Source organism: Castor canadensis, chromosome 9 (assembly GCF_047511655.1).
Source record: "Castor canadensis chromosome 9, mCasCan1.hap1v2, whole genome shotgun sequence".
Taxonomy (NCBI): domain Eukaryota; kingdom Metazoa; phylum Chordata; class Mammalia; order Rodentia; family Castoridae; genus Castor; species Castor canadensis.
The window spans coordinates 143,979,956-144,052,044 of record NC_133394.1 but is presented as its reverse complement, the minus strand read 5'-3'; the positions used below and the strand labels follow the sequence as shown (position 1 = coordinate 144,052,044).

Here is a 72,089-nt window from a genome sequence, read left to right as displayed (position 1 = left end):
CTGACATTCCTAGAGATGGTTGTCACTAAAGACAATAATGGAACAAATTCAAATCCCTGTATGCAGACAGTTTGTAGAGGTTAGGTCTTAGCAGAACATAGATGGCACACTCAAATCGGGCTAATTTGGGAAGCATTTAATAAAGCCTGAAAGAGTGAGGGGAATGGCTGTGGGAATCTGGAAGAAGAAAGTCCTAGGGAAAGGCCACCTTGAGTGGGGCAGTGACTGCTAAGGAGCCCAGTGTCCTGATTTAGCCTTGTGAGGAGGAAAGCCATCTGGGCGAGTAACTGATCAGGCCCTTCTCTCCTTCCTTCCTCTAGGATTGAGTCCAGGCAAAGAGCCAAAGGGAGAAGGGTGGAGTACCTGGAGGGTCAAACAGGGGACATATAACCACAGGCTGCTCAGAAGATGTCATAGTGGGGATTGTGAAAGAAAGAAAAACCCAGGGAGAAGCCGTAGGCTGTGGGAAGCCTTTGTGAGCACAGATGAACTACTCCCCATGATTCCCCCAGAAATCTGGGGGTAGGAGGCTTGGAAAGGGGTCTATAGTCTGCAAAACAAATGGTGGCCTTAAGAGCCACTAAAACAGAGGTTTGAGGGGTTCGTGTGACCTCATTGTGAACTCTCACCAAAGGGACTCAGGGACTTAGGGATATTTCATTCAGAAATATTTCAGAATTTCCAGATGTTCTCTGAATGACGTACAAATTTCCATTGCCTTTTCTCTAAGGTCCGTATAAGAAATATCTGCACCTTCTGTCTGCTGTGTTCTCAGGGTCTCTGGGGGCGGCAGCTGAAGCATGAATGCTGAGAGGAAGGACACGGTCTTTAGCTTTGCATGTTTTCAATGGCAGGAATAAATAACAATGGCACAGAGGCACACAGTTATTGTGGATTTCTCAACTGGCGGATGATTTGATAAGCTTGCCGGATAACATAGGAAAAGCAAGCTGTTCCCCAATGGTCCATTTTTGTTCTATATTATAAATAAACAGATTCTTTTTAGATTCTATCTGGAGATTTTTTTTTATTTCTGAAAAACTACTATATACATATGATTTTAAAATTAAATCACTATAAAATTTATTTCCACCTGTCTTAGTATCTTTTCTGCTCCTATAACAGAACACTTGGGACTGAATAATTTATAAAGAATAGAAATTTATTTGGCTGATAGTTCTGGTGACTGAGAAGTCCAAGAGCATGACACTGGGATTTGGTGAGGGCCTTTGTGCTGTGTCATAACATGGTAGAAGGACATATGGGCACACAAGAAATGGATATAGCCAGGCGCCAGTGGCTCATGTTTGTAATCCTAGCTACTCCGAAGACAGAGATCAGGAGGATTGTGGTTCCAAGACAGTACTGCAAATAGTTGCATGACATCCTCTCTCGAAAAATCCTTCACAAAAACAGGCTTGTGGAGTGGCTCAAAGTGTAGGCCCTGAGTTCAAACCCCAGTACTGAAAAAAATATGGATACAGAGGAAAGTGGGCCAAACTCATTTTTTAAAACCATTTATTGCTTGAATTTTCACTGCACATGTTTTAATGTACATTTTTTGGTGAATAAAGTGTTCATAATTGTTTTACTATAAATTGTATCTTTTTTTTCTTTTCTCCTTTTATTTTATCATTTTTACATTTACTTACATATGTTTGGGCCACCTCCCCTCCCCCACCTCCCTGCTTCCGGACAGAACCTGTTCTGCCCTCTTCTCTGATTTTGTTGAAGAGAAAACATAACAGATAATAAGAAAGACAGAGTTTTTGCTAGCTTGAGATAAAGATAGCTATACAGAGAGATTCCTAGCACTGCTTCCATGTACATGTGTATGGGAACCCACATTGGTTCATCTCTGTCAGACCTCTTTGCTTCTTCCTGGTCCACTTCCCATAGTGGCTTCTGCCAGTTTAAGGAAGGTTATTATATTTGCTCCTCTACAGTGGGCACATCAACCACATTCAAGTTTTAGGTTTCCTTCCCTTTCCCTATTCCTCCCGTGTGTGTTCTCCCCTTAGTGTGTGACCCATGTCCAATAATATTACTGCATTTGTTTTAGGTCTATAATCTACATATGAAGGAGAACATGCAATTTTTGGCCTTCTGAGTCTAACTAACTTTGCTTAAGGTGATGTTCTCTAGTTCATCCATTTATTTGCAAATGACAAAATTTCATTCTTCTTTGTGGCTGAGTAAAATTCCATTGTGTATAAATACCACATGTTCTTGATCCATTCATTATTAGTGGGGCATCTTGGCTGTTCCTATAGCTTGGCTATTATAAATAATGCTGTAATAAACATGGATGTGCAGGTGCCTTTGTAATAACCTGAGTCACATTCCTTTGGGTATATCCCTAGGAGTGGGATTGCTGGATCATATGGCAGATCTATGTTTAGTTTTTTAAGGAGTCTCTATATTGTTTTCCAAACTGGTTGTACTAGCTTACCTTTTGACCAGCAGTGCATGAGGGTTGACTTTTCCCCACATTCTCATCAGCATTTGTTGTAAGTGGTATTTTTGATGATAGCCATTCTACAGGGGTGAGGTGGAACCTTAGTATGGTTTTGATTTGTATTTCCTTTATGGCCAGGGATGGTGAGCATTTGTTTATGTTTTTTTGCCCTTTGGATTTCGTGGACAAAGTTCTGTTTAGCTCAGTTGTCCACTTCTTTATTGGCTCATTGATTTGGGGGGAGTTTAGTTTTTTGAGCTCTCTGTATATTCTGGATATCAGTCCCTTTGTCTGATGTGTAGCCAGGAAATATTTTCTCCCACTCTATGGGTGATCTCTTCAATTTAGAGACCATTTCTTTTGTTATGCAGAGCTTTTTAATTTCATGTAGCCTCATTTGTCCATCCTTTCTCTTAGTTGCTGGGCTGCTGGAGTTTACTGAGGAAGTCCTTGCCTGTACCCAGTGTTTCCAGGGGATTCCCTGCTCTTTTGTGTACTAATGGCAAGGTTTCGGGTCTGACATTAAGGTCTTTAATCCACTTTGAGTTGATACTAGTACAGGGTGACAGACATGGAACTAGTATCAGTTTTCTGCAGACAGGTAACCACTTTTCCCAGCAACATTTATTCAAGAGGCTCTTTTCTCCATCATATGTTTTTGGCACCTTGTCAAAGCTGTGGGCATAGCTGTGTGAATTCATATCTGGGTCCCCTACTCTGTTCCACTGGTCTTCATGTCTGTTTTTGTGCCAGTACCATACTATTTTTATTGCTATGGCTCTCTAGTATAGTTTGAAGTTGGGTATTGTGATGCTTCCAGCATTGCTCTTTTTGCTAAGTATTGCCTTGGCTATTCACAGTCTTTTGTGCTTCCAAATGAATTTTAGGTTGTATTTTTCAATCTCTGTGATGAATGTTATTGGAATTTTGATGGGTATTGCATTGAACATGTAGATAGCCATTTTTACTATGCTGATTTTGCCAATCCATGAGCATGGGAAATCTTTCCACCTTCTTTAGTAATCCCCTATCACTTTCTTCAGTGGTTTGTAAGTCTCCTTGTAGAGATCATTTACAACCTTCATTAAGTTTACTCCTAGGTATTTGATTTCTTTTTTGAGACTATTGTAAATGGAATTGCTTTCCTATATTCTTTCTCAATTTGTTCATTGTTGGTGTATAGAAAGGCTACTGATTTTTGTCGGTTAATTTTGTATTCTGCTTCATTGCTGAAGCTGTTTATGGTGTCTAGACATTTTTGGGTCTTTGAGGTATAGGATCATTTTGTCTGCAAACAGGGATATTTTGACTGTTTATTTACCTATTTGTATTCCTTTTTTTCTTCTTCTCCTCCTTATTTCTCTGGCTAGGAATTCCAAGACTACGTTGAGTAGGAGTGAGGAGAGTGGGCACCTTTGTTTCATTCCTGAGTTTAGAGGGAATGGTTTCAGTTTTTCCCCATTAAGTATAATGCTGGCTATAGATTTGTCATATGTAGCCTTTACAATGTTGAGGTACATTCCTTCTATTCCTAGTTTTTTTCTAGAGCTTTTATCATGAAGTGGTGTTGAGTCTTATCAAAGGCTTTTTCTGCATCTATTGAGATGATCAAGTGGTTTTTGTCTTTGCTGCTATCAATGTGCTGTATTACATTGATAGATTTGTGTATGGTGAACCATCCCTGCATCCCTGGGATGAAGCCAACTTGGTCATGGTGAATGATCTTTCTGATATGTTGTTGGATTTGGTTTGCCATTATTTTATTGAGGATTTTTGCATCAATCACTAAGGAGATTGGCCTGTAGTTCTCCTTTTTGGATGTGTCCTTGTCCGTTTTGGGAGGAGTGTAATACTTGCTTCATAGAATGTGTTAGGCAGTATTCCTTCCCTTTCTACTTAGTGAATCTGTCAGGTCCTAGACTTTTCTTTTTTGGGAGACTCTATTGCTGCTTCAATTTCATTATGTGTTAAAGATCTGTTTAGGTGGTTAATATCTTCTTGGTCCTGTTTCGGATGGTCATAAATACCTAGAAATTTGTCCATTTCTTCAAGATTTTCCCATTTATTGGAATATAGGTTCTCAAATTAGTCTCTGATGATTCCCTGGATTTCTGTGGTGTTTGTTGTTATCTTCCCTTTTTCATTTTTGATTATGCTAATTTGGGTCTTTCCTCTCCTTATTTTAGTCAGATTTGCCAGGGACTTGTCAATCTTGTTTAGTTTTTCAAAAATCAGATTTTTGTTTCGTTGATTTTTTGTATAGTTTTTTTAGCCTGTCATTAATTTTGGCCCTTATTTTTATTATTTCTCTCCTTCTGCTTGTTTTGGGTTTGCTTGCTCTTGTTTTTCTAGGAGTTTGAGATGTAGCATTAGGTCATTTATTTGAGGTCTTTCTGTCTTTTTAATATATGCACCCATGGCTATAAACTTTCCTCTTAGGACTGCCTTTCCTGTGTCCCCTAGGTTCTGGTAGGTTGTGTTTTCATTTTCATTAGCTTCCAGGAAACTTTTGATTTCATCTCTTATTTCTATTATGACCCACTAATCATTGAGCAATGTATTATTCAGCCTCCAATTATTTGTGTGTTTCTGCTGTTGTTTTTGTTGTTGAATTCTAGTTTTAATGCACTGTGATCAGATAGAATGCAGAGGGTTATTTCTATTTTCTTATATTTGCTGAGGCTTGCTTTGTGTCCTAAGATATGATCTATTTTGGAGAAAGTTCCATAGGCTGCTAAGAAGAATGTATATTGTGTTGTTGGATGAAATATTCTGTAGACAACCGTTAGGTCCATTTGATCTATGGTGTCATTTAGTTCTAGGATTTCTTTGTTGATTTTTTGTTTGGATGACTTATCTATTGGTGATAGAGGGGTATTAAAGTCTCCCACTACCACTGTGTTGGAGTCTATATGTGCTTTCAAGTCCTTTAGTGTATGTTTGATGAAATTGGGTGCACTGACATTGGGTGCATATAGGTTGATAATTTTTATTTCCTTTTGATGTACTGCACCTTTTATTAGTATGAAGTGTCCTTCTTTGTCTCATTTGACCAATGTTAGTTTGAAGTCTACTTTGTCTAAGTATTGATACTCCTGCCTGTTTTGGGGGTTGGCTTGGTAAGTCTTCTTCCAGCCTTTTACCCTAAGCCAGTGTTTATTTCTGTCAATAAGATGGGTCTCTTGTAAACAACAGATTGTCAGATCTTCCTTTTTAATCCAGTTTGCCAAGTGGTATCTTTTGATGGGGGAGTTGGATCTGCTAATATTCAGTGTTAATATTGATAGATATGTGGTGATTCCTGCCATTTAGTTGTTTTTGTTATTTAAGGTTTTGATTGTGTACAGTTGAATCAATGCTACTCTCTGATTGCTTGTCTTTTCTTCTCCTGTGGTTTTGTTTGCTTTTGTCTTCTGTGTGCAGAATTCCTTGTAGACTCTTCTGTTGTGGTGGGTTGGTGGTCAAATACTGTTTTAGTTTCTGTGTATTGTGGAAGATTTTTATTGCTCCATCAATTTTGAATAGTTTTGCTGAGTAGAGTATCCTAGGGCTGAAGTTACTTTCATTCAGTACCATGAATATCTCACTCCAAGTCTTCTTGCTTTTAAGGTTTCCATTGATAAATCTGCTGTGATTTTGATGGGCTTACTTTTATATGTTATTTATTTTCTCTCTTACAGCATTCACTATTCTTTCTCTGTTCTCTATGCTTGTTTTAATAATAATATGCTATGGGGAGGTTCAATTTTGGTCAAGACTGTTTGGTGTCCTGGAGGCTTCCTGTACCTGAATGGGCAAAACTTTCTCAAGATTTGGGAAATTTTCTGTTATTATTTTATTGAATATGTGATGTATCCCTTTGGTTTGCACCTGTTCTCCTTCTTCAATGTCCATGATTCTCAGGTTTGGTCTTTTGATGGAGTTGCTAAGTTCTTGCATATTCCTTTCATAGCTCTTAAGTTGTAATCTGAGCTACTCAGGAGGCAGAGATCAGGAGGATCACGGTTTGAAGCCAGCCTAGGCAAAATAGTTCCATGAGACCCTATCTCAAAAAATCAAAAACAAAAAAACCCTTCACAAAAATGGGCCAGTGGAGCGGCTCAAGGTGTAGGCCCTGAGTTCAAGCTCCCATACCACACACAAAAAAAAAAAAAGAAAGAAAGAAAGAAAGAAAAGAAAAATGGATACAGAGGAAAGGAGGCCAAACTCATTAAAAAAATCAGGAACCCACTCTCACAAGAACCAACCCATTGCATAATAACAGCATACATGATGGCAGAGCCCACATGACCTCTTAACATCCTAAAGGTGTCACTTTATTCTGCTACAATGGCAATTAAATTTCAGTTTGTGCCTTAGAGGGGACATTAAAAATATGGAACCACCACTGTCACCCATTGGGACTCCTACCCCTTATTCTGCTAACTTTGTTTAAAGGTTCACATAGGTATGTCAAGGGTTACTTTGTAAAAACATAAGCACATATGAATGCATATTATTATTTCTTATCTTTGCTTTCATAAGAGGGAGCATTGCACACACTACTTAGTACCTTGCTTTTTCACTAATTAATGTATCCTAGAGATTACTCCATCACTGACACAGAGATTTCTTTCTCTTTTTTTAATAGCCTCATAACATTCATGAGCAATATGTCTTATAATTTACTCAATCCATCCATTTTTGATAATATCACTTGTTGTTTTGGCAGTCACTTTCTCTTGCAAAACCATGTCACATTATGTCATCTGGTATAGCCATCATTTCTTATGTGGTCAGAAATATTTGTAGAATAAATTTCTGGAAGCATGGTTTGTGGGTCACAGTGTAAATCCTTTTATAAAATTGCTGATTTGATTCTTTGCTGGACCTCTGTAGGCTAGCAATAAGTGGAACAAATTCATATTACTTATGAGTGAAAACTCCAAAGAGGAAAATAGGTGCTGAGTTCAGATGTAACCTTCAGTCAGTGTGCAGTGTGAGTCACCACTTGTGGTGAGTGCCACTGAAAGTCTAAGCATGCCTGTATCCTCTTGTGCGCACTCTGTAAACCCAACTTGGAAAAAACATCTAACTCTCTGGTTAGTTTTATAAATAAACACCCACCTCACTTCCAAAAAAAACTGGTTTCTTAATTATTCCAAACACTTCACCAGGGCAAATACCATGTAAACAGATGGATGACTTTATGGTTCCAAAGGCAACATCCAAAACATGTTCACATTCTTAACACATGCACAAACTTCAAAATTACATGGCAGTGTCAACCATTATTTTGAAAATAACCATGTAGTTAAAAAAATTAAACCAAAAACATGTGTCTAAAAACAATAATAAAATACAAAAGTGAAAGAAATTTCCAGTGTTTTTGCAAAAACACAGCAGGTAGATTGGGGGAAGATTTCCTTTTTTAAAAAAATACTTTTTATTTCATTAAGTTGGGATCAAATATACATGACATGAAGTTTAACATTTTTAGCTATAATTCAGTAGTGTTAGATACATTGACATAGTTGCACAATCATAACCACCATCTATTCTAGAACTTTGTTTATTTTGGAAAACTGAAACTTCATGCTCACTACACCCAGACAACCACCATTCTACCCTCAGTTTCTATTAATTTGATTACCCTAGACACCTAATATAAGTGGGTCAAATTATTTTCAGAGCAAATATGTTTGTGACTATCTTGCATTCCTTTGTACTGTCTAAAATATTTACACAACCAACATTTCTAGAAGCAAAATAAATATCCATGTAAAAATTCAAAATGTTCCCAGGATATTTGGGAATGAATGTCTTTTGCCTTTCTAATCCCCAGCAAAACACTCCAAAGGCAATCACCATTGGCAGATTCTTGTGTGTCTTTCCAGAAACATTAGTTGCATATATTTGTTACATATATGAGCATATATATAATCTCTCCTGCCATTTAAAGAAATTATAGCATATTTCCACAGTGTTCTGCATCTCTCATTTTTAATATCATTTTTTTGCCCTCAAGTCTTCATGGGGAGCTGCAACATTTTCCACCATGAGAACATAACATAATGCATTCCTCAGACCCTATCAATGAATGTTAGGCTCCTTCCAATCTTCTGTTCTTAGACTAAGCTTCTACTCCAAGAAACCTACACATGGGCCTGAGTACACTTGAAAATCAATTAGTAGGATATATTTCTAGAGGCAAAATTGTACAGGCAAGAGGTTCCTCAAATGTTAAATGTGGTCAGATATTACCAATGTGCCCTCCCAAGAGTTATTACCAGTTTACATTACTGTCAGTCATGGCTGTGAACGATGGCATGAAGATCTGTATAATCATTTCTAAAGTTGGGGGCTAGAAGGGTTGTCACTGGAAGGGTAAGCTCTCTATCCTAAAAGGTATGCAAGCAAAGGTTACTAACCAATTGGTGGGATGTTGTACTGGCCATGACTTCACAAGCTCAGAAGGGAGCGGGGGTGAAGTCACACAATGATGCTGAAGACATGCTTAAGAAACGAAGGATTCTGTAACCAGATGACTCCATCCTTACTCTTGGGAACACAGCTTGAAATCCAGTTCATGTTTTTGAGTTACTAGCCTCAAATTTGACCATGGAAGACAAGAGAGCAGACTCTGGCTCTGACTTAAGAGGGGGTCATGAAACACATAGTTAGCAGAGAGCCTTTCAATTTATAATTTAGTCTGTAGCTAAAGATTTGCATAGCAATGATAGACCTGGTGGTGGGATGCATTTGAATAAAGTTGTATGGAGTTTGTATTTTGCTGTACAATTCACAAGCAGGAAGGGTACTTAGCTGTAGTCCCTCCTTCTTTCCCTCCCTCTCTCTCTCTTTCTTGTACAGAAATTTGTTGTAAGAAAACTGTTAGAGTTGTTCCCATGGATTTATCTTTAGGATGAAACTACAGGGTAATTTAAGATCAGGAATATTGAAACATGAGACACAGATTAAATAAACGGTCATATGATGATACTACAGGGAATTATGCCCTAAGAAAAATTCTATTTTTGAAGAATACCTAAAGACAAAGTAAAACGTATGTCATATAATGTTAAGTTAGAATACTAGGGTATAAATTCCGAGAAAACCATACAAATTCCACCAAAATATCAACATTAATATTATTTATTTTTGAGTGATAAAGTTATGAGTAGATTTTTTGTACACTTTTTATTTTTCAGAATTGTACACAAGCCTTGAATTGTTATCACAACCTGAAATTATAACTGTAGAGCATGTTACTTTTCAATGAGGGAATTTTTCTTTTTTTTTAAATTTTTTATCCTATGATTGTTGTACTGGGGGTACATTGTGACATTTACAAAAGTGTTTATGATGTATCATAGTTGAATTCGCCCCCTCCATCATTCTCCTGTATCCTCCCTCCCCCCATTCATGCAATAATTTCAACAGGTCTTATTTTTTCCATTTCATACATGAGTACACAATATTGCCACCATATTCATCTTCCTTCACCCTTTCCTTATATTCTCCCCCCTCCCACTAGTATCAATCCCCAGACAGGACCTGTTTTACCTTCCTGTCCATTTTTGAAAAAAGGCATTTTTGTTTGTTTAAGATATCTATTAAGTTTCATTGTGACATTTTCATGTATATGTATATTATAACCCAAATTGGTTCATCCTCTCTATTTTCTCCTTTCTTCCTTAGTCCTTTTCTTATGAGGATTTCAACATATGTAAAAACTCTGTATTCATTCTGGGCAGATTCTTGTGTGTCTTTCCAGAAACATTAATTGCATACATAGAAAGTACATCACCCATATTCACCTTCTTTACTTCCGTCTTTTAACCCCCTTCCATTAGTGCTCTCCCCTTAGCATGACCTGTTTTCATTCTTGCCCCTCATTGTTTAGGTGTCTGTTGGTTAGTTAGTTGGATTTTTGTTTTGGCATTATACTGGTACATGCATTGTAACTCCCCTCCACTGCACTTCCTGCCCTTTCCCCCCATTCTGTGTTTAACAGTTTTAGCATGTTTCCTTGTATCTTGTTCCTACACAGATGTGATTTATTTCATTATTATTTGCCATCTTTCTTTTACAATAAGGAAATTTTTCTATTTATTTATTTTTATTGTGCTTGGTGGGGGGGTCCATTGTGGCATTTACAATAATGAATTTTTTCTAAAATATAAATCTGAACTTTATTTTGACTATAATTACTAAGTAAAATAAGAATTTTATTATTGATTAGATTGAGAAAGTTTTAGTTTCAGAAACTCAAACATAATGAAACAACCAAGCTGTTGTTCAGTTAAGTGAATGGAATAATAAACTCTGGTATATTAAAACAATAAGATACCATTTAGTGCAAAACAGAACTGTACCATCAGCCATAAAAAGACATGGAGGAACCTTAAGTGCACATAGCTACATGAAAAAAGCCAATCTGAAAAGACTATTGTATGATTCCAACTCTGAAATTCTGGAAAAGAGAAAACGATGCAGACAGTAAAAGAACCATGGTTGCATGAGGTTAGAGGCAGGGAAGGATGAATAGGTGGAGCACAGAGGATTTTTAGGGCAATGAAACTATTCTGTATCATACTATAAATGGTAGGTAATTGTCCAAACTTACAGAATGTAGGGTGCCAGGAGGGAATCCTAATGTAAACTATGGACTTTGGGTGATAATAACAAGTCAATGCAGGTTTACAGATTTTTAAAAAAATCAACAAATGGACAATTCTGGGGTGGATGTTGATGGTGGGGGAGGATGTGCCTGCATAGGAGGGGGAAAGGGAGCAAATTTTCTGCTTGGTTTTGTTATGAACCTAAGCCTGCTGTAACAAACTTGCTCTAAAAAATGAAGTTCATTTAAAAAAAGGAAAAATTTTAAAAGCAGAGGACAATATTTAATATTGTAGTATTGAGTGAATTCTATTTGGGGCTTTCTCTTCAGGTGTTTTTGTTTTGCTTTGCTTTGCTTTGCTTATAACTTGTTCGTAATGACGCTGGGCTGAGAAGCATTGCCATTTGCCTCTTAGATATTCAAGAATGTGCCCTTCTCGAGCTGAGATATTTGACCTTCAGCCTCTTGGTGTTCAAATATAAGAATGGAAAGCAAAAATGTCCCAGGGAATTCAGTAAACATCTTATAAGAAAATCTGTTGAGAAACAGTTGGCATGAGTTGGTATTCTGGGTGGGTTTGAAATGCAAATGCAGAATGACTAATGTATAAATTTTGCCTATGTGTTCTGAGTGGGCTAAATCTGACATCAGTGAGTGTGTTTTTCTGTTGTTTTTGGTACTTAGCATCTATTCACTCTTTTTCTAGCATTAGGAATCTGCATTTCTCTAGGGAATCTCCCCTCTGCTCCACCCATTTGGGGTTCCACCCCCAAGATCAGCCTGTGATACTTGGCTCAGACCTAATCTATACAGAGCACCTCAACTTTTGGTCAAGGAATTGGTTCAAAACTGGGTTCAGTCTGAGCTAAAGCAAGGATTTTCTTATTTGCTCCAATGATGTGATATGTATGTGTGTGATTGTGTGTGTGGAGAGCTTGCATTCTGGGGCCCATTGCAGGGTCTGAACCCCAGTTCTCCTGTTCTGCCTCAAGCTAACAGTGTCACTAGGCAAGTCAGTCTTTTGCTCAGGGTCTCAACCTCCTTCCTTTTGTAGGTGGGACCACAAGGATCATCTACTTCATGGAATTGTTATGGGATACAATAAATTAATATTTGTAAAGCCTGGCATAGTGTTTGTCTGCCCAACTTCACTTACACGGGTAATGGGCATCTCAAATTTTGTCCTCAAATGAATTTTCCTTTCATTGTCTTCCTCTGCTCAGTAAATGACAACTCTATCCTCTCAGCTGCTCAAGCGAAAAATCCTTGGAGTTGTCCTTGACCATGCTGTCTGTCTCTACTCCATCATCAAATCCTGTCAGTTCCACATTAAAGCCACCACACAATTCAATCGTCTCTGTCAATCCCATCCCAGTTCAAGCCACCACCATCTCTTGTCTGGATTATGGCATCACAGCTTCTTCCTTTGCTCTACTTCTGCTGATTCGCAACAAGAGCCAGAGTGAGCACAACAAACCATATCAGAAGGTGTCACTCTTCTGCCCAAGTGCCCACCTGTCACCCTGCCCCCAACACACAGGCAATTACATCTCCCACTTCCTGCCTTTTTGCTCTTCCTGTACCAGACATCTCTTAGTGACTTGTGCTGCTCTCTGAACACACCAGGCTTGCTTCTCCCTTAGGCCTTTCTGCTTGCTTTTTTTTTTTTCCTATGTCACATGGCTACCTTGCCTTGTTTGGATCATTATCCATCATCACCTTCACAGTGAGACATACAGTCTTCTAGCCTCAATTGCAACCCTCCAAGTCCTTATCCCAATCCCTGTTTAGTTTCTCTTAGCACTCACCACCACCTCACATGTGCTGTGGATTACTCATTTATCCTCTCTACTATACATCTTCCCCCACTAGAATATAGACCCCATAGGACTGATTTTTTTAACTGCTGCATACCTAATACCTAAAACAGTTCATAGAAAAGAGTAGATGCTCAGTAAATATTTAATGCACGAGTGGATAAATGAATAAATGAAAGCAAAGAAAGATTTACATCAAAGTGTGATATTCATCTTGAGTTTTGCAGTGCTTTCTAGGTACCAGGGACTTGCTAGTTACTGAGAACATACCTGAGCAGACTGTTTTGGAATCCAGCTGAAGTGCAGTGGAGACAGAGGTAGAGGTGGGGAAACTGTCACCAAAAAAATTAGGAAGTAGGGGATACATATGGGAACTCATGATAGAGCTTGTAACCCAGAAGTGAAGCTTATAAAAGGTACCCAAGAGGTAGGGTGTGTAAGCTGTCACTTGAGGGTTCAGGAAGCATAAGGAAGGAGGGAAAGTATGTGGAGAGACAGGGACACTGAGAAGGCCCTGAATCTCACAGGCGGAAGTTATCATTTACTGAGGAAGTGGCTGAGAAGCTGACTTCTTGTGAACTCAGACCTCCACCCAGACTGAATAAACAGGCCAACCAACGAGGAAGAGCAGGCAGCTCAAGTGAATTGAAAATATTTCGGGGCATTCTGCCAAGTCCTGTTTATTTGTGTTTCATTGAAAATAGAGAGGCAGTAGTGAATATAAGATTGGGCCTTACTCAGTTTCAGGATGTGGGAGGGAAACCCTGTAGCTCTTTTTATTAATCTGCTAGAAAAACAGGCCACAGGCTGTGACTTGATGACATCAGAGAGTGTACTTGTTTTATAACCTGAAGTGTGGTTTTCAACCCAGAAAAGTTGTTTCCTATTGTTTTTTTGACACTCAACATCTCTTCACTCTTTTGATTCAAGAAGGTACAAAAACCAAAACACACTGTGGAGACAAACCCCTGCCCGTGAGAGCAGGTCAAGCCTGAGGTTCCTGAGGATTAAAGTCTCCTGGTCCACACCCAAGAACATGTTTCCAGAAGTTCCTGCTCTGGATCATAAACTGAAACTGTCAAATCTAGGCCTCCAATTCCTCAGCTGTAATGTGAGACTCATAAAATATTTCCGCTATGGCAGTGCTGTGGGGGAGTTGTTCAAGTGGTACGTGACACTCAAAGATGTTGTTAAAGGTTATTGTCCAGGGAGCAAAAGAAGACAATTATGCAATTAACTGTGACATCTGACTCTTCTCCCTCCGACACTGAGCTTCCTTTTCAATAGATGAGCAACAGATGTTTGTCCAAAGATGGAATTTCACTGGAGTGTTTTAGGAAGACCTTGGGCTTCTGAGTGTATGCTCAGCCAGTTGTCACTGAGTTTGAGTTTTGCTTGTATGTCAGTCACATGGTGGGCATTGTCCTGGTGCTGGTGACACAGTGAACTTGGTATTGCTGGTGAACCAAGCAAGCAACAGCCGGGTCTGACAGAGATGACTTCCAGTGGGAGGACTTAGGAGAGGAGGCACCCCCATTTCTAGAGGCTTTACCTAGAGGCAGTGTCTGTTTTACACTACGTGTTCCTTCATCAAGCCTGACATGCAGGGAGATGATGCAAGTGCTACCAAAGAGTGAAGAGCTGGGACTTGAACCAGTATGCACAGTGTGTATGTGCGTAATTAAATATTACATTTAAACCACTTTAGAAGTTAGCAACGATTAGAAAGAAAGATAGCAAAATGTTAGTGGCACTAGGTCAGGTTTTGGAACAGGGAAACATTTTCCTTTGCTCCATTTTAATTTTCAGATTTTTATTTATTTATTTAATCGGTACTGGGGTTTGAACTGAGGGCCTCATGCTTGCTAGGCAGGTGCTTTTACCGCTTGAGCCATCCACCATTCCTAGTTTTAATTTTTAAAATGTCATTCGATTAATTGAGTGATTAAAAAAAATTAATGACATTGGCCGAAAGGAGCTTGAAGCATCATTGTAGGATCAGCATTTCCTCTCACTACTGTGTGGCCTTGGCTCTCCCAGACACCCCGCAGTCTTCCCTGTGGCTCTCCCTATGCTTCGAGCTGAGCCATTAGCTACCTTTTCTGCATACCTTGCTTGTCCTTTGGAGCCTGATGCAGCAGCAATGTCTTTTTCAAAGCCTTCTTAAAAATGGCTCTGATTCACTTTGATTCCTCCTGACTGCCACAAGGCCACTGCAGCAGCAGTGCTTATTCGTTGAATACCTGTTGGGGTCCAGATACCCAGCTAAAGAATACAGTGATGCCTACGGATATCTTTAAGCTCGTTCTACAGAAGAGGAACTTACGTCTCAGAGCAGTTTTATTATTTGCTTAAAAGGCAGAGCCCACCCAGTTCAACCTGACCACAGAATCTGTGCTCTGTAGCAGAGCCGTGTGGCACAGGGATTCAAAGCCAGTTTATTTCTATGCCTCCAGCACCCACCATAGTATCTGGCACGTGGTGAGTGGGCCTTTAATATTCGTTGAATTAATACTAGAATATTCTATCTTTTTGAGCATCAGTGCATTGTAACTGTGCAAATAAGTCCATAACAGCCGAGGATCCATATTTTAAGTGCCTAGCCTGTTCTAGGTGTATATTTTATCCCCATCATACTTTCCACTTCAACTTGATGAATAGGTGTCACATTGTACCCATTTTACAGAAGAAAAGTGGAAATTTAACATTATAGGTAACTCGCTCCCATCATACCACCGCAATATGGTGTGGTAGGAAGAGGTGGGTCATTTTTCTACAGTTGTGGCTTTCTTCTCCAAGGGCACATTTACCTACAAGAAAATGCCAATCCACTTAGCAGAAGTGAAGGGTTATGAGGTCTTTTTAGGATTCATTTTTTCTTGTGTTTATTGCATTTAGCAGAAAGAGGAACTAAAAGCTGAAGTTCCTGCAAGTCTCAGCTGAATAATAATCAGAAATGAAGATAAAGCAAATCTATTTTAATTGCATAGATGTTGGGAAACCTGCATTTTTGTGCACTATCAGTGTACATGCCAACTGGTATAACTCTTTGGCTGACAATTATCTTTCAAAATTATAAATGCTCATGCCTTTTGACCCAAGAAGTGTACTTTCAGGAAAGTGTGTGTATCTGGACATGTGGAAAAATATGGCAACATGAGAAAATTTATTGTTGCATTTAATGTAGTGACGAAGGTGTCTAAAATCCAAGTGCCCACTGATACGGAACTGGCTAAACAAAGTATGGTATTCTGTACAATGGATTCCAGAAGCCACTTAAAACAACATGGGCAATGTGGAGTATCTTCAGTATATATCACTATGTGGGGAAAAACAGGTGTGAAATAGGAAATGCCCTGTGCTATGATTTTATGAAACAACAAAGATTTATCTCTGTACATATGTGTGTATGCAAATTCTTATGTATGTACACATGTATGTGTTTATGCAGCTTCTTCATTAACATGGTAAGAGGGGGCTCCAGGGAAGGAGAAAGAATCATTTTCTGTATCTACCACTTTGGTCTGTTTGATTTTTACGCCATATGTATTTATCATATTTATTATCAAAAACAAATCCCCTTTTTAAAGGGATGTTTTGGGGGCGGGATGGCAGACGTTTTGTTTTACAAGCAAAGGAAAGACATGACAGGGTCTATTCCACAGCAGCTGGTTTGGAACGTTGCACTATAGGCAACATGACAGAAAGCACAACACAGCAGTGATAGAAAGTAGGGAACACAGCCAGGGTCAGGGTGGGGAAGCAAACGGGGGCAAACCCAGCATTTTCACTCCATTTCTGAATTTGTAATTTAGATCCGCTATTGTGAGAACAACTCTCTGAGTCTATCTCTCCACTTTTCACAGTAGTGGAATGGATACTGCAAATAAAACTGGTGGGTCATTCATTCATTTGTTCAATCAGCATATATGTACTTCAACTTGAGTTCTAGGATACTAAGGAAAAAAACATTTCAACTGTTGCTAACTCAGCCCTGAGCAAAATGAGGAAGGGACATCTAGAAATTCTCAGAGGGAACATCCTGGCTGGGTGGTCCAGGCTACAGCTTCTGAGATCTGACTGTCCTAGGAAATCTGTTGCCATAAATATTATTCAGCTAGAAGAGAGTCAGCTTGGGGACCTAACTGAGTTTGAGGAGTTGCATTGAAGCTGAGACCCAATGGATCAGCAGGGCATGACATCTGTGAATATTGAAAGCAGAGGGCAGCTCGGGCTGGATGGGACAGAGAGAGGACCAGGAGGATTGGAGAAAGATGGGCGTTGGGGACAGAGGTGCCTGTGGAGAAGGGAGATGCAGTTTGCTGTTTGCTGTGTCTACAGTAAGTGGGGAGGTGGGGAGTCAGAGTTATGTTGGAAAAGTTACATCTTTACAAAGAGAGCTAAGATGAAAACCATCTCATTGGCTGTGATGTAGAGAATGGATACAGGCTGAGGAAAGTGGATTTGGGAGAATGGCTGGGAAGCCACTCCTAGTGGAGAAAGAGGGTGGATTAAGTTGATGGAAGTGGAGATAAAGGGAACAGATATTTTATGAACAATTCCTAGGCACTAGGAACCAACCTCCTGTAGCAAGACTGGGAAGAGGGATGAGTCCAGAAAGACTCAGAAGTTTCTAGCTTGAGCAACTGGGGGATTTTGGATTTTTTTTTTTTTTTTTTACTGAATTGCAAAACTCAGAAAGGAGTCAGTTTAAGGGAGGAAGATGACTGTTCAGTTTGGGGCAGAATGAGTGTGCAGTGCCCATGAGACTGTGCAAGTGCAGTGTCCTCTTCTCAACCCTGTGGCCCAATCGGGACCTTCCATCCACCAGCCCTTTCATCTTTTCAATGTCTTTTGTTTGCCCTTGAGCTTCTGAAGGACTTTATTAGATGCCATGGACCACTATTAAAATCCCACCCTTGCATAAGCATTCCATCTTTTTTGGCTTTCTTTTGTTCACTGTGCTTACCCAGGATTAATGGCTAAATTGTGTCCTCCCCAAATTCTTATGCTGAAATCTTAACCCTAGTGTCTCAGAATGTGACTGTATTTAATTATCTTTAAAGAGGTAATTGAAGTGAAATCATTAATGTGGACCCAAATCCAATACAACTGATGTCTTTCTAAGAAGAGGAAATAGGTCAAAGAACTTGTGAGGACCCAGGGAAAGGGGGCACCTACAACCCACAAAATGGCCTCAGAAGGAACAAACCGTGCCAACCCTTTAACCTTGGACTTCCAGTTTCTAGACATATAAGACCCTCAATTTCTGTTCTTTAAGTCACTCATTGTGTAGTATTCTGTTATGGCTGAAAAGTACTGTAGTACTTTGAACTGCTGACCACTTGATGGCACCCTGAGAATTTTTTGCTTCCCCAGAACATTTGCTCCCCAAGTTTCTTTTCAGTTTTACCAATGTCCCACCCAGATGCAAAACATGACTTTCTTCTCATTTCACGGAGAGACAATCAGAAGAGAATGTTCTCTTGTCTCCAGCACCAAATCCACTAACTTCCCAACCCCTAAGGTTCTCCACCTCTTTTCTGTGAGGTGGCAGAAGTCCTATTCACACCCTCCCCTGGGTGTGATTCCTTTCCCCTGTATTCCAGGTTCTGATCTAGAAACTTCCTCCTCCCCCTACTGTCAATTTTTGTATAGTGAGTCATCATGTGATCCTACAAGCCTCACAGAACAAAGTGTGGTGTCCTCTCCTGACTCCCCAGTATTTTCCAGTGATGTCCTGCTCTATTCCTTCTGAACACACACGCATACACAAACACCCCTAACTTACAGATTCCATGTTCCCATATCTCTTGAATGTACTCTAGCAGTCTATATCCTTCTCATTCCTCTAAAATGATTCCTCTTGTCACTGTCACCAAGAACTTCAAAGTTGCTCTCCTCTCATCTCAGTGGTTGACCTTCCCAGGTCTGTTTTCCAGCTTGTCCTTCTGATCTCCGCTATAGGAAGAAGACTCTACACAGTCCTAGGACTGAGTCTCTGGAGCCGTCCCCTTCGGTCTGAGCACACTGTCTCTAGATGATTTTATTATACACCCTCTTGGCTTTAAAGGCCATATGCTGCCAGACGTAGTGGATCACACCTGTACTGGCAGCTACTCAAGAGGGTAAGATCAGATGGGTAGCTGTTTGAGGACAGCCCAGCACCCCTCCAAGCTGAGTTTGGTGATGTGTATCTGTCATCTCAACTACACAGACATAGGTAGGAAGATTGGAGTCCTAGATCAGCAAAAATTTGACCTTATTTGAAGAATCAATAAAGCGAAAAACAAGAAAGGGGGCATGGTTCTAGTGCTAGAGTGTGAGGCACTGAGTTCAAATCCAATACTGCCAAAAGAAAGAAAGAAGGAAAAACAAAAGAAAGTGTGTTAAAGTCTCCCTATTAATGTCTACAGCATGGTTCTAGTGCTAGAGTGTGAGGCACTGAGTTCAAATCCAATACTGCCAAAAGAAAGAAAGAAGGAAAAACAAAAGAAAGTGTGTTAAAGTCTCCCTATTAATGTCTACAGCATGGTTCTAGTGCTAGAGTGTGAGGCACTGAGTTCAAATCCAATACTGCCAAAAGAAAGAAAAAAGGAAAAACAAAAGAAAGTGTGTTAAAGTCTCCCTATTAATGTCTACAGCACCAATCCCTCGCCCAGAGTCTGGATGTTCTACTCAGTTGGCTACTTGATGTCTCCTCCTGGGGGTCTAATAGGCATGTCAAAGTTACTATGTATAAACAAAATTCTCCTTTCATGCCTTTTCCCCCAGACCAAACCTACTTCACCACAGTTTTCCTATCTCTAAACATAGCAGTACTGTCCTTCCTTTGGTCCATACTCAGACCAAAAATTCTGGAATCATCTTTGACTCCTCTTTTGCAAACCCCCACATCCAACTCATCACCAACTCCTGTTGCCTCTGCTTTCATGCTATATCCAGAATCTGATTTGCTTTTTCTTTTCCCCTTTGCTACCACTCTCTAGATCCAAATCATCATGACTGCTCTCCTTCTTCCCATCCTTGACCTCTCCAACCTATTCTCAATATCAAAGCCAGACTGAACCTTTACCTTGCTATGGCAGACCAAGTCACTCAGTGACCTTGAGTGGGTTAAAAGTAAAATGCAGTCTAAGTAGTCTTCATCTTGTGCCACAGAGCCACAAATGATCTGGCCTCTTGCTACCCTCTGAGCTTCTCTCCTACTCTCTCTCCTGTAATCCTCTGATTCTGGCTACAATGGTCTTCTTGGAATAGGCTAAGGGCTTTTCTTCCTCTTAGCATTTGCATCTTCTATTCCTTATGCCTGGGAAACGATTTCCCCACGGAAATCCTGTTGCATGACTTAAGTCTCTGCTTAGCGGTCACAGATGTCCTCTTGAGAAAGAAGAGGCAGGAAAAGCCCCTTGATAGTTTTGAACTCCCATTTGGGGTGCAGTGGTGCTGCATGCCAGGCACTGTTTCAAACACTTGCACATACTATAAAATTGCCTTTCCTCAACAGCCCTACGGAGCAGGAAGAAATGGCTTACATGTTTTGACCATTTACTATGGCATTGCGCTAAACACCTCCTTCTAACTGACTTGTTGAAGGAGGACTTTCTGCTATTTTCCGCTTCGCTTATGAAGCACAGAGGTTAAATAACTTGCGCCAGTCATCTAGCCAGGGTTGGGTTTGAACCCTGAGCTTAGTCATTGATGATGCTTGAGAGAAAGAATCAGACTTAACAATAAGACTTTAAAGGTGGTCGAGCGGACAGTTGTCTAAGCTAAGGTGTATACATTCATTCCCAGGCAGGTGGCATTGTGTAAGCACAAGTACAGTGTTGGTCAGCCTTGTCGCTTTCCAGGAAATGCACGTGGCTCAGGTGTTGAGTGCAAGGTGATGGAGACATTGGTGGGGAATAAAAGACCATGCTGTCTGTTACTTGTGCACCTGCAAAGGGTTAAGGTGACCGTTTCTCTCTGGAGATGGAGAATCGGGTCCACCTGCTCGGGAGCACGGAAGTGAGCAGCTAGAGGGATTGTTGTCTTTTCGGTCCTTTAAACCCTTATTTGTTCAGCCACCCATGGACTGTGCAGCAGGGAGTTGGGGGTGGGAAGGGAAACAGATAAAAGGCAAGTGAAAGAAAGGGGGAGGTGCAGCTTCTGAAGCAGTCAGCGCTCTCTTTTCTTCCTGCCTAGCCTCCAGCTGACCTCTCCAATTTAGCCCAACCGATCCGATCCTGCATTCAGCCCATGGCCAACTGTGAATTCAGTCCCGTGTCTGGGGACAAACGTTGCTGTCGGATCTCTAGGAGAAGCCAGATCGGTCTTGGAGTGGGTCTCCTGGTTCTGATCCTCTTGGTGGTGACGGTGGTCGGAGTCCTGAAGTGGCACCAACAGAGCCAACCACCAGAGCAATTGAAGTGGAATGGGACGGGCACTTCCAAACATTTCTCTGAGATCGCCCTGGGACGATGTTACATCTATACTCAATTCATCCGGCCCGAGCTGAGGTGAGTCGGCGTCTGGGCACCGCGGTGCAGCACAGCTGGCGACTGCGCGCGGGGGAGTGCGGGCCGGTCGCCCCAAACAAAGCTCTTCTGTTGCGGATCAGCTGAGAGCGCGCTCGGCAGTGCCGAGTTGATTTCGGCCGGGCGGACGGCTCCGCGCGCCACTGGCCAGAGCCGGTGACCTTGGCCTTGAGCGCGCTAGCCGCGGAGGGGACGCTGCGCCCGCCCGCCCAGCCCAGAGCGCTGGTGAGCGCGTGTGCGCGATGCCCGCCTCCCCTGCAAGGGGTCCTAAGCGCGGCACACCCCGGGTCCCAGCCCCGCTGGAGGGACAGAAAATTACTAGCAAGCGCAGGGAGTTGTTGACATTTTCATCTCGGCTTGGAGTTTCCGTCCGCCCTCGCTAAGTGGCCCGGGAACCGTTACAGATGACACCAGGTTGAGTGGTTTGCGGAGCCTGCGGTGGGGGCGGGGAGGAGGGCGTCAGAAAAAGCCAAACCACTGAAAGTAGTTTCATTCATTCACATAAAACAGTACCCCGATTCTTCTTGCGCGCCCCGAAATGCAAGTGACCCTTAGTGAAACAAAACCAACTTTTAAAATCCAGGTATTACTAACCAGGGAAGGCGCGTCCTCCGGGTGAATTCGTTCAGCTTGGAAACGCCACCCGTCAATCTCGCGCCTGCCCGCTCCTAACCTCCCCGAAGGGAAGCGCCCTTCCCGCTTGGCTTCCCAGGGCTCGCTCGTGCTGTAGAGCTCCCTGTTGGAATTGCGAGAGAGGCCGAACAGGCCGTGGAAAGCGTGCGGGGACGCTGCGAGCTCCCGCCCTGTGCTCGCGGAGCGCCCATGCCGCGTCCCAGACCCGCACCCAGCAGAAGAGCTCCAAGGCGCTTCCCGCGCTCCGCCGTCCCGAGGCCCCGCACGCCCGGTCGCACTTGCAAATTGTTCCCGCTGAAAGATTGCCCAGGGCCGCGGTAAGTGTTTTGTTTACAGGTAATTGAATGCTTAATCGAAAGAGAAACTAGAAGTGGAGGGATCCTTCAGACGGCTTCACAGTGTCAGTGAAAGCAAAGCAAGTCCAGTCTGAGATGACTCGTTTAAGTTTTATTGGTGGCTGTTCAATCCCTTGTGGTGAGCGCATCACATAGCAAGCTAGGTGCTCAGAAACTGCACAGCTGTTCATGTTTGTCAGGGGGACCGTTGGTATTAAACACGTGTGTGAACATACGTCTATGTGATTTCTTCTACATATCTTCAACATAATCATGTGTGTATATTCAGCAAATATTAATAAATTAATTTTTATTTAAATAATCACCGTTAAAATGAATGGGATACAGTCTGCTAATATTTTGGTGGACGTTTTTATAGATGTACACACACACACACACACACACACTTTATGTAAATGGGTTAGCAATAATATGATGCTTACTGTGTGCCAGGCACTTCAAAAATATGGAATCACTTAGTCCTTCAACTACCATATGGGAGGATTAGAGATGTGGCTCAAGTGCCTGCTTTGCAAGCTTGAAGCCCTGAGTTCCAACCCTAGTCCCATCCAAAAAAAAAAAAAAAAGACAAAAACAACTTTGTGGGAGAGTTACTATTGGTATCTCCATTTTACAGATAAGCAAACTGAGGTACAGATTTCAGATTTGCTAAAAATTTGGCTAGAGACTGAACTCTCAGCTGCTCAACTGCCTATGTCTGGTCTGTGAGTAGGATGACTAAAAATGTTTTGGTCATGTCTAGGGACTTAGGAAATAGAGAGGGGACATTACTAAGAAACATGAGTCAACAGGCTTAGGGAGTGAGTGGTTAAGAACCTGAACTAATATGGAGTCACATCCTTGGGTTTAAATCTTGGCTTTGTCACAGTGTGACCTTGAACTGATTCCTTAATTTATCTTTCCATGGTGTTCTCAAAGTAAAATGGGAACATTGATGATATAACGAAGCACATAGAGAAATTATGAGCAGGAAGAGGAATAGTTTTGCTGTATATTAGGTGGCCTTGACGAAAGTGGCAGATTCGTGCAGGGAGGGGAGTAGGCATTTCCCTGACAGCCACCTTCATCTCCGCTGCCGACAGCCAGGGCAGGGAGAGGAGGGAGTCTCAGTCTCATCTGCGTCCTCAGTTGTCCGGACTGCTGCTCACACTGGAGTCCTCTGCAAACACTTGCTAAATTCAACTCACCTGCACGTCATGACTCAACACGAAAATAGAGAGTTAGAGAAAGTTCTTCACATGTCTTTCCTTGGCTTTTAAATATCACATCTGTGTCCACGTTGTCTGTCTTTTCTGACTCCTTTATTTTATGTCACATTTTTAAAAACAATTCTCTTTTCTATTGGCTTCTCCTTCCTCTTCAAAATTTCCAGATTTTCTCAGGGGCCAATTCTCCATTTTACTTCCTATGCCTCCTACTGTAGCAACTTCAGCATCTTAAGAAAGTCTACTCAGTAAAATTCATTGGTACAAAATGGCTACAGATTTAGACAAATATGTAGTAAAGAGTTTCTGATTTTGGCTTGAAACTCCCAGAACTGTGAGCCAAAATAAACCTGTTCTCTTTATCTGAGGACATTTCAAGTATTTCATTTTAGTAACAGAAAGATGGTTAATGCCCCCTCAAATAAAAAAAGTGAAGCATAACAGCTAAAACATTTTTCAAAGTATAGGCTTCAAAAAGTTAAGATTGTGACTTTCATAGCATACAGAATCAAGATACATTAAGCTTACCTACTCATTTATGGCGGAATTAGTAAAATGTTAATTTTGGTTTAAAAAGTATTTGAAGCACTGAGTATAAGTATTTTAAAAAGAATATTAGATTGATAGTTTAGACCTGAGAGTGGTTAATGTTCTACAGGGTAATAAAAAAACAGAAACTTCGGGAATATCTTTTAACTACACAAAAATTATTTGCATCTCTAACAGAGAAGATTTCCAAGTTATTATCTGAGTTCAGAAGGTTTAAGCAATTAATTTAAAGTAAATAACAATAGTAAACAAATATGTATTCTAGTAGATAATTCATTCTTGGCTAAATCTGTCAATACCTGTCTTAGTCCATTTTCTGTAACTATAATGTAATATCTGATGTTAGGGAAACATACAAAGAAAAGAGTTTTTTTATTTAGCTATTTTGGAGGTACAAGACCATGGTACTTGTAGCTGCTGATATCTGGTGAGGACTTTCTGGCTATGTCACAACATATGGCAGGGAGCACCATAATGGTGGAGCCATGTGCAGGACAGATCACATGGTTAGATAGGAAGCCAGACTATCAGGGCTGCTCTTGTAACAACCTGCGCTCACAAGTGCTAATTCACTCCTGGCACCAGGATTACTCTGTGCTGACGCTGACGGTGATGGTCTCTTGACTTAATTACCTTCTGTTATACGCACATCTTCAAAGTCTCACCATCCCAACACTGCCACACTGAGGACCAGTCATCTAGCACCCAGACTTTTGGGATGCACACTCTTACCTTATCCAAACCATGGCAGTATCCCAGTATGGCACTGAAAAAGATGCTGTCCATTTTTTGGCCTTAATTCTTAGTTATAAATATTTTTGTAAATGCTTATTCAGGAGATGCAGTCATCCCTCTGTGTTGGGGCTGTGCTGGGGGATGTTCCAGCCTCTGGTACCAAAATCCAGATGCTGAAGTCTCTTATTTCAAGTGTGTAATATTTGCATATAACCTGCTCACACTGTCCCTTATACTTTAAATCATCTCCACACTGTGGATAAAACCTGATACGATGTAAATGATATGTAAATAGCTGTTGTACTGTAGAGTTTAGAGAACCATCATAACATGGAAAAGATCTGTTTATGTTCTGTACGATCTACTTTTTGGATATTTTTGATCTGCAGTTGGTTGAATCCACAGATGTGGAAACCACAGATACAGAGGGCCACCTGTATTCATTGAGCTACTATTATGTCCTGCAAACTCTTCTAGAGCCTGGGGATATAGCAGTGAACATAGCATACTAAAATTCTTTGAGTTTATGTCACTTGTATTCTCATGGGGAGATAGATATTGAAGAAAGCAAGAGAAAGTGCTGAAGAGGGTAGAAGGGTATTTAAGATTTTAAGTATGGTCGTAAAATAAGGAAGGCTTCCCTGGAAGATAATAATGCAGCAAAGGCATACAAAGGCAGAGTGGAACCTAGAAATACCTGGGAAGAGCATTCTATGTAAAGAGAGAAGCATGTGCAAAGGCCCCGAGAACAGCAAGGATGCCAGTATGGGGGAAGTTTCTCTTGTAGAAAATTTGAAGCATACACAGCCTAGAGAAAATAATATAACCCACCCCCCCTTACTATTTATGAATATTCTGCTGTTCTTATTTCACCCACTTCCTCACTGTTCGCCCCCTAAAGTACTTTAAAGCAAAATTCAGGCTTCATATCATCTTATCTGTAAATCTTTCTATCTGTATTTCAAACAAAAAAATATTAAAAACACAACTATAATACCATTCTTTGATATCACCCAAAGTTCACCCATACCTTATTCAACTTTCCATGATTTTCTTTAAAATACAGTTTTACGATTGATTTATTTGAAGTGAGTCACGTTACAGATATGCATCTCAAGTTTCCTCTAACTTATAACCATTTCTCTCCTCCTTTTAATAATGGTTATGAATTTGCTGAACAGGCTGGACAATTTGTCTTGCAGAATTTCCCTGCTTTTGGGTTTGGCTGATCACATCTTCGTGGTGTTATTTAACTTGCTCCTCTGTTCCTTCATGGCTGTAAACAGAGCCCTGGTGAGAGTCAGGCAGAACTGGGGTGAAGCAGGAACACTTCACAGAGGTCACTGTGTCATTCCTTCAGCATCACATTATGAGGGCCAAAATGTTACTGCATCCCACGTTTTGGGAGATTATCAGGTTGGGTGTTACGTGCCTGAGCCATCCATTGGAAAGTTTCAGGGCCACTTTTCATTCAAATAGATTGGCAACCTTTGATGATTATTGCCAAGCTTGATTGCTTTCATTGCATTTTCTAATTGGAAGATTCTTTGTGCATTTATTTATTCCAGTTTCCTACACCAGAGGCTTTCTTCACCATTTGGTTGCACTGAAAGAGAGTCCATAGAGAAAGGCAGGACAGATGGTTGGTTCTGTCACTTTATTATCACTAGAGAGATGTGTTAGCCAGCATTCTCAGTCAAGTCTGAAGACCTCAGAACCAGGGCAACCAATGGTGTAATTCTCAGTCTGAGCCTGAAGGCCTGAGGACCCAAGCAGGTGAGTCTAGACTTCTGATGCCCAAGGCAGAAATGAGCCCTGGTCTCAGGGTGAGATCAATTCATCTGTATTTAGAATATGAGAGGAAAAACTAAAGAATGGTGACTCCAAGAGTTTCGAGCTGAACTACTGGAAAAATGAGCTGCCTTTTTACAAAGGGAAACACAAGAATGAAACAAGGTGGAAAAGCAGTCAGGAGTTCTGTTTTGTACATGTTAGTTCTGTGATGTCCGTGGGTATTCAAGCAGAAATGTTGAATGAGGGTTAGATTGTCCGAGTCTGGGGGTACTTGAGAGAGGTCTTGGGTGGGACTATGAATTTGGAACTTAAGGGAAGAAAATGTTTCGGAAGGAGAGAGTGTAATCAGCTCATTCTAGTGACTCTTACTGGCCAAGTAAGATGAAGGCTAGAAATTGACCAATGGATTGATGACTTGTCAAGATCAGCTTAGGAGGAGTGGTGGTAACAAAAACCTGTCTGGAATGGATTCAAGAAGAAAAATGAGAAGCAAGAGGAACTGGAGACTGTGCACATAAACAATTCTGATGAGGGGTTTTTACTGGAAATAACAGGAATGGAGTAATGGCTGGATGAACAAGGGAAGGTTCCGGAAGGAAGAAATTGGGGCTTATTTGAAAGGCAGTTTCTTTTAAGTAGGCTGAGAAACCATCTACGTGAAGGATGCTTCCAGATTTCTAAAATTTTCTATGGGCTTTTATAATTGGTCTACCAACCTCAAATTCAGCAATGTTTTTTACTAGAATATTCACTTACTCTTCACAGGAAAAATGGTTTTTCTTTTTCTACTTACTTATTTAAGTAAAACTTAACGAAACTGTGTAATTACAGCAACAACAACAACAAAATAAGCATAAACATGTTTATGAAAAGGTGAATAATAAACCAAGTGGGTAGAAACAAAAGTTTTGGGGTGCACTACAGAGCAATCTAGAAGGTGTGTTAAAGAAAATCAACTTGTTTTACAGAAAGAATGAACAGTCTTTGGTTAATAATAAGAGTCAGTTAAATAGGGATCAGTTAAGAGACTTTTTTATAAATGAATTTAAGATTGTTCAGGCATTATTCTTGCTCTTAAGGAATCCCTTCGAATCTGATCTACTTCTAAGGGGCTCCTTAAGAACACCACAAAGACCAAAGGTGTTTTTTTTCCCCCAGTGGTACTCAAGGCCTCATGCTTGCTTGGCAGGTGCTCTACCATTTGAGCCACTCTGCCAAGCCAAAGTTTTCTTAAATGTGGAGTGTATATAAGATTCTGAGACTTGAAAGAAAAAAGAAAAAACAGGAAGCTTAATGACAGATGAAGTCAAGAATTAGTGTGTGTGTGTGTGTGTGTGTGTGTAAGACTAGGGGACAAAGTGGGGGCAGTCATTGGGTTGATAGATTTCTGTAGTTGATCTGCATGGGGATTAAGGTACTGTTCTTTTTTTGGCAAAATATCATCAGCAAATCGTCTACTTTGGAGGACGGAATGATGGGGAACAAGACAATGAAATTGAGGTTAGGAATTTGAAGAATAAATAGAACAAGAGACTAACAATTTTATTCTGTCAAGGACTGATTGTTTTCTAACAATGAAAATGAAATACATTGTAGAACATTTGTTAAAAAAGTGAAGTGAAACATACCCATTTTGGAACATCTGTTAAAATTGAAAAAAAAAATAGAGAAAAGAGAATATAAGATCAGTTAAACCCAAGGTAGAATTCTAATATCACAATTAAAAATAAATAAATAAAAATTAAGGAGATCCATAAAAGGGAGATATACTTGTGTGGGTGGATAGCTTTGACATAAGTAGTTTTGTCAACATAATTCAAATTTTTGTGATGTATTTTTAAAAAATTGCAAGACCTGTTTTTCTCTTTCTAGTAGAATCTGTCAAACATGGTGAGTCCATATTGTGGAAGGGTCGTCTAATATGTGGTTGTTTTGAAGCTGTTAATATAATTTGATTTGAAGAAACATTAGAAATTCCCCCACGGTATGCTTTTCTTGGCTATAATCCATACCCTGATACTGCTCAAATGTTTCTTTTCTCTTATTATGACCGTCAAGCAAATGTTACAAACTCATTTCTGTGTTTGACACTTCATAGATTAAACAGAGTGAAATTCATAGTAAGGTTGACTGACTTGTTTTTCAGGAGTAAGAGTTTTCTTATGAGTTAAATTGTCTGTAACGGTGTTTAAGTTGGCAGTAATCAAATCACCTTGGGAACTCTTCAAGGGCCAAGAAAGCCAGAAAACATGCAATTGCAGTGGATCAGACTTAAAAACACAAAGGAACATTTCAAACCTAAGAAAAATGTTCACATTTTGGGGTCCTGCTTTCATGTTTCAGTACTTCTGGATAAAAGTTTTTCAAAGGCAATCTGAATCTCAGGAAATGAAGACATCGATTTCCAGCTGGAACGGTAGTCACCATGTCTTGTTTTCCTCATTCTTCCCACATGAGGGACTTCTTTCCCTCCTTCACTCTCCTTTCATATTCTTAGGTTATGCGTCCTCTCAATTAAAAAAAATTAAAATGTTAAATTATGAGCATTTTAAACACACTGAAATGTTTATTGAGTACCACACTCATTTGCTTACCATGCAGAGTTAATAGATAAAAAAGATTTTGCTGCATTTGCTTCACATCTTTTTCCTACTTTGTAAAGAAATAACACATAACAGATGAAATAAAAATCTATCCCCTCTAATTTCTTTCCTTTTTTTGCAGAGGCAAATACTTCTACTTATTTCTACCACAGTTTTCTAGAAATATTCTCTGCACATATAATAGCTACTCAGGAAGCAGAGATCTGGAGGATCTTGGTTCAAAACCAGCCTGGACAAATAGACCCTATCTTGAAAATACCCAACACAAAGAAGGGCTAGTGGTGGAGTGACTCAAGTGGTAGAGCACCTGGCTAGCAAGTATGAGGCCCTGAGTTCAAACCTCAGTACCACCACCAAAATAAGAAGTGTTTCTTGATAATGAGCATTATTGTGTGGGTTCATCCTCACAGTTAATAGTTTTCTATTTTATATATTTACTGCACTCTAGATTTATTGTTTTAGTTGTTTAATTCTTTTGCAATGCATTATGAACAATGCTGTAATAAAATCCTTCTGAGTGTATGTATGTGACTGTGTGTAAGATAGAATCTCAGAACTGGTATTGTCAAGTTAAAGCATATATTATTTTTAATTTTGAAAAATAAACGCACCAATTTTTTTCTGCAGGAGGCAGTGAGATTTTCTATTTCCCTGTCCTCTCTCTACCCCAAACTTCTTGAGTGCCAGCATAAGAAAGGGTGTCACCTCAGTTCTGTTTTAACTTGCATTTGTTATATACTTTAGCGCTACAGAATTAACTTCTTCCAGTTAACAAAACTTTTAGAAACATTAGGGCTTTATTTTATTTTTTTAGCATTTTTATCATGTTTCAGTTGCACAGAGGGGATTCGTCGTGACATTTCTATCTATGCTCACACAGTACCTTGGTTAGGTTCTCCCCTGCCATCTCTCTCTATATGGAATATTAATGACATTATATTTGAACTTTATCCATCCTAGATCATCAATTTTCACTTGCATCCTTCTGAGTGTCCATGCCACACTTTCATTAATCTGGTCCCTAAGCTCAGTTTTTGCTGGCATAAGTAAAGCTACACCAGGAATGTCTACTTGGGCACATGATTTTTCTGGGGTGCTTATCTAGAGAGAAAGTTGCTAAGTCATAGACTAGTTGTCATCTTTACCTTTACTGGGTGCATTAGTTTGCACAGCTGCCATAACAAACTACCACAAACCATGTCTTCAACAATAAAGATCTCACAGGAAATCTGGCTGGATGTTCAAAGTCAAGGTATTGGTTGTGTTCTTTCTGCTGAGGGCTGTGAGGGAAACTCTTTTCTATGGCCCTCTCCAAGCTCCTGGTAGCTGCCGACCATCCCTGCCTTGTAGGTGGAGTTCTCTGTCTGTCATCCTATTGTCTTCCCTTGGTTCCTGTCTATCTGTGTCAAAGTTTCCTTTTTAAAAAATCCCCCCAATCATATTGGATTGCAATCCTCCTTAATGACTTCATTTTAACTTGATCATCTGCAAAGATCTTATTTCTAAATAAGGTCACATTATTATAAGGTTCTGTGACTACAGTATCCTTTGAGGGACACAATCCAACCCATAATTAAGGTGTTTATGCTGCAAGCAACAAAGCTCTCAACTGCCTTTAAACAAGCGATTTGGGGCACATATGACAGGGTGCTCAGAAATGGGGTGGCGCCAGGGTTGGTTCAGCAGCTCAGTGAGGGCCAGACTCTTTCCTTCTAGTCTCCCATCTTCCTGGGGTGTTTTTCATCCTCAAGCTTCCCTTCACAAGGGGTTGCTGCCGTTCCAGGCAGATCCTCATAAAACTACACTCAGGAATGGGTGGAAGTGCCCTCTTTTGGAGTCTCCCCGCATCGGGGAATAATGGCTCCCCAGAATCCCTCAATAGTTCTCTGGCTTCTTAGACTTCATTGGCCAGTGCCATGCTATATGACTACTTCAGATTGTAAAGAAGACTTGCTGTGTATTTGATATTTTGAATAATGTTAGGAGACACCCTTTGCCAATAGGGAGGAAGGGAGAAGGAAGTCTATTTGAGCAGGAAGCCAACTGTGTCACCATGTCACACAGAGCCAAAGTGGCCTCCAAATTTGTGGATCAAACTCTGTTTTAAAATGCAGTGTGAAGGGTATAGCTCATGTGGTTGAGAGTGAGGCCCTGGGTTCAATCCAGTGCTGGGTAAGAAAAGAGCAGTGTGAAAGTCCTTGTTACTAAACATCTTTACCTTTGTTTGAAATTGTTGAACTTAAAAAAGTTGCTCATCTTTTTGTGTTTTTAATTTTCATTTCTCTGATCACTAACACAGTTGAACATCTTTTTATGGGTCATTCTGGTTTCTTTTGTGAAATGCTGATTTTTCTTCCTTGCCTGTTTTTATACTGAGATGTCTCTTTTCTTTACACATTCTGGATTGTAATCTCTTGTCAGTTGTGTAGATTGCAAAATACTCTCCCAATTTATGGCTTGGCTGTTGATTTTTATTGCTGTTGATTTTATTCGCTCATTTTACTGAAGGTTAAATATAACCATGTCTATAAATGCTTTGGTGATTGTGCCTTTGTACCTTATTAAAGAACTGACATTTTTCTCCCAAAACTAATGAACCAATAAAGAAATGGGCAAGTGAACTAAACAGAACTTTCTCAAAAGAAGAAATTCAAATGGCCAGAAAACACATGAAAAAATGCTCACCATCTCTAGCAATAAAGGAAATGCAAATTAAAACCACGCTAAGATTCCACCTCACCCCTGTTAGAATAGCCATCATCAGCAACACCACCAACAACAGGTGTTGGCGAGGATGTGGGGAAAAAGGAACCCTCTTACACTGTTGGTGGGAATGTAAACAAGTACAACCACTCTGGAAAAAATTTGGAGGTTACTTAAAAAGCTAGACATCGATCTACCATTTGATCCAGCAATACCACTCTTGGGGATATACCCAAAAGACTGTTACTCCAGAGGCACCTGCACATCCATGTTTATTGCGGCACTATTCACAATAGCCAAGTTATGGAAACAGCCAAGATGCCCCAGCACTGACGAATGGATTAAGAAAATGTGGTACCTATACACAATGGAATTTTATGCAGCCATGAAGAAGAATGAAATGTTATCATTCGCTGGTAAATGGATGGAATTGGAGAACATCATTCTGAGTGAGGTTAGCCTGGCCCAAAAGACCAAAAATCGTATGTTCTCCCTCATATGTGGACATTAGATCAAGGGCAAACACAACAAGGGGATTGGTCTATGAGCACATGATAAAAGCGAGAGCACACAAGGGAGGGGTGAGGATAGGTAAGACACCTAAAAAACTAGCTAGCATTTGTTGCCCTTAACGCAGAGAAACTAAAGCAGATACCTTAAAGCAACTGAGGCCAATAGGAAAAAGGGACCAGGAATTAGAGAAAATGTTAGATCAAAAAGAATTAACCTAGAAGGTAACACCCACGCACAGGAAATTAATGTGAGTCAATGCCCTGTATAGCTATCCTTATCTCAACCAGCAAAACCCCTTGTTCCTTCCTGTTATTGCTTATACTCTCTCTACAACAAAATTAGAAATAAGGGCAAAATAGTTTCTGCTGGGTATTGAGGGGGCGAGGAGAGAGAGGGGGCGGAGTGGGTGGTAAGGGAGGGGGTGGAGTCAGGGGGGAGAAATGACCCAAGCCTTGTATACACATATGAATAATAAAAGAAAAGGGGAAAAAAAAAAACCAAACTGACATTTTTCCTGAGGTCATAGAAAGGTCATATATATTCTAAAATGTTAAACTGCTTTTCACAGTTAGGTCTTTTATCTATTTGGAATTTGTGTGTGATGAAATTAGGAAACTAATTCCTTTCCTCCTTCAGATGAATAGTCAGGTGTATGAGTCTTACTCGTCACATATTCTGTCATTTACCAAGGGCTTCATAATGTCACCCCTGTTGCCTGTCACGTTTCTCTCTGTTTCTATCCTCACTGATGTGTCTTTCCTTTTAATTTTTTTTCTGTAGTGTGTTTTATGACTTTCTCTTTTCTATCCCACTGCGACGTTGTTCTGATTACTAACGTTTTAATATCTAGTGGAGTATGTCTACTTCTTATTACTGGAGATAAGTTTATATTTTTTCAGAAGTTTATGTAAATAGAATCATATACTTTGTGTCTGACTTCTTTCATAGCTTCTTCATTATGTTTTTGAAATTCACCTAAGGTGTTGTATGTATTCATAGTTGGACCTTGTTTACTGCTAAGTCCAATGTGTGTATCACAATGTGTATATCTGTTTACCCACGGATGGACATTTAGTTTGGATTCACTTCTGAATATGGTGAATAAAAGTACTGTAGACATTAGTGTATCAATTATTGTATGGACATACGGTTTCATTTTGCTTGGGTAAATACTTAAAAATAGAATAGTTGAGCCAAATGGTAATTAGATGTTTAACTTTCTTAGAAACCACCAAAATGCTTTATGAAGTGCTATGGTTTGGATGTGATATCCCCAACCGTTTAAGTGATGAAAGCTTTGCCATTGCTGTGGTGATGTGAGAGATGGTGGAACCTTTAAGAGATGGGGTCTTCTGGAAGCTGATTAGGTCACCAAGGGTGCTGCTTTTGAATTCATACTTGTAACATTTGGCAATTTTAATAAGAAAAATAATAAATAGGTTTTAGTAAGTATAAGAACTTAAAGTAGGGGGTTATAAATGATTGCCAGAGATTGATTTAACATGAAATTTATTTTGGTAATTTGTTTTGCTTTACAGTTTTGAGAAAATTTCATCCAAAAAGATGACTAGTAAGGAACTGGCTGGCTTAATATCCTAAGAGAATATAGGCTAAGTCTTGAAATGGGGATGAAAAGTAAGGAAATGGAAAAATAAATTTGGGGTATAGCTTTCTTAATGACACATTTTTATATGTTTAAATACAAGCAGGATATCCCATGATCTTCCCCAAAATAAATTCAAATAAATACATTATTTGACACAAGTGGGAAAACACTAGGACCCATACACTCCATTGCATTTGGAAGTTAAAACAGCTCCTGTCATAACTTCCTTGCTAATTTGAATAGTCTAGTCTCAATCACCATCTTCTTTTACCAATCAGGAGCATCTGTCACGAGCAATCACGTCCACTGCTTACTATACTTTATTTAACTTTCATCAATTCTTCTGCTATTTGTTTAAATCCTTGGTTGCCTCCCATGTAGTCTCTGTGGGTTTCTTCTGCCAACAATTTAAAGTTAGAGTGACTCAAGGCTCAGTCTTTGATCTTCTCTTCTTTGTCTTTGGATGCTGATCTCAAATGGTCTCATGGATTTATTTCTTCTTAGTTTCAAACTCATGTGCTCATTTCTTTATTGCAAAGCTTCACTTGGATGTCTAATAGGCATTTGAAACCCAGTACATCCATAACTGAACCCTTAGCCAATAGCACCTCTACCTGAAGCCTTCTCCTGCCAATTGATGGCAACCCCACCTTCCAGTGTCTCAGCTTTAAACCTTGGAATTATCATTCACTTTTACCTTCAACTAACACTGTATTCCCAATCTGCTTGGAAACTCACAATGAACCCAGATTCTATCGCTTTCATCATCTCTACCACTACTACTCTGGTCTAAGCCATCATCTGCATTTGCCCAGATTACTGGTCTACCTCCTCCTGCCTTTTCTCTCTTTCAGACACCATTCAAAGTAGGCAGAGAAATGCTTCAGAATTTAAGCACTATTGTGTACTTATTGTGCTCAAAATTGTCTATGGCTCCTCAGTTCCCCACAAGTAGAGGTCAAATCCCTTACAGTGACTTATGAAGCCCTGCTTGGTGACTTCTCTACCTTCCTGACTTATTTCCACTGTCTCCTCCTTGCTTACTCTGCTCCAGCCACATTGTCTTCTTTGCTGTTCTTGAATGTGTCCTGCATTACATCCTTGGTGGTGTGTGTTCATTCTGTCCAGAATGCAACTTGGATACTTGTCTGGCTAATCTCCTCGCTTCCTGTGATTCTTTGATAAGTACCACCCACTGTCCCCACCTTATTTAATGCTGAACATTGTCACCTCTTCTCACTCCTGACATTTTTATCTCAGTTAACTTCTCTCCCTTTTCACCTAGACCTTATCAGTTTCTAGCATATGACATATATATCACATATACATGCGTTATACATAATAATGCATGCATATGTAATATGTATATTTAATATGTATTATATTCATTATATTTGATATCTATTGTTAGTCTTGTGCTGGTAGAATATAAGCTCACCTAAGGACAGAGACCTTTGTTTCGTTCTCTGGTATATGCTATGTTCTCAGAAATGTACATAGCATTTGCTGGATTAACGAATTAATTATTTCTAAATTGTCCTTCAGCCTGAAGATCTTTATAATTTTAAGACCTTATTTAGAAACATCTAATTGCTTGCGCTAATAAAAGAGTTTTAAAAATAAATTGAAAAAAAAGAAAATTCCAGTTGCTCTAGTGAATTGCCCCAATCACTCACTTCTTCCACAAGGTGGCAGTCTTGACCTTCAGTACCAGCTCCAGCAGTCTCAATTTGAGAAGCAAGCGGCAGAATGAACCTGCTGGTTTTCCTTGAGGAGAGATTGCCTGCCCTGCAGGGCTTGTCAGTGGGAAATTCCTAGGATGCCTATCACTGCCTCTTGTGAAGCACTTCAGGAAGCAGATTCAGGGTGTGAGAGCTTTACACAGAGCGACACATCACGAAGATGGAGCTGAATTACTGATGGGACTTGGAGACACGGATGTTATTTTGGGAATGGTGTAAGTTTAGAAAGCAGCGACAATACGACACCCCAAAACAGGCCGACAATGTAAAAACTGTATTTTATGATCCAATCTAAATGGTTTTTCTCTTAACCACGAGACTTTAACTCTTTCTGTCCCACTCACTTTAATCTCAGCACCTGGAATAACCACCCTGAACTTGAACCTCTCCTGTGATCTAGGGACACAATAACTCCCCTCAGGGTGCTCATTTTCATTTCTGTAGAACCCACTCAATTTGGAGGCCAAGTCTGTGATTTTAAATCTCTTGTGGGAGCCAGCTCTGGTGCTGATTAATTGATCTTAGACAAATTGCTACACACCCTGAGCGTCAGCCCCTTAATTCTGAAGCAGAAATCCTTCTGACTTTGTGAAGAACCCTACAAACCTCTCTTAGCAACCTTATCTAGAATTATAGGCCAGAAAGTAGGAAAGAAAGAGAGCCCACAAGGGGCTTTGCAGGACGAACCATCTTAGCCTTGTGATTCTCTTCACTTCCTGCCTCCTCGACATTGTGAAGTCTGATTCTAGGTACAATCTGTGACTTGTGTGTGAGTTGCTTAAAGACTCAGGGAAGTCTATAAAGTGGAGAGAAAGTTCATTGGATGAGGTCTGCTGCCGTAGCCCCCTACCCTACCCTATTTCACACTGTCAGAAGTCAGGATGCAGGTTGGGAACACCTAACCTAAGTCTTACAGATTGTAATGTGCGACCCTTAATTGAATGAGGGAGGAGAAAAGATAGATTGTAACCAATGGACCCCAGGGCAAGAGTTGAAAAGTATCTGTGACCAAGGGGGATTGCTCCAGTTGGCTCTGATCTTTCTCTTTTCTGTGCTCTGTGCTACAGCTTGAGTGCCTTGAGGACAGAATGGCATGTATCTATCTTCATAGCTGTGACAAGAGGCCTACACTAAGCCCTCGGTAAATGCATGATGAGAGAAGAGGTGGAAGGGCAGGGCATAGTGGCTCAAGCCTGTAATCCTAGCTACTTGGGAGACGGAGAGTAGAAGATTGCAGTTCCAGGCTGGCCCGGGCAAAAAGTTCACTAGATCCCATCTCAACCAATGGCTGGGCATAGTGGTGTGTGTGTGTCATCCCAGCTCCCTGGGGAAGCTAGGATGTGGCCTGGGCATAAAGCAGACCTTATCTCAAAAATAACCAATGCAAAAAAGACACTCCAATGGTGGACTGTCTCAAGTGGTGGAGTGGCTGCCTAGCAAGCACAAAGCCTTGATTCCAACCCTCGGAACCTCAAAGGCAAGAGGGTAAAGAATGTGTGGAGAACACAACCCAAGTGTGCATTGACTAATGAATGGATAATGTGATATTTAAATACAATTGAATATTTTTCAGTCTTAAAAAGGGAGAGAATGCTGACATGTGCTGCGATGTGTGTACCTTGAGAATATCATGCTGAATGAAATCAGCCATCACAAAAGACAAACTTTATGCAACTGCATTTATACGTGGTAGCTAGAGTAGTCAAACTGATAGAACAGAGTGGATTGGCAATGGTGGCTGCCGGTGGCTGCCAGTGGCTGGGGAGCATGGCTAGGGAGTTAGTGTATGATACTCTGTACCTGTTGGTACAGAATTTCAATTTTGCAAGATGAAGAGTTCTAGAGACTGGTTGCAAAACGTTGTCTTAACACTACTTAACTATATCCAAAAAAAATGGTGAAGGGAGGTGAGGGTGTAGCTCAGTAGCAGAGCAATGCCTAGCATGCATGAGGCCCTGGGTTCCATTCCTACCACCTCAAAAACAAAAGGAAATCAGCCAGGCATGGTGGTGTGCACCCGCAACCCAGCTACTGATAAACTTTATATTACTAGTATTGTACTGAAATTGAAAATATAAAAAGAATGGGGTGAGGATGAAAAAAGTGGACGAATTATTTCTGTGTGCTATTTTTTCCCTTCAAGTTACAAACTCTTGAAAGTAGAAACAATGGGCACCATGTATTCTTTTCTTTTCTTTTTTTTTCCAGTGCTGGGGATTGAATTTAGGGCCTAGTACTTGCTAAGCAAATGCTTTACCACTTGATCCACACTCAGTCTTTTTGCTTTTAGTGTTTTTGTTTGGTTGTTGGTTTTGGTTTGGTTTTGTTTCAAATAGGCTCTCTCGCTAACTTTGCCCAGGCTGGCCTCCAACCATGATCTTCCTCCCTCAGCCTCCCGCATAGCTGGGACCACAGGCGTGTGTCATCACATCCAGCACTGAGTCCTCTCTTCCATAGCTGCTAACACACTTAAGAACAGGAAACCTTATATTAGGAAGGACGAGACTTTCTTAAGGACATCTTGTAATCAGGAGTCCACACAAGCGAGGCAATAAGAGGAAGGTAAGCATCCTCACTGTGATGGCGTGTGAACACCAACAGGAAATAATTTCTCTTTGGACAGGAAATCATTGAGAAAGCCCAACTTTCATGGTCTTATGAGGAAGGAATTTTACTTGAATGGTTCAAAACTCTATTATAACCCTATTATAATCTGAAGTTATCTTCAGATTTGTTTGCTCTACCTGGGTCTCCTGGTGATTGGTTCCATCACGGTAGCTGAAAAGAGTCATTTAAGGAAAACCTTTTTTTTCTTTAAAAGTACCTTGGGAGACTTGCTGTGTTACTGGTGGGTGGGTACATCTGCAACGACCCTACTTATTTGCAGCTTTAGTTGACACATAGCAACCGTGCATATTTATGGGACACAGTGTGACATCTCAGCTGTGTAGACAGTGTGTAATGATCAAAGCAGAGTGACCTCAGGCATCTGTCACTGCTCAGTGTCGGGGACATTCAAAGGCTTCTCAGCCATTTTGAAATGCACAAGCAATTGTTGGCAACCAAGTCACTCTATTGAGCTGTGAGCATTAGAAGTCATTCCTCCTATCTGCTTCTGCCCCACACCAACCCTATTTCTAAATAAGGTCACTTTTGAGTATCTGAGGCCAGGACGTCAACATATGGTCCATTTCAACCTGTAACACGTTCTAGAGGGCGTAAAGTGGATCTCGTGGCTTTGGTTTGCAGTTTCCTATTGACTGTGGACAGTGCTCAATGTGCACTGGTCCTTTCTTATCTCTTGTGGGAAAACATACTAAATCCATTGTCCATTGGTAAATTGGGCTGTCTTCTTACATTGAGTTGTAAGAACTTCATTATTCTGGATGCTAGTCCCAAATCAGAAATATTCTGACATTACAAATATTCTACCCCATTCTCTGCATTTTCTTTTTATTTTCTTGCTGATGTTCTTTGAAGCAAATTTGTCTTTATTTTATTTTATTTTTTTGCAATACTAAGATTTGAGCTCTGGGCCTCACAATTCCTAGGTCAGTGTCTACCACTTGAGCCACGTTCCCAGTTCTTTTTGCTTTATATTTCAGAGAGGGTCTCAAGCTTTTTGCCCAGGTTAGTCTGAACTATGATCCTCCTACCTGTGCCTTCCTTTGTAGTTGGAATTATAGCTATGCACCACTACACTTGGCTTGTTTGTTGAGATGGGTGGATTTCACTAACTTTTTGCCTGGGCTGGCTTCAAATCATGATCCTCCCAATTTTCCCCTCCCTCATAGCTGGGATTACAAGTATGAGCCACCATGCTTGGCTCCAGTTTTTAATTTTGATGAAATGTAACATCTATTTTTTTTCATTTGTTGCTGTGCTTTTATTGTTACATCTAAGAAAACACTGATTTGTTTAAGATTATAAATATTTTTTCTTATGTGTTTTCTTCCAAGAATTTTACTCATCCTAAGAGGGATAAAGGAGAATGGTGGAGGGGGTGAAATCAAGTATGGTATATATCATATATTATAAGAACCTTTGTAAATGCCACAATGTACCCTCACCCAGGACAACCATAAAATTAAAAAAAAAAAAGAATTTTACTCACCAAATTTGAGAAGTTTGGGGACATTATTTCTTCAAAAAAATTTTTTTCCCCTTTCTCATGTCTTCTTCTGCAGCTTCTTTTCTGCAGATACTGTAATGCTTGACTTCACGTTCACTGGCTCTTTCTTCTAGCTCAGATCTGATGTTGGGTCACTCCAGTGGAATTTTCATTTCAGCTATTTGATTTGAACTCTACACTTTATTTCTTTTTTAAAAAAATAATTCCTATCCATTTCTTGACATCTTTTGTTCAGTGAGACATCTCCTTACATTTCTTTTCAATCCTTATGGATATTTGATTCCCTCAGGTTTTCCTTTGCCTCTTGTCAGCCCCTCCAGGTAAAGCTACCTCACGCACCTGTGATGTTATATTATTGCACTGACTGTTTTCACCAGTGCTGTGTGGCACGCCATTCACACTGAGTGAACTCCCAGTTGTGTCAAATAAAGACAAGCCAGGAGACATGGGTTGCTTGGCACACTTCCAGACAGATCCCGTCATAAATTTCTCTGTGAATCCACACTTGCTCTACGGCTGCCTGGCTGGTAGGCTGGGCTTTCACAGATGTAAAAGCTATGGATTCAAGGCTTCCCTGGAGCTGGGGAGAGGGAGATGTAATTAAAGCAAGTGAAAATGCAAAAAGGCTCAGTTTTCTAACCAATACTGAACCATTTTTTTTTAGAAGAAACATTTTCTGGATTGTTGCAAGCTTTATTTTCCAGAGTTCTAAAAAGCTGGTATGGATAGTTCTTGTTAGGGTTCCCATTGCTTTTACAGACAAGCTGGATTTTGGAGTTTCTTGCTTTTCCATTCAGAAAGTGAAATCTTTAAATCACATGTGTATTTTGCATTTTATAGGAATCATATTTAATCTCCCGCTCAATCTATAAACATTATTTGAATCTGTTATTAGTGGGCTGGAAGGTAAACCAGACCTGTCTCTGACTGTAAGATGACCACACTCTAGGCAGATAGGCCTGTTTGCCACTAACTTTGCTGTGTAGGCTAAATTGAAGCTAAAGCACAAAAGAGAGGATTTTCTAGTCCTTAGAGGAGCAGCAGGCTCCCAGAGGAATGTGAGCTTGGATGTGAGTTACGATTAAAGAAGTCTTTTTCTTTTTTTTGTACTGGGATTTGAACTCAGGGCTTTTCGTTTGCCAGGCAGAAACTGTATTACTTGAGCCAACCCCCAGCTCCAGTTAAAGAAGTCTTTAAAACCATTTGTAAGTTATAGCCTCCCCTCCATTCATTTCCCATTACTGGACACAAAGGTCAGGAGGCTTCCCAAACTGTGGGGACCAACAGAGTCACATCCCCAGCTTCTACTCACTCCAGGGCACAGGCAGGAAGTGTGGTTAGGACTTCAGTATGCAGATATGGGGAAAATGTATTCCAGGAAGTGGAGACCATGTCCAGCACAGAGATGGGAAAATTTGGGTAGAAGTCAATTAGGAACTTGAACTTTTCTGAAGGCAGTAGGATGCCTTCTACATGTTGTGTGAGAAAGAAAACTGGTCATCATCACGTGTTCTTGACTTTATTTTAACACTTAGTTAGCTGAGAATTAATAACCAGACTCTAGCCCTGGCATCAGACAGACACAGATCTGAGTCTTACTCTACCACTTTGCCAACTGTGTGAACAAAGGATGATTATTTTAACCTCACTGAGCCGCCACACCAGGTCTAATTCCTGCTTCATAAGAAGTTCAAGTTAGTGTTGGCTGAGGAGCTCAAGCAGTAGAACAACTGCCTAGCAAGGGTGAGACCCTGAGTTAAAACCCCAGTACCACAAAAAAAAAAAAAAAAAGGCTGTATGTGTTAGATGAGATGATATGTTTGAGCTGCCTGGTTCCCTAATAGAGATTTCTTGGAGTAATTATGCCCCGCCCCCAAGTTTTTTTTTTTCCAGTACTGGGGTTTGAACTCAGGGTCTACACCTTGAGTCACTCCACCAGTTCCTTTTTTGTGATGGGTTTTCTCAAGACAGGGTCTCACAGAACTATCTGCCAAGGCTGGCTCTGAACCACGACCCTCCTGATCACTGCCTCCTGAGTAGCTAGGATTATAGGCATGAGCCACCAGCACCCAGCTCCCCAAAATATTTTTAATGTATCTTATCTCTATTTTATTTTATTTCCATGTTTTATCTTACAGAGATAAAGACTGCTTAAAGATAATGGATGCATTCAAAGGTGCTTTTATTTCAAAGAATCCTTGCTCCATCACAAAAGAAGATTACGAGCCACTAATTAAGATGGACACTCAAACCATACCCTGCAACAAGGTAGTGAGGACAAGTTACTGATTTTAAAACTGTCAGAGGGAAGTGGATCAAATTTTGATTAAGATGAGGGAAGAGAAAATAATCTAGGTACTTGGTACTAGTGGGTGTGGTTGGTGGAGTTTGTAGGGCTGTTGGGAAACCAGGCTTTCATCAAGATTTAGGAGGTCTGGGGAAAGGAAGTAAGAGAGAGAAATGGAGACATGGAAAGAGGAAAGGAGATTTGACCAAAAACCAAGCAAAACAAACACAGCACCAACCTGTCAAAATAACTCAACCATATATAATTATAGCAATGAGCTCTCCTCACCCTTACACTCAAAGGCCATCCTTTCCAGCCATCCTGTGGAACAGACAAGCCTGGTGTTAACATTCCCACTGTACCACGAGAAAACTGAGGCTTTGTGAGGTTGGTTAGCTAGTGATTGCCCAAGTGACTGTTCTGTATAAATAGAGCATAGAGGCCTTGGTTTTAATACATTTATCATCCTGGAAAAGGCCTATCATGGAGTACATTTTCTCTAAAATTGGTGATAAGACAAAAATTCCATGTGTCTAAAATTACGTTTGGGAGTCCTTACCCCCACAGACACAACCACCCCTCATCTCCTTGTTAGTGAGCTGGAGTTGTGGCCCTTCCCTCTGGAGCATCAAGTATGATACCCTGCACAGAGGAGGTATTTGACAAACGATAATCCAGGCTTTGTCAACCAGACCAACTATGCAACAAATACTGTGCTAAGCACTTTATCTGCATTGCCTTGTTTAATCTCCCAGCATCCCATGAGTTTGTAACAGACATTTTCACTTCCATTTTATAGATACTGGAAGTGAGGCTTTCTAAAGTGATTCTTTGATTGCCCAAGGCAAAGCAGCTAATAAGTGGCGATGCTGAGTTTCAATAAGGCTCTGATGTAATCCTCTGTGCTCTGTGGATTCATGCTAAGAATGAATGGATTCATGGGACAGCATATTATTCAGAGATTTGGCCATCTGTGTCTTTGACCCTGAAAAGAAAACCCAGTGTTTTTTTTATTTTGTTTTGCTTTTGTGGGAGCAGATGATTGTCACTGGGGATTGATGGGAGTCCAAGGATGTCCCCAACAGAGAGAAAACCTCTATGTGGCCTGTAGGTCCTTGTTATGGAGCTTCTAATAACCAAAGAACACATCTTCTAGAAAACAGATCATAACAAAAATTACTTACAGAAAACTTTTGGAATACTGGAACTCTTTAATGTCTTTTCTAGATATGACTTTATTTTTTCTTACCCTTACTACATGTGATCTACTCTAAGAGTTTCTGTTCTCTTTCATTTACAAAATGTGGATTCATTTTCTTTTTGAGCTACTAAATCAATCTCAACAACAGGTTGTGTTTGTTCTTTCTTAGACTCTCTTTTGGAGCAAATCAAAAGAGCTGGCCCATCAGTACACTTGGGTGCAGGGGAAGATGCTCACCCTGGAGGACACTTTGTTGGGCTACATTGCAGATGACCTCCAGTGGTGTGGAGACCCCAGCACTTCTGGTGAGTGTTACTAAGGGAGTTAGTGGAGGTTTAAGGAGGTCCCCAAGAGAACCTCTATCTGGTCAGTTGGTCATTGAATCCAACACGTAAAAGAATTTCAGTCCAGGTCACAAGGTAAGAGACCAGCAGAATCTTATTAGGCAAGTAGAGCAAAAAGCAAAGCAGACTCCAGAGTTTGAGTGTTGAGAGGACTGCAGCACACAAACCAGCCTAGGGGCTTAGTTTAAATATTCCTTTTGATAAGTGCTTCCTTCCTTTATCGGAGCGTCTTTTATCCTCAATCATTCTTTGAGTTTCTTATATGTATGTACATCACCTCCACCCCCTTTTTGGTGGTAATGGGGTTTGAATTCAGGACTTTGTACTTGTGAGGCAGGCATTCTACCACTTGAGCCATGCCCCAGCCCTTTTTGCTTTAGATAGTTTTTTAATAGGATCTCACACTATGTCCAGTCTGGATTGGACTTTGATCATCCTGTTTACTATTCCCATATAGCTAGGATAAGCACACTCCACCATGCTTACCTTTTATTGGTTGAGTTGGGGTCTCACTAACTTTTTGCCTGGGCTCTCCTCAAACCATGATCCTCGCAATCTCCATCTCCTGAGTACCTAGAGTTATAGGAGTGAGCCACCACACCTGGCAGTATATTATCCCCTTATCAGATGTATGAACTGCAAATATTTTCGTGTAATTCATAGGTTGTCTCTTTGCAGTGTTAATCGTATTCTTTGCCGTCCAGAAGCTTTTTAGCTTGATATAATCTCTTTTGCCTATTTTTGCTCTTGTTGCCTGCACTTTATGAGTCAACTTGAAAATATCATTGCCCAAAACAATGCCATGTAATTTCCCTGTTTTCTCCTACTCGATCACAGTTTCTGTTATCATATGGGGAATCTTATAGACCCAACAGACTCAATTCCAGGAGTTCCAACATATCAAATCTGGCCACGAGATGAGTAGTGAAGGGCAGAGAAAGGAGATTGCTTAACAGAAAGGCTGGCTTCCATCAGATGGGGGAGGTATTTCAATCCATCTTGGGAGTACTGACATGAGCTCTAGGTTCAAACAGAGGAAGTACTGGGGGAGAGGGCAAGAAGTATGCACAGTTAGGCAGTCTTGGGTAAAAGGTGTGGTCTGATTGATCGTTTATCTCAGTTCTGATCCTGGAAGTTAGTTCAAAGATGTTCTCACTGCTTGAGGAAACAATTTAGTTCCCATGGGATGATTGGTCTGCTTGGGGTGGGGGTACTCACATTATGGGGTGAACTTTCTGTGAAACTCTGCTGTTCCTGGATTCCAGGGCGACTTTAGGTTTAGGTGCTGTTTTGGGAGTCTGGATCAGGAAATTAGAAATGCCAACAGGAAGATTCCTCAGTTACTCTTTTTTGTGTCTTCAGCCTTGAAGGGGGGTAAGACAGTTTAAGGATCACCAGTTTTTAGGCAAACACTCCTTGAATGGTTAACATGTCTTCATGCAGAGTTAAGCAGGGGCCCCAAATTTTAAGACAAAGGAGTCTTTTAACTTGTCGGCCCAAGTGAGGAGTTAGTGCTTTGTAGCAAAAGCAGTTTCTAAGAACCTGTTACAGTATGGTGGTTCTCTCTGATCCATTTTGAGTTGTTTTGTAAATAGTATCATATAAGAGTCTAATTTCATTCTTCTGCATGTATATATCTATTTTTTCCAATATGATTTATTGAAAAGTCCCTTTCTCATTGTGCATTCTTGGTGCCCAGCATGAGAGACCATTGTTTTTAAAACCCTTTCAATGTACTTTTCACTTAGCTCTGAGGACTCTACGGGCATCTGAGGCTTGTTTCCAGGTATTGTTGCCGTTGAAAAGATGTTCTGGTCTTTGGGTAGCTGGCAGTTGAATTTTCTGGAATGAGAAGAGTGGAGACTTTGAGTTTGTATTCTGCCAGCTTGTTTCTGTCTCTTCTCTGGACCACACATATCTAGTTCCAGAAGCAGAGAAGGCTGTGTTTAAGGCACTGGCAGATGCAGCCTAAGGTAAAGGCTTGCTCTCACCACTTCATTGCTGCATTCTCACATGGCAGAAGGCAGAAGGGCAAATTTTTTAGTGTTTCCATATTTTGGCTTAATTTTTTTCTTATTTTTTAACCCATTATAGTTTTAACTTGCTTATTTGCTTTATAATAAAGTTCTTAATTTGTTACAACCTTGTAATCATTTTTGTTTTGCCTTTTTGGTATTCTTAATTTGATTTTTCTTTTTTGTCAAATTCCCTTCTTTTTCTTCTTAGCCTTAACTTTGCATTTTTTAAAGGGTATGTTTGCATAAAGACAGGTAGCTAGGGAGCAGCTCCTTGTGGGCAGAGAGGAAGTAACACCCTGGGGGACTTTAATTTAGATGTTGCTGTGGATGTAGAAGAGGCTCATTTTTATGAAAGCAGCTTACAAAGTGTACATTCATTTATTTCATCACCAGCAACATTTTCACTTCTCAAGCAGATGATTGAAATTTATCTTCTGATACCATCTTTAGCTGCATCTTGCTTCTTTTTTTTCATGTGTCTCATATTGATTTAAAGCTTTTAATTATTGCAAAACTCTCAGAATTACCTTATCATCCTAGGAAACATGTAGAACTTTCCTTGTTGTCATGTATGAGTATTTGCTACTCGAGCCCTGCCTGGTGTAGAGGGGTGTGTTAGGTTTTTTTGTGGCTGCCATAACAAAGAACTACAAATTGGGTGGGTAAAAACCATAGAAATTTATTCTCATATTCACATGGCTAAAACTGAAATCAAGGTGTCACCTGGCCATACTGTTTCTGAATGCTCTAGGAAAGACTCTTTCCTTGTCTTTTCCTTGCTTTGCTGGTTGCCAACAATCCTTGGTGTTTCTTAGCTTATGGATGTGTTTGTGTAATCTCACCATAGTCATCATATGGCCATCTTTTCCTTGTGTATCTTTGTGTTTGTCTTTCTGTCCAAATTTCCCCTTCTTGTAAGGATGCCAGTAATTTTGGATTATTTCCCACCAACTCTAATGACTGCACCTTGATTATATCTGCAAAGACCCTATTTCCAAATAAGTCACATTCACAAGTGTGTGGTTAGGACTCAGTATAGCTCTGGAAAGATCCTAATACAGCCCACAAGAAGGTAGAAGTAACATATTTTGAGGTGACACAAGTCAACCCATTAGAAGCTGGAAGCAGAACGTGGTATTTCTTTAAGGTCAGCTCTCCACATATCTTAAGAGGAAACAGGTGATTGCCATACTTTCAGGGCATAAGAAAAGGTTCTAGGGCCTCTCTCTGAACATCTTCCCTATCTGGTTGTCTTAGTCCATTTTGTGTTTCTTTAACTAACCAAGGCTGGATCCTATATAAGGAAAAGAGATTTATTTTGCTCACAGTTCTAGAGGTGGGATTGGGGAATACATCTGGTAAGGGCCTCATGTTGCTCCATAACTTGGTATATGACATCACCTAGTGGGATGGCATGCAAGAGCAATGACTGCCAGGTATAAAAGAGATCACATGGTAAGAGGAAGCAAGGAAGAGCTGAGAAAGACAAATTTGTTTTATAACAACCCACTTTTATGGTAACCAATCTAGTCCTGTGAGACCTAATCCAGTGTAGAGAAAACTAACCCAATCTCTTTAGAAAAATAGTAATATATTTATGTGAGCAGATCCCCAACACTCTTAAGGACCCTGCTAACTCAATAGTGTTACACTGGGCAATTAAGTCTCAACATGAGTTTTGGTGGAGACAAACCATAGTTCTTCTTGATAATGCTAACTTGAGGTAAGCCAGTTTCAGGATCTCTCTCTCTCCTCTTTTCTTTCCTCTTTCCCTCCCTCTCTTCATTCCACCTTTCCTTTCTGCAGGGAATGGTCTTTGTAGCCTTTATTTATTACTCATTTCATTCAATAGCACATAATTCTTGGAGATAATTTTGGATCATTTTTTCTTTTTAAAACTGTTTTTAAATTGAAATCATATACATTTAAGGAGTGCAGTGTGGTGTTTTGAAATACATATGCATAGTGAACTGATTACTACTCTTAAGGTAATTAATGTAGTCACCTCTTCACATAGTTACCATTGTTTAAGTGGTGATCTGCCCTCCTTCTTCTCCCTCTATAGCCAGTCACTAACTTAATCTATCTTCCCAGTATTTCATGCTTTCTTTCTAACCCATTATCACTGCTTCAGCCTATCACACTAACTCTCCTTTCTTGCTGGAGCTGTTACAGTATCTACTGATAACTCTTTATCCCTTAGGTCAGGGTTCTTCCTAAAATTAAAATGTGATTCTACCAAACCCTAAAAGGCTCTCTTTGCCTCTAGGGTAATGTCTAAATTCCTTGGCTTGGTCTGGCCTCTGTCTTTTACACACCCCATCTTCGATCAGTTCCCTCCTCACTCCTCTGCTCTTGAAACACTGATCTAAATGCATTAAGCTGTCTCTGTTTCACAGCTCCATGCTTCTGCACAAGCTCTCTCTGCATGGAGCACCCTTCTCTTTCTAGTCTGTGTGAAGACTCCTATTCTTCCTTCAAAAAAAAGTGTAACACCAACCTTCCCTGATACCTGGGGTACCTGGAATACTGCATAACCCCATTCCAAGCTGATGCTCCTCTGATTATTTGTTTTCGTGACATCATGTACTCTCTGATGGCAAGGCTCCCATCTAATCTAGCTCTATCCTCAAACTGTATTAATAAATATCTAGGCATTAAGGCAGATAACCTTGAGAGAAGTGACATGGAAACTATGTATTCATGCTCTATGTCTTATACCATGTGAGGGCTGAGCTTATTTTGATGGGGACAAATATAGAAAGTCCAAGTGTGTGAGGTCTTATAGAGGCAGAGAAGGAAACTCAACAGGAGATGTGGCTGGCAACAGTGTGCTCTGAAAACCTGCTTTTCCCTGAAATTTGTCCTGGACTTAAGGATAATAATGGGGATTTGTCTTTGTCAGGTGAACATTTGTTGTCATTTCCCAGAATAATGACTCAAAGTCTGTCACTGTTCCTGTTTGGGATCTGGAGGGTAAGGTAAGGGCTTGGAAGGGATTTAGGGCACACTTAGTTAAATTGATTTGTGATGTGTCCATTGTCCTGCCTCCATCTTGGCAGTGATACTGTTGAAAAATGGCTTCACTGTGATAGAACAGCAGGGGAGAATGGAGCTTAATGTTATGCTTTCTTTTCTATTTTAATGATTTTTCTATAAACTACATTTTTTAGAAATGAACTATGAATCTTGCCCACACTGGAAGAAGAACTGCCCCAACAACCCTCGTTCAGTATTCTGGCATGTGATCTCCCAGAAGGTAAGTACCAAGCAGAGAAATCTTAGAATTTTGAGACTAAAGAACTAAACATATCATCCAGTCAGTGGATGAATTAACACGTTTTGGATCACAGGTCCCTTAGGAGTGAAAGCATAAGATTGTTTCCTGTGGAAAAGGTTTAGAAGCACACGGCAGAAGATGTTTCAGATGTAATTTATAGCATTCATGGAGGGTCTATAGGCTCCAGTTGAAGAATTCCTGCTCTTATCCATTGTTTGGCTCTGGCTGCCAGGAAGCTGGGGCTTGGTTTAATTCTCTGCTTCAGGTATCAATTAGATTCCTGGAATAGTCCTAATAATCTACATTTATAGACACTTACTATGTGCTCAGCTCTATATGAATTAAGAACTTTCGTCCTTAAGAACTCTCTAAAGTAAGTACTCAGTGTCCTGCCCCATTTTACAGTTGACAAAATGGACATAAGGTAAATAAGGAATCTACTAACTGTGCACAGTTAGTAAGTGGCAGAGTTGGGAGTCCATTCCAAGTTGTCTGACTCCAGATCCAGAATCTGAGTTGAGAAATGCAGCAGCATTCTCACTCCCTCTCTATTTCTGACTTCACACAAGTTTGCCAATGCATATTCATTTTCCTCATAAGTTGCTTCTTTGTAAGTTGTTGAGGAAAAATTTCCTTTGCAAGTGGAAAAAGAATGAAGAGAACTATGAACAAAATGGGAGAAAGAAAAAGAGGAAGGGAGTAAAAATAAATAAATCTTCAAAATCAAGCTTAGACATGGGAGAGGCCGGGTCAAGTACATATGCCTTAGTCCATATGTGCTGCTATAACAAAATACCTAAGAGTGGAAAATTTATAAAGAACATAAATTCATTTTCTCACAGTTCTGGAGGCTGGAAAGTCAAGGTATCAGCAGATTTGATATCTATTGAGGGCTACTCTATGCTTCCAAGATGGCATGTGTTGCTGTGTGTCCACATGGCAGAAGGGCAAAAAATGCCTAGCTATTTCCCTTGAGCCCTTTTATGAGGGCACTAATATCATCTCTGAGGGCAGAGCCAAATGGCCTAATCACATCCTAAAGATCTACCTCAGCTTAATTCTATCACATTGGGTTTTAGTTTGCAAGTTATGAATTGGAGGGAGAGGTAGAGGGACACAGGGAGACATACAGTTGTATGTTGTATTTGACATATTTCATGTTTGAAATGTTTCATGAGTGCTTTCTTTATGTTATTCCTATTTAGTATTCTCAATAGGTACTGTGAGAAGGAAAAAATCCCCACATTAAAGGCGAAGAAGCTAAGATTCCTAGAATAAATGACTCATCCAAGATCATTGCTAATAAGCAGCAAAGTTAAGTGCCTAACCCAGGTCTACTTGATTCCAAAGCTATACTCCTCAATGTTTTTTGAATCTGGTTATTGGTTCCATCTTAAATAACAGGTTCAGTCTTCTTTAACTTCCTGTTGGTTCCCAACAGGAACCTAAGTTTCTACACAGGGAAATCACCCAGGAGTTGAGTGAGGAGAATACATTTGAACTTGGGCATATTCCTCAGCCACTCTGACCTTCACATTCCTCATTTGTTGAAATTTGCCTGTTCCAGAGGTTATTGTTACATTTAAACAAAGTGTCACTGTCTTGTTAAGTAACTCAGAATCTATGTATTTAACAAATATTGATGAAGACCTACTATGTGCTGTGAAAAATCAGGGACATAGTATATTTTGTTTGTGTGCCTTTTCTGAGAACAGTTTGTATTTATGTCATCTCTGCGATATGTCTCAGAGCAGTGCTGTCACTAGAACACATGTTATATGTACTGTGTGTTTTCTTGTGCTCCTGGCTCAGCACTGAGGGCTAGAAGTATTGTGGGGGAGGTGACCAAAGCTCAAAGCCCTGCCTTGTGAGCTACTTTGGCTCCTGTACTTTTATCTTTACAGATGCTTGTGGACATATGGAGATGGGCTTCTCTGGCAGACTAGTTTCTTTTTCTCACAGTAGGGACAGCTCTGCTTGGTGGTTGGAATCCCCATCTCACCTCCTTGTTTCTAGGTGATGTGATCTTGAGGCCAGTAACCCAACATTTACCTCATGGGGGCTCTAGAGAATTATACCACAAGAATTCTATGTTGTGGGGTCCTTGCTTGTCACCCTGTTAGCATTCTTTTGAGTCAGTACTGTGATTAGTTGTAATGATTGGGCCTCTGTCCTTCTGCTCATTGCCCTCAGTAACGTAACAAACAGCACTGGACTTCACAATTCAGTCTCAAATCTTTCAGTGGGGTTGATGTCACCTGCAGAATAAAGTCCAGATTCCTTGACAAAGCATCCGTGGCCCTCTGTGATTTAGCTTTTCTACACAACTTCAGTCTTCACTGTGTGAAATCCTGTTCATTCCTTGGGACACAACTTTGGTGCCCTGTATGACCCTTGCCTTGTTCTTTCCTAACCTCTACCTCAGTACCCTATTTCTTGTTTCCTCTTTTCTGCCCCCCATCCCCTCCCTCTTCTCCTTTCTCTGCTTTTTACTGAGTGTCCACTCTGTGCCATGCACCAGGGCTGTAGTGGCAACTGGGCAGCCAGGCTCTCCACTGTCAGGGAGCTCTTAGTGCTGGTGGCTAAACTTACGCTAAGGTCATCGTTACAATGTGCCATTGTCAGGTAATGTGTAGGGGATGTAGGATGCTGTCAAAATTCAGAGAAGGTGACCCCAGTGAGTCCCAAAGGTCTGGGTGTATCTCCTGAGGAAGTGTATAGAGAGCTTTGTTCATGCTTCCTCCAAAACTTAGCAGAAATTCCAGCTGAATGTTTCTTGCATGAAGAAATAAAACCCTTTACTCAAACATATCCACGCATTCAATCCCCCTTTCTCGTTGTACCTTTCCAGGCACATTCTTTCTCCCAAGTTTGACTTCACATGAAGCTTCTATTTCCCTTACCCCTGGATTGTCCACCTTGCTCTTGCTAAATAACATGTAGCATCTGCAGTGCATGATGCCAAGAAGGCATTTTCATCTTCCTCCTCTAGTGACATTCCTCTTGTCCCCTTGACTTCCAACTTCTGCACCACTGAATTTAACAACCTGGTCAACAATGACATTGAGCTCCATTGTTCAAATACTTACAGATTGGAACAACTGCTTCAAGAACTCTGATGTGAAGCAAAATCTCCTCCAATGGCTTGGAATGAAAATTGTATAGACCTAGCATTCCTGTGCTAAAACCATAGAGAATATTCCCTCCCTGGCTACTAACACTAGGTACTGGTTTGGTTGGAACTGCCAGGGAATGGTGATTTATTCTGCATGCTGAGGAATAACAATAGGCCTTACTTTTAAGTTTGCAGAGGCTGCCTGTGGTGTGGTTCAAGTGATGCTCAATGGGTCCCGTGATGAACCTTTTGATAAAAACAGGTACTCATTTTTTTTGTATCCTATTTGCAAGGTTATCATAGCCTCCCGTTGGATAGTTCATCCCTTGAAAGAATATGTGTTTCGTGTTGCAGATCGGTCTTGAATATTTGGACTGAAAATGGGAGAAAATTTGTATTCTCTGAAGAGATTTGTCTTTCTGGGTCAATGCTTTGGTCAGATTTCACCTTTGTCTCAAGTCCTCTACTGTTCCTAATGGCCACTACACTGCTTCCAGCTGTTGCTCTTGACTTTTTGAGGCCTTGTGTAATTTTCTCAGCTTTCTTTCCCATTGTACTCTACCCTCCCATTTCCCACGTCAGCTCATACTGTTTGCCCATATGACCTGCTCTCTACTTCTCCCTGTCTACATCCTCACCATCCAGGACTATCTAGCCTGACTTCGCTCTCCTCTATGAAGACTGAACATCACAATCCATCAGTAAAAGCACCACTGGGGAACTGGGAACTGTGCTGGGCCCTTGACAACATTATCTGTTTGTCATAATTGTCGTAAATATACTGCCGTAGTGACAAGTGAGGATTGCATATAACCTGAGCAACCTTAGGCAGTGCACCTGTCTCTGTGAGCCCCTGTATATGTACCTGAAGAGGTGATGGTGATATGCAGATTAACTGAGATAAAATACGGAATATGTTGAACTCTGTACCTCACAGAGAAACTTCCCAATGGGTACCGACTGTCATTCTCTCACTTAATCCTCAGGCCACACCTGTGCCTTCCTTCTCTGGTGCCCTCTATACTTACAGTTTCTATTGCATGGATTCCTTTTGATTTTTGTTCTCTAATCTTTCCCTGAGAAGAATGATCGAGAGGTGGGAGCATATATTAATTTGCTCTGAGCACTGTTGATGCTCCACATTAATTTTTCCTCTTTTCTCTTTTGATGATCAATTTAATTTTACAAAGAAACATCCACTCTTTTGTCTTCTCCTGACCCCTCCCGTGGGCTTTGGGTGAAAGTGTTAACAATCTAGAATTTTGTGATATGATACTAGGACTCCAAGTCTTGCACCAGGAGAGGCAGCTGTGAGACAAGGTCTTTCAGAAGGCGTTAGAAACAAGGTTTTTCAGAGCAGGGCTTCTCAGACTTCACTGAGCATGTGAGTCACCTGGGGCTGTTCAACCATAGATCGACTCACAGGTGGTAGTGGGTTGAAATTCTGTAGTTCTGACTAGCTCCCTGGTGATGCTCATTTTGTTGGCCTAAGAACCACTCCTTGAGTAGCAAGTATTTTCAAAAATCAACATCAATGTAAGTTTAAAGCCTTATCTTGAAGATCTTTGTTATTTGAGGGTAGGATTGAATGAGAAAAGTGACTGTTTCTCAGGCAAACCATGGGTCGATTTCACAGGCAGGTCTAGTCAATGGTGTGCAGGCTGCTGGTTTTGATGGGATGTACGGCTGGATGGCCCCACATTTTACCTTGGGCCTAGCAATATTCTTTGTCTTTTCTATTTTAGCACTTTTGGAAGTGTGGAAGTCTTTCATTTGCATCCAAATAAGGTTCATACGCTACAGGCTTGGGTGATGCATGACATCGAAAGAGTTTCCAGGTATATCTTATTACTTTTTACCCAAAATAACCCAAGCAAATGGCTCAGGAAATGAACGGCCCTTACTTTACATTTAGATCTGCCCAAGAAGCTCTTAACTTAAGCTCCATGATGATTATCTAACTGCTTCACGCTCCCTGCTGATTTGGGAGCACTTAGATGGACTTCTGCTCTGTCTCTTTATTCCAAGACTTTGCCCAAGGCCCGCTACGCAGAAGACACTCAAGAAGAGAAAAAGACTTGGGAAATGTTTGAAAGGTCTTGTTATTTTAATATTCTCTTCTTTCTTCCCCAGTGACTCATGCTCAGGTCCTTCCATAAATGAGCTGAAATTGATTGTAAACAAAAGGAATATTACATTTGTCTGCCAGAATAACTACAGGTAATTCATTTCTTCTTGAGGAAAAACCTGTTTTGCCATCTATAGGCATTTTACCTTCTCTGGTCTGAGCTGGGAGGGTTGTGGACTCCTTCTTCGGCTTTGTTGGTAATTTCAAATGGTGACCTATGGTGATTTCCTCCTCCAAGCCTCGCTCAGAAGATTTTCATAGCCAGGGGCCTTCACCTGTCCACCTTCCCCATCCCCTACTTCCTTCTCTGCTAGCCCCAAGCAGTGACTTTCCCCAGAAGTGACCCAGACTTAGAGGGTCCTGATTTTCAGAGTGAGTGACCCCACCCCAAAGTTTCAGGAAAGCAGAACATCTTTCACCATGACCTTTCTCACAAGTTATAAAACCTTGTGATTGGGCATAATTTTGCATGTGAAATTTTCTCAGTTAGATCCAGGTACAGATGTCTGATACTTGGTAAATTTCCACATGGCAGTCTACCAAGATTTATCTTTTTTTAATTAAAAAATGTAAAATCTTAAAGAAAAATTTCCCATAATCCATGTTTATTGGAAAAGTTTAAAATTCACATAGGCTTATATTTTTAAAGTCACTTATAATTGTATTTTCAAAAGTGGGATCCCCTTGTTCATGTGCAAGTAGATGTGGTCAGTGATGTAGGTAAGTAGTGATACATTGCTAGAAGCATCTTTGGAGATTTTTTCCATGTGTAATAGTTTAGAATAAGACAAATGCAGAGAAAAAAGATTTTCAAAGAAGTACTGGAATATTTTTTCTATCTCTTCAGTCACCAGCCATGTCCCAAAGGCAGAAGGAAAGAATTCAGAACTCTCACTGATGGTTCCTTTCCCGAATGACCCAATTTTCTATCAGTCAACTGGCTCCTATCTGGAAATTACCAGAAAATAGCATAAACCTGATGCAGCAGCTAACTAAGAAACAGAAGAGCAAGGGAAAAACAGTGATGGAGTCTTAGAGACATCTTACTGTTCTAAATTGTTCACAGATATTTTTTTCATGGAGGAAACGGTAGACTGGAAATCTAGGGGAAGTTTGGGAAATGTTGATGACTCTTATTTCCAATACCCCTTTGTCCTTTTGTCTCATATTAAGGATTTTCCTTTTATTAATAGGCAGAAGTCCTTTATATTAAAACCCATAAACTCCCCTTATTTATGTTTCAGGTTAGCTTACTCATTCTCCAACTGAAAAGAATATATATGCATAGCTTCCATCTGGACTTGTAGACAGTGGCCCATTTGTAAGCCAACACCTGTCATTCAAAGCATCAGGTCTTGTATCTTTTTTGGGTACTGCAGTTTGAACTCAGAGGTTCATGCTTGCTAGACTGCACTCTACCACTTGAGCCATGCCTATAGCCCTTTTTACTCTGGTTATTTTGGAGATAGGGTCTTGCTTTTTTTTTTTTCCCCAGGTCAGCATGGACCATAATGCTACCTATTTTCCCAATGTAGAGATGATAGGCATATACCATTACACCCAGCTTGTTTCCATTGAGATTGGGTCTCTAGAATTTATTTTTGCTCAAGCTGGCCTAGAACTATGATCTTCTGATTTCTGCCTCCCAAGTAGGTAGGATTACAGATGTGATCCACTGTTGCCTGTCAGATCTTGTAATCATAAGCTTGTAGAACATACTTGAAGTCACTGTTTCTTTTTGCCGACCAGGAGGTTAATATATTCTTCATGGCTCTTTGAATTACAGACCTGCAGGGCCCTTGTTGTATCTAAGAGTGTATGGCTTTGGAGGATAGCTGTTTGTCTCCAGGGGAGCCCAAGCAATTTTAGTAGACTTTTGTCCAGGTGTTTACTATAATTATTTAATCAAACAGAAGTATAATTGTGTATACGTATTAGACTTTCCAGTCATTCTAATATTACTCCATTAATAAATCCCACCATCCTAACAACATATTACTAACGTATGGCTATATACCATCCAAGCATAGTCCTGATTAAAATGTATACAGAATTTCCTAACATGTTTTCACCAGTGCAGTGGACAGAGGTAACAGTACTTTATAGATTATCATAAAAACAGTAAATGATCAAAATCCTTTGCCTGGATGGTGTCCCTCATAGCATGCTAACAGCAACAACAACCTTAAGGGTTCACTAACTTCTTTGTGACTTCTGTCCATCAAAATGTTACCCAACATATGAAAGATGTGACATTTTGTTGGAACATTGGATATGAATATTTATATATTTATGGAAAGAAATCATCCTAATAGCATGATTATGCTCATTTTCCACAGCTGAGTTCCTAATAAATCAGAAACCATAATTAAGAATCATATTCATAGTCTTCTTATTTGGTATAAATAAAAGGTAGCGTCAAAAATTCTAAATGGCCTAGAAAGTTTCTTTTCTAAGCGGCATTTCCTTAAGGAAGAGGATACTCTCCTTCTTTAGAATATATACGTGAGGGAGAGCCCAAGCTACCATATTGGTAAAGAAGGAGTGACTCTACACCTAGAGCCATGGTGCCCAACTGGTTATGATAGTTGGCCCCCGATGAACCTGAGATGGCCCATCCTAAGGGCAGGTCCTGACACTTCTCCCTTTCAGAAGTCCAGCAGCTTCTAAGGCTGTCTGTCTTCTTTGACTCATGCAGCAAAATCAGATTTAGCTACAATTTAATGAGTCACTTTCCCCTACTATCTATACCTCCCCATGCCACATTATATGCCAGCCACCCTCTTTGGACTCTGTTGCTTTGTTATCTCATATTTATAAAATGACAGTCATTTAATTTACCCTTTAGATACTTATCTGCAGTTTGCTCCCTACAAGGGAAGTGCGATACTCCACCAGTGGTCTATATCTCTCGAAGAGGGTCCGTAAGTCCTGTGCTGCCTCTGGCCCTTTGACTTAATAATCCTTTAGGAAGCTTCTGAAGAGAGAAAAGCAAAAAATTCTCAGAAACTGTAGATGTCCCTGGTCCAGTGGCTGCTTCTGCTGTTTCTTGACTATAGCTGACATTACTAGCACATGCATGAGACACAGAGCTAGATATCCATTTTCACCCTCCCATGTTACCACCAAACACCCCTTCTCAGTATTTGTAAGTGAAAGGAAAATAAATTGAGCCTCGCTTGGAAGTCAAGGTCTTGAAAGACCTGAACTAGGTCTTTCTCAGTGTTGTCACTGAAGGGAGAAGATCCACAATGTGTTGATGCTCAGTGGTCCAGGAACACTTGTTGCTATGGAAGGGGCTTCATTAATTGAACCACAGGTGATCATACTGTCTCTTCATTTTCTTTTCTGCTTTTCTCCTGTAGGCCTGCCAGGTTTGTTCAGTGTGTGAAAAATCCTGAACATTCATCTTGCAGATCTATTATCTGAGCCATGATTGTTCTAGATCTTGGACCCTTTGGAGTACACATCAATACGCATGACTCAACAGGCATGCTGGTGGAGAGCTAAAGATTTGGAGAGAATTCTGTTATAATGTCAACACTGGGAATGGAAGACTTTCCCTCAAAGTGTTAAAATAACTTATGATATCAGCATAGTTCTTACCATGTCCTACTGATAGTGAAAAGAAAAATGATTTGAATGAAAATTTTATATTGTTATTTCATTTTAGATTTCATGTGGTGCTTTTATGTTGTTTACATATTGGTAACCTCCTTTCTTTTTGTCAGTGCTATGGCTCAAATCCAGGACCTCTCACACATGGTAGGCAAGACCTCTACCACTAATCTATGTCCCCGGCCCCCCTAGTAAAATTCTTTCTATTGAAAGATAACCATGCCAACCTCTCATTAAAACAGGCAGAAAATGAAAATTTAATGCCCAAGTTTTTTACAAGATACATTTTCAAATAAATGACATTATTTCATGATATATTTTGTATCCTTCCTATAGATATCAAACTATAAACTATGGTCATGGTTCATATGGGGAAAAGTATTCTGCAGGATTTAAGGCATCATGTGATTTGTGCTGTGTCTCCATCCCTCCTATTATTCATTATTATCTTCTTTATTTTAGATGAGAAAAATGGGAGCTCAGAGAGTTTATGTAATTTTTTTGTGGTACTGGGGCTTGAACTCAGTTCTTCACTTTGAGCCACTCCTCCAGCCCTTTCTGTGATGGGTATTTTCTAATGGCCATAAGAGCACAGATAGACTTTAACACGGTGACAGTGGGAGACCTGAATACCCCCCTGTCACCAATAGATATGTCATCCAGACAAAAGATCAACAAAGAAACTTTAGAGCTACTCCTCACATTAGACCAAATAATCATGGTTGATATGTACAGAGCATTTCACCCAACAACTAGGCAACACACATTCTTTCCTGCAGCTCATGGAACTTTCTCCAAAATAGATCATATTTTAGGATACAAAGCAAGTCTCAATTCAAGAAAATTGAAATAACTCCCTATATCATATCAGATCACAACGGAATAAAACTGGACCTCAACAACAACAACAAAAAACCCATAAAATATTCAAACACATGGAGACTGAACACACACTGCTGAAAAAACAATGGGTGGCAGAAATAATAAAGGAAGAAATAAAAAAAGTTCCTAGAATCCAATGAAAATGAAAATACAACCTACCAGAATCTGTAGGATACAGCAAAGGCCTTGCTAAGGAGAAATTTTATAGCTATAAGTGTCTACATTAAAAAAACAGAGACCTCCCAAATAATTTAATGTGCACCTTAAGTACCTAGAAAAACAAGAATAAACCAAACCCAAAACCAGCAGATGAAGAGAAATAATAAAGATCGGGGTGAGATTAATGAGATCAAAGCAAACAAACTATACAAAGAATCAATGAAATAAAAAGTTGGTTCTTTGAAAAGGTTAACAAGATTTACAAACCCTTCACCAATATGACAAAATGGAGGAGGGAGAAGACCCAAATTAATAAAATCAGAGATGAAAAAGGGAACATATGAAATCCAGAGAATCATTAGAGAGTGCTCTGAAAACTTATGTTGAAGTAATCTGGAAATGGATAAATTCCTAATGCATATAACCAACCAAAATTGAACCAAGATGATATTAACCACCTAAATAGTCTCATTACATGCAATGAAATAGAAGCAGTAATACAGTCTCCCTACAAAGAAGAGCTCAGGACCTAATGGATTCATGGCTGAATTTTACCTAACCTTTGAAGAAGAACTAACACCAATACTCCTCAAACTCTTCCAGGAAATAGAAAGGGAAAGAACACTACCAAACTCATTCTATGAAGCCAGCATTACACTCATTCTGAAACCCAATGAAGATGTAACCAGAAAAGAGAATTATAGATCAATATCTTTAATAAATATAGATGCAAAGATTTTCAACAAAATACTGGCAAACAATTCAACAACACATCAAAAAGGTCATACACCATGACCAAGTCGGTTTCCTTCCAGGGATGCAAGGATGGCTCAACATATGTAAATCCATAAATGTAATACAGTATATAAACAGAAGCAAAGATTAAAAACCACATGATCCTCTCAATAGATGCAGAAAATGCCTTTGATAAAACCAACATCCTCTCACAATAAAAACTCTGAAGGAACTAGGAATAGAAGGCATGTTCCTCAACATAATAAAGGCTATATATGACAAATCTAGAACCAACATCCTACTAAATGGAGAACAACTGAAACTGTTCCCCTTAAAGTCAGGAATGAGACAAGGCTGTCTGCTTTCTCCACTCCTATTCAATATAGTTTTGGAAACAAGACAAGAGCAAGAAATAAAAAGGATTCAAATAGAGAAGGAAAAAGTCAAACTAGCCCTATTTGCAGATGACATGATCCTCTACCTAAGAGACCACAAAAATTCTACCAAAAAATTACTAGAAATCATAAACTCTTTCAGCAAAGTAGCAAGTTACAAAATTAACATACAGAAATAAGTAGCTTTTCTATGTACCAACAATGCACAGACTGAGAAAGAAATCAGAGAAACAACCCCATTTACAATAGCCTCAGAAACAATAAAGTACCTCAGAATAAATTTAACAGTAAACCAAGACCTTTTTAATGAAAACTATAAACCACTGAAGAGAGATATTGAAGAAGACATCAGAAGATAGAAAGACCTTCCATGCTTGTGGATCAGTAGAATCAACATTGTGAAAATGGCTATACTACCAAAAGCAATCCATATGTTCATTGCAATCCCTATCAAAATCCCAATGACAACCTGCACAGAAATAGAAAAAACAATAGTAAAATATATATGGAAACACAAAAGATCTCAATTAGCTAAAACAATTCTGAGCAAGAAGTCCAATGCTGGAGGCATCACAGTACCTGACTTCAAACTATACTACAGAACCATAGCAATAAAAACAGCACGGTATTGGCACAAAACAGACAGGAAGACCAGTGGATCAGAATAGAAGATCCAGACACAAACACACGCATCTATAGCCAACTGCTCTTTGACAAAGTTGCCCAAAGGCTGTCAAAAAACAGCCTCTTCAACAAATGCTGCTGGGAAAACTGGATATCCACATGTACAAAACTGAAACTAAATCCCTGTCTTTCACCCTGTACCAAAATCAACTCAAAGTGGATCAAAGACATTAATATAAGGCCTGAAACTTTGAAATAACTCCAAGAAGCAGTAGGAAATACACTGGAACAGATAGGTATAGGGAACAACTTCCTAAACAGAACTCAAAAGGCTCAGCATCTAAGAGAAACAATGAACAAATGGGACTGCATCAAACTAAAGAGCTTCTGCACAGCAAAGGAAACAGTCACCAGGCTCAAGAGACAGCCAGCAAAATGGGAGAAAATCTTTGCCAGCTACTCATCTGACAAGGGACTAATATCCAGAATCTACAGGGAACTCAAAAAACTCAGCCCCCAAAGGATCAACACCCCAATGAAGAAATGGGCACATGAATTAACACGGAATTCTCAAAGAAAGAGGTACAAATGGCCAGTAAACACATGAGGAAATGTTCAACTTCCCTGGCCATAAAAGAGATCCAAATCAAAACAACACTTCGATTTTCATCTCACCCGTTAGAATGGCCATGATCAAGGGTAATAATAACAACAAATGCTGGCGAGGATGTGGTGAAATAGGAACCCTTACACACTGTTGCTGGGAATGCAAATTAGTATAACTATTATGGAAAGTAATATGGAGATTCCTCAAAAAACTAGAGATAGAACTGCCATATGATCCAGTGATACTGCTTGTGGGCATCTACCCAAAAGAACATAAGCTAGGATACAGTAGAGACACCTGTACACCGATATTCATTGCAGCACTATTCACAATAGCCAAGCTCTGGATACAACCCAGATGCCCTACAACTGATGAGTGGATCATGAAATTGTGGTACATATACACTCGTCAGAAGGAATAACGACATGGGGTTTGAAGGTAAATGGATGCAGTTGGAGGACGTTATGTTAAATGAAGTTAGCCAGATCAGAAACACAAAAGACGTATGTTTTCTCTCATATATGGAAGATAGATCCAAAGATAAACATATATACAAAACAAGCATGATCACATCCAATGTTTGTAACAGTGGAGTTGCTCTTTGGAACTCAGGGAAAGAGGGAAATGAGAAGAGAATGATAAAGCATCAGTAATATCGCATACCATAAGGTATGAAGGTAGAGGATATAAGGATGAATATTGAAAACTGTTAAAAACAGGGAATGGGAGGTAAAAGGGTAAGGGAGAGTTTTGGAAGGGATTGAACAGACCTAGGTAGAGCACACCCACAGTGGACCAGCATACATTGAGACATCCCTTTGAACATTAACTGAATATTACTAACAAAAATCAGGACTGTAAAACAGGCACAGTGTGTGCGGCCAGGGGTACTAGTGGGATGTAGGGAGGGTGAAGGAAGGAGATTAAGGTGACAGCATATGGTTGATGGATTTCACACCTATATGAAACAGAGCTAAAAAAATTTTCTTGCAATCGCTTTACGTGGGGTGTGGAGAGGACTGAGGGGGAGACATGATGGGGCCAATGTAAATAATGTGCAATGTAAGTCTAATTGGAATTGTCACTGCGAATCTACCCCCATAATGAATATATCCTAGTTAAAAATTTGTAATAAAAAACAGAAGTTCCCGGAGCCATACATATAACCCTTTGGTTGGTCATATTTGGCCTAGAAAAGCCATACAAGGATCCAACAATACAACGAATGGCAAAATATGCTGCAAGGGTGCAGGCATGAATAGAGGACCAACAGAAATCGCTGATGAAAGAAAAGGTTACATGATTTTTCCCGAAGGATCCCAGTTGTTTTAAATTGGAGATGATGGTATGAAGTCCTTCTTTGTAGTGACTCTGACCTTTTTCTCTGAGACCAGAATTCTGGATGGACAGTTTCCATGTTTAACTGATACTAACCAGGAAATCCATGGCATTATTCAAAATGCACTTAGTTGTATTTCAGGGCCTTGTTTCCTGGCTCCCTTTTCATTAAAGTAGCTGTCACTTTGATTATTGATGTTTTAATATCGATAAACAGGTTTTTGGCAGTAGATACTCAGTACTTAAAATCCTTGAGCCTCTAGCATTTGTTCATGTGGATTTGATTGCTGCTTGCTGTAACTCTATGGGCTCTTCTAACTTGAGTGGTGTAGATTTTACTGTGAAATAATAAAATTGATAATGATGTGAAAACATAAAGATAGAATTACCGTCGAACACAATGGAGTAATCTATCTATAAGAGTCACAACTGCTAAATATTGCTCTTAGGAAGATGAAAAGACAGAAGTAGGGGAAAGCTCTTTAAAAATGAAGCATCTTTTACATAAATGTCTAATGTATAAATTATAGTTCTGTTGCATCCCTTCTATTCCTACAAATTCACTAAATGTTCAGTTTTTTAAAAAAATTCTTTTCAATTTCTCTGAGTATCTATTCAGTATTTTTTGAGATAGAAGCTTACATGATCAATTTTCAGTCTGTTTTCTTTTCTCATTTGTATATTTAATACTAGAAATTTTCTTCTGAGCCTTGCTACAACTCTTAAGTTTTGGTATATATCTCTTCATTATAATTCAGTTAAAAATATTTTCTAATTTCATGTTATTTAGAAATACTTTGCTTAATTTTGAATATCTGTACATTGTTTATATTAAGACATGTGTGTTGAATGAGAATTAATAAACTGAGACATCTTCAAAGACTTTGCTTGGTTTGTTGAAAAAAGTATACACATTAGAGTTGGGCCCCATTCTTCAATTGTGAGCAAATTATGAAATTACCTAACCTCTCTTGTCTCTCAAAACAAGACTCTTTCTGCCCTCCTGTCAAGTTTGGTGGCTGATGTCAATACTTACTGATATCTGTGCTCATTAACATATCCTTGAAGTGGCTGCCTGTTTCAGAAAAATTTGATATTTCACATCCCAAAGATGAAATAGATAGAGTAAAAACCAATTTACAAGACATCCCCAAGAAGACTCATTTGACTGGTTAAGTTCAGAGCCAGTAGAGACCTGGATTTGGTCTGGACCTGAATTTAAACCTGGGCTGGTCCCAAGGTTTTCACATCAAGCTACAGAAGATCCCAGGGAGCCATGGAGGTGGCATGGAGGCTGGGATGATCTTTTCCACCTTGTGTATCCTCATTACATGCTGCACCATCCCTGTCTTCTTCTCTATAGTTTCAACTTGGGCTACCTTTGCCATTGACTGTAGCCACCTCTGGCCCTAAAGACATGTAGCCTACAAATATGAATGGATGTCCCATATGCCTCTTCTTGTAAGTGCCTGATGGATTACTGTTTGCTTATAAACTCCACATTTACATATTTGCTATCTCATGTCTTATGATTGCATTCCTTTTTGCTCTAGAAAATTCTTTTACCACCCCCACTTGTACTTACCATCATACTTATCCAAAAGCTATAGAAATGACCAAGACTCTGATGTTCCTTTTCTAACTTTGAAAGGTTCATCATATTCCTGTTGTGATAGTTCTCAACCTTATAATGTTGGAGGCACACACTTACAAACCTAGTTCTGGAAATGTAGGCTGAGTTCTTGAAAGGATGTCCACATGTTTATGTAAATGCACATAAGTGTTTGTGTGTGTGCATGTGCACATGTGTAGTGTATGTGCCTTCCTATTACAAAAACGTGTCTGTCAATACACAATAATTAGAACATTCAGTATGCTTATATGGCTGACAAGCTGTCAAGTATTTTGACAAAACACATTGCTTCTTTGACTTTGTCTTGGCAGCTTTCTGTGCTGTTCTTAAACTGTTTAAAGCAGGTTCAAACCAGGTCTGTATACTCTCTGAGACAAAGGACAAAGCACCAGCAACATGAATTTACTTCTTGGTGTCCCATTCCTTCTTAAAACAATTCCTAATCTGTAGCTTGAGTGACTGAGGAAGACTCCATACTCCAGACATACAACCAAAGCATAGGACTGCTTTGGTTGGTTGTGGCACGTAGTTACAATGCAGTGGATAATTTTTTATGTAATACAGATTATTTAAAGTAATACTAAGTACACTTAGGGTACCAAGTAACTTTAAAAGACCTTGTGACAACATGTAATAAGCTTGATGTAAACTGCAGACCTGCTGAGAAGAGAAAACTAACACTCATTATTGTATCAGGCACTTCACACATTTTATCAACCAGCTATCTCAGCTGCAACAGAATGCAGGTGCAATGTGGGCTGAAAATAAATTTTCTAAAGACTATTGTGTATACGTTCTTCAGTAGGACAAGAGCAACAGCCTAAGTTACTCTACTGACTTGTCATGTACAAAAGTCTTTGCTTTGCGCTGTGGAAACTTATCTGTCACTCTCTCACTTGTAGAACAGAGCCACGATGGCTGTTTCTGGAATAGAAGCAACCCAACTGGATGGCAGTCAGTGGGTGGTTCTGGTGGTTCCTGGTGCTTGCTTCCTCGCTGTGTCAGCCTCAAACTTCAGTTCTATCTGATGTGTAAGACGTGGTGTGAGTACCGAACTCAGTTTCTGCATCTGTAAAATGAGAATGATGATAGTTACTTCTCTGTATTATTTTGAGTATTAAGAAAGATGGTATATGTAAAATTATTAAAAATTATAATATTAATTAATAATTATAATTATATAATATAATATATTATATTATATATATTATATAATATATTATATTATATATATTTTATATAATATAATAATAAATAATAATTATTAAAATTATTAAGCTCTTACAAGAGTAAGAGCTCTATCAATGTGACATTTTATTTTTGTTTGTTTGTTTTTGCACTACTGGAGATTGTACTCAGGGCATTACACTTGCTCGGCAAGTGCTCTACAACTTGAGTCATGTCGCAGCCCTATTTTGTTTTTAAGATAGAGTCTGGCTAACTTTACCTAAGCTGGGCTTGAACTCACAATCCTCCTCCTGCCTCTACCTCTTGAGTAGTTGGGATTGCAGGTGTGTCCCACCATGCCTAGCTTCCATGTTAGTTTTTTGAAAGCCTGTTTCTATTCAAGAGGAAATTCCTTAACAAGCCAACTTGGTTTAGAAGCTGAAGCCCTGACACCATGGGGCAGTGGAGAAGAGGAATGGCCTTCTTGCCAACCAATAGGATCAGCCACATTCTCTTACAAGCTTTGACTTGCCCTACATGGCTGGTACTTTCCCACCCAAGGGAGAAATGGGCCAAGCATCCTCATGGGTCCCATCCCAAGCTGGGTCCCTGTCATCTCATCCTACCATTGACAGAAGGTAGCAACAGAACCCTCCAGCCTCCAAATGTAAGAATTTACCACCTGTTACTTTCATGCTTGAAGCCAACGAAGAGTCCAAAAGCCACCCTTATCCTTGCCAGTCCAGTCCCCTGCTCTCCTGAACAGACTGACCACTCCAGAACAGTAAAGGTATGCCACTCTGCTTGAAAGAGTGAGAGATCCCCTTTTATCCTTAAACAGAAAGGAGATGGGTAGCTAAAGCCAGTGGCGGTAAGTAGGGGAAACATGTGGCCTGACCTGTCTTTGCAGCCTACTTTTACATCTCGTTCTCCCTCTCCTCCTCCCCCAGCTTCCCAATTCCTCCTTGCTTGCCCTTGTCATCAGGCCTCAGCACACACTGTTCTCCAGCTGGCACACACTTGTCTGGCAGTAAAATTTAGTGGTTGGATAAGGCCGTGGGCCAGGTCACTGGGCTTGGACTCTGCTGTGCCTATTATGAGCTGTGCGCCCTTGGCTGATGAACTTAACTTCCTTGGTCCTTTCGTCGGTTTATTTCAGTGTAGCATGGTAAGTGCAGAGCTTGTTGTAAGGATTGAAGAAATGACTGCTTTTACTGTTGTTAATGCTTTCTAGGGCTTGCTCTGCCTTGAGAAAGGATGAGCATGAGAACAGAAGCACTAGGGGGCAGCACAGAACCTTCATGAACGCGGGGTCAGGATTGGACTGTAGCTACTCATTGTTTCACCCAATTAACTAAAGTTCTTTTGTGCTTCCGTTTCCTTGTCTGTAAAAATGGGATAATAACAGTAACTTATCTTGTCAAGTTTCTGTGATGCTGAGTAAGAGTTAGTAAAGACCAGATCTACCTTTAAGTGATAGAGAACTCAAACACAGTGGACTAAATATGAAGGGCATTTGTTTATGTCTGTCATGTAAAAGATCCAAGGCAGTGGTCTGGGGCAGATAAGACGGTCTACACTCTGCAAGTTCCTCAGAGACCTGGCCGTCTTCCTCATTGCTATAATGCCATCCTTTGGTTTTCCTGGTCCGAGACAGGTCTGCAGTTACATCCCAGGTTCAAGTAGCCGGAGGGAGGGAAAAGGATACTAAGAGGGAAGTTTCAGAAAGCTACCTTAGGACTCTTCTGCTAACACTCCATTGACTAAAACGTACTCTCGTGACTTCACTAAGACAGAGGAGGCTAGGTAACAGAGGCCTTATTCTGGCTAGTGTTGAACCAACTAACTATGGTATTCCTTTAGATGAAGGTGAAGTGAGTACTGGAGGCACAGCTGGTTGGCTGAGGCACATTGTCTCCCTTTAATATTTGTAGCTTAGGAATTGTGCAGCAAATACCTACTAACACCATCATTGCTATTATCTACCTGCATACACTTCCTTCCTATAAAGACCAGCATGGCTTCCTCAGACATGCTTTCTGCTCTGAGGCTCCTGAGATTCCCTGTTTTGGGTCTCAATCCTTGTTTTTCAATCATCTGAAGCAGATCAATAAAATTGTTATTGCTACAATTGGGACATACACTCTATGGAATAATATTTTAGGATGGAAATGTCTACAGTCTTCATGGTGCAAATTAAAGCTGATCTAACTAAATAGAAAGACTAATACATAGCTTAAAGAAATGTATTATAATGGAATAAATTATGTATGAAAAAATTGGTACAATTAGGTGGAAAGCTGTATAAGTGACAAAGTGCTTGAAAATGTAGGGATTAACATGGGGGCTTGTCTCTTGGACTAGTTTATTCAAGTAAAGACATTCTATTCAGGCAACATCACTGAATTGAGAGTACACTTGTGTAGTTTTGAATAAGGCACTTCAGAGCAAATATGAAACTTCAGAGACATGTGAAGAGTGGCTTTCCAAATCCATTCCATTCAACAGAGTCAGGACTAGGGTAAGTGGGAGAGGCAAAATTTAAGGAACCATCCCTCTTAGGGCTGAGCAAATGCTCTAAGCTCCTCATTCATTGTCTCTTTCCTGCCAGTCATACGTAGCTTAACCATGGATGCTGTGAAAGAGAGTTAATTTTTTGTTTTGTTTTTGCAATAATTCTAAGGATTTTGCCTTGACCAATTCAAAATGTGTAAAAGTTTTTGGAATATGTTGTTTTATATTTAAAGAAACCACAAAGGAGACCCAGAGAAATAATCTCAACCAATGGGACGGTTCAGGTAATATTATTTAAACACTACAAAATGATTCCAGGAAGCATGGTTTACATGATACAATAAAGTATCTTAGATGCTGTCATAAGAAAGTCAACTGCTGACTAGGTTTTTAAGTTGTACAATATTAACAACATTCAATTACTTCTCTTTGGATATTCATAGCTATATAAATATTCTTGTACCAATTAATAAACTAGTATGTCTTTTTTTTTTCAATGTTTTCTGAAGAGATTTTTGTTGGTTTTTTTTAAAGAGGGTTTTTATTTAGGACAGTCCAACTGTACTGCTTGTGGCTATGGATGATTTTGTTCTTTGCTTCATGTGTTTGTTTCCTGTAATGCACATGTTAACTTAATAAAGGTTATTTTAAAAACCTGAAAAAAAAATAAAGAGGGTTTTTTTTTTCACAAGTAAACAACAATTAATCAAAAGGAATGGGTGGCCTATTGCTTCATAGTGCAATCAAAGAACTTAGGATGACAGCAACTGTTATTTCTTAAAAAAAACAAACAAAACATAAAATTCTCAGAAGGTCAATGCAGAAAGCTCTTCTATACAGATGACTACAGAAATGTAACATTTGCCACTTTTACCATTGATATAATGAGACCCCAGATGTTCCCAACCTCTTCTACTCAACTGTCTTCTCATTTTAGACTTTGCATTTTGCTTTTCTAGTTTTGCTGCTGATGAAACATGATTCATATCCTTGAAGTACTAATTATGATCAAGTGCATATTCTAAAACAAATTTATCTGGAATTTCACATTCAACACAGTAGAGCTATATCCAATCTGTTCACATTTACCTTGCAATGTTGTCCATCCTTGGATTTTACTGCCTGGCCAAAGAAAGCCAGTTTGCCAGTGTCAATTATATTTTCATAACATTCTTTCCAATTAAAAGTATAGAATCATCTCCATAAATTACAGTTATGTCCTCAATGACTACTCATTGCAGCAGCTTTTCAGTCTGATGAAATCTGCAGACTTCATGGGATGGATGGATCAGTGCTTTGCTAGAACAGGGCAAATCAGCAGAGTTTAAGGCCTGTGTGGAGCACATGGAGTATTACACTGCAATTGTCCCCATATCCTTCACAGAATTTCAGGGCAAGCCACTTGCTCTGTCCATGATAGCTAATCCTGAGGAATAGCACTTTTTCTAATTTCTCAGTATAATGACTTAGAAATATAAAATCAGTATGTCAGACCTGGTTCAATGTCACTAATTGTGACACAGGCTGGAGGCTGCCGTGAAGGAAGTGGCTGAGGAGCGGGGAACATAAAAGGCTATTTTTCAAGTAGCTGTTTGAAATTCTCATGTAATGAACAGTGGTGTGATGACCAGATCACCTTCCAGCAGCCACAGAACACCTTAACTAGAGCTGTCCAGTACCACGAGCACTGGATTGAACAGAGGGGGACCACTTTGTCCCAGTATGCCTAGGACTGTGCAGTTTTAGCATTGAAAGTCCCACATGTAGGGAACCCTTTCAGCCCCAGGTAGGTGAACAACTGACCATCCTAACTTGGAGTCAGAGTTCCAATTGTGCCACACTTAATGGCAAAACCAGGAGAAGGTGGGAATTTGAATGTATCACTTAGTTTCTCTGTTTGTTTCCTTGTGTGTAAAATAGAGGAAGTGACCCCTTTCTCCCAGGTCTGGTGTGAAGATCCCCCATGGAAATGGTGCCAGGGACTCAGAGCATTTGTCATTGGCTTCCTAGCATCAAAGCAGAACTCTTTCCAGGAGCTCTAATGGCCTGCCACTCAGCACCTGGAGCCTTCCGCCCGCTGCAATATGTAATCTGAAGTCTTCTTTTTCCAGTTTTGTGAAAGAAAATTCTGAGCCTTGGTAGCTTAAGCTATTACCCAACCTGAGGCCTGACATGATTATGCTGGAAAATGTATCTTGTGCCTGACTATGGCTTTCATGTGTCTTTGAATTTTTAATGTATTCTATGTCATATCAGGGAGATTTATAAGATAGGATACTGATGTTAAATCCTTCTGCAGAAGACCATTTTTTTGAGTTACAACATGGGTGTCACTTGATTTTCAAGAACGCCAGGAGAAGCAAGGCCAAGTTTCAACTTGATCAAGGAATCTGGGCTTTTCCATTTTCTGAGTCATCACGAGCCTGATCTGGGTTTAAACCAGTCATTAAAGACACATAATCCGGGAGCCCTTTGATGACTGCAAATATTAGGGTTGATATAGAAGGATAATTGAGCATTTTTTTCCTGTGTGCTCTGCTTTTGCTTTCTTTCTTCTTCTTTTTTTTTCTGAATACTAATAATTGTTTTTTAGCAAAAGCAAGTGGGTAACAACTGAGAAAAGGAAAGAGTAAGTGTTTCTGAGTGAGTGAACTAAGTGAATGAGTATTGGGTATCAAAACATTCTGAAAAGTTAAAAATGCCAAACCAAGGCAAACTCTTACTCTTTTTTTTTTAAATCCATCATCACATTTCAAAAATTTGGGAGTTTCTGAAGACTCATGCATTTTTAAAATTTTTTTTCTTCAAAAATGTTATTTGTTGATGACACATCCAATGATGATGGCCATTTATGATTGAAATTTGTTGTTCTAAATTCTGATACCCCATTGCTTTCTTCTTTTATTCAAGTCTAGAAAAGCTCAGTGGTTACTAAAGTCCTTCATCTTCATATGAAAGGAAAAAGAAAATAAGACATAACTAACATAAGTTGGTAAAAGAAAAAAAACACAGCAGGTGGTAATCATCTTTAGGAGAGATGAATTTGTACCCAGCATAAAGATCACAAGAATCATTACTATGCTACCTGATTTGCTATCATCAATATCTCCCTTAATCTTCACCACATTTCTGTGAGGTGGTCGCTATTATGATTCTCTTTAAAAAGGGAACAAATCAGAGAAATAATCCCATTCGCATTAACCTCAAAAAATACACACACACACATATATAAACTTTATGTGTAATTTATTTTACACATAAAATCTTGAAGAAAGAAATTGAAGAAGTCCCAGAAGATAGAAAGATCTCCCATGTTCATGGATTGGCAGAATTAATATTGTGAAAATGGCTATACTACCAGAAGCAATCTATAGTTTCAGTGCCATGACCATTGAAATCCCAATGTCATTCTTTGCAGAAATAGAAAAATCAATTCTAAAATTCATATGGAAGAATGAAAGATTCCAATTATTAAAAGCAATCCTAAACAAAAAGAGCAATGCTGGAGGTATTGCTTCAAATTATATAATATATAATTTATAATTATATATATAATTATATAATAGAACCATAGTAACAAAATAGCATGGTACTGGCACAAAAACAGAATGAAGACCAATAGAACAGAATAGAAGACCCAGAAAAAAAAAATCACACAACTACAGCCCATCTGATCCTTGAAAAAAGAGTCAAAGATGTATAGTGGAGAAAAGACAGCCTCCTCAACAAAATGGTGCTGGGAAAGCCAGCTATCTACATGCAGAAGACTAAAACTGGACCCCTATTTCTCATCTTGTACAAAAATCAACTCTAAATGGATCAAAGATTTTAATATAAGACCTGAACATTGAAACCATCACAGGAAAAAAATAGGGGAAACTCCGGAAGATATAGGCATAGGTAATTATTTTCTGAATAGGATTTCACTTGTCCAGGAAAAGAGCAAGAATTGACAAATGGGACTCCATCAAGTTAAAAAGTTTCTACACAAGGGATAAGGGAGAGTAATGGAAGGGGTTAAAAGGACCAAGTAAATCATACCCACATTGGGGATACATTGAGAAACCCCTTTGAACA

At 39.9% G+C, this 72,089-nt stretch overlaps 1 protein-coding gene across 2 annotated transcripts; it reads left to right on the top strand.

The window, feature by feature from the left end:
• Positions 1-20,998: 20,998 nt before the first annotated feature.
• Positions 20,999-63,580, top strand: Cd38 (CD38 molecule). Of its 2 annotated transcripts, none has more exons than XM_020171641.2 (8): positions 20,999-21,378; positions 42,106-42,235; positions 43,625-43,760; positions 48,991-49,076; positions 52,401-52,474; positions 53,958-54,050; positions 54,346-54,432; positions 57,706-63,580. In XM_020171641.2, the coding sequence occupies exons 1-8, from the start codon at positions 21,119-21,121 to the stop codon at positions 57,767-57,769; spliced, it is 930 nt and encodes a 309-aa protein (XP_020027230.1). In that variant the 5' UTR covers positions 20,999-21,118; the 3' UTR covers positions 57,770-63,580. The 2 variants fall into 2 exon arrangements, with proteins under 2 accessions (XP_020027230.1, XP_073898679.1); XM_074042578.1 differs by lacking the exon at positions 20,999-21,378 and adding an exon at positions 21,646-22,346.
• The last annotated feature ends 8,509 nt before the right edge of the window (positions 63,581-72,089 follow it).

What these genes read in the sequence shown, in the direction of transcription:
- Cd38 (XM_020171641.2), top strand. Translation starts at nt 21,119, where the DNA reads ATGGCCAACTGTGAATTCAGTCCCGTGTCTGGGGACAAACGTTGCTGT. An exon ending in TTCATCCGGCCCGAGCTGAG is followed by an intron (nt 21,379 to 42,105) that starts GTGAGTCGGCGT and finishes TTTATCTTACAG; the next exon opens with AGATAAAGACTGCTTAAAGA. An exon ending in GAACCTTTTGATAAAAACAG is followed by an intron (nt 52,475 to 53,957) that starts GTACTCATTTTT and finishes TTTCTATTTTAG; the next exon opens with CACTTTTGGAAGTGTGGAAG.